The sequence below is a fragment of the Gracilinanus agilis genome, chromosome 5, assembly GCF_016433145.1.
Source record: "Gracilinanus agilis isolate LMUSP501 chromosome 5, AgileGrace, whole genome shotgun sequence".
Taxonomy (NCBI): domain Eukaryota; kingdom Metazoa; phylum Chordata; class Mammalia; order Didelphimorphia; family Didelphidae; genus Gracilinanus; species Gracilinanus agilis.
Genome location: NC_058134.1, coordinates 289708326 through 289780414, shown reverse-complemented (window position 1 = coordinate 289780414; position 72089 = coordinate 289708326). Strand labels below are relative to the sequence as shown.

Genomic DNA, 72089 nt, shown 5'->3' with positions numbered 1-72089 from the left:
TCTTGTGATTCCTTACCCTGGGGCAGAGGATGTCTCCGATTTTCTCCTGACCTCTGAGGTTAGCATTTTCAAAGGATTCTAGCCTTAGGGATTCCAATAGTGAGGGAGCTACTAGCCAAGAATCTGCCCTGCCCAAAGCTGCGAAAATCCCCAGCCAGGCTCTCTCTATACACTAGGGAAAAGCCTGTGGAAGTATGAAACAGTGCTATTGATTAAGCAGAGCCCCAGTCTGCCGCCCTTGAGGATTCCTTTGGAGTTTAATCTCTCTGACTGCACCGGGACATTGCCCAGCAGCCCCCTCCACGGCTCTTTTTGCCACTTTCCTGTCCTAGGTGGGAAAGGAATCCATTCTCTTCTTCCTTTAAACTGGGTGAGAATTAGGGTTAAAGTTCCATTAAGGAAAATGCAGTCTCCCAATTAAGACTACTCTCTCAGACTGTAAATTATGGAGATTCTGAATTGCATTGGTGGAGGGTATACTGGGAAGGAAGGGCAGCTAGGTGGTGCAGTGGTTGGGGTTCTGGGTCTGGAGTTAGGGTTCAGATCCAATTTTAGACACTTACTGGCAGTGTGAACTTGGGCAAGTTTGCCTCAGTTCTTAATCTGTAAAATGAAATGGAGAAAGAAATGGCAATTCTTTCTCCCATATCTTTGCCAAGAAGACCCCAAAGAGGGTCACAAACAGTTGGACATGGCTGAAATCAATGAAGCACATACTGATGTAATCACTGGTCCAGTCCCAATTCTATCAACTAATCAATCAGCACTAAAAAAACAAAACCGAAACAAACCTTTATGTTCCACCTTAGAATCAATACAAAAGGTATTGGTTCTAAGGCAGAAGAATGAAGAGAGCTAGATAATGGGGGTTAGTTGACTTGCCCAGGGTCATACAGCTAGGAAGTGTCTGAGGCCAGATTTGAACCCAAGACTTCTCATCTCTAGGCTTGACTCTATCCACTAAGCCGCCTACTTGCTCCCAAATCAATATTTTAAAACACCCATTATGTGACTGAGCTGCCCTATTGACCAATCAGCATTTCAAACACTTATTATGACATATATACACATCCACACATATACAAATTCTGTTCAAAATAAGTTTATGGGATACAAACACAAGGTAATTTTTGGGTGGCCACCAGGGACTGGGAGGGAGATGAAGAAGGCCTTCTTAGGAGACATGGTTTGAACTGAGCTTTACAGGAAACTTGGGATTTTAAGAAATGGAGATGAGGATGGAGAGCATTCCAAACAGGGGGCTAAGTAGAAGGAGCAACTGTGTGTGCAAAAGCATAGAAATGGGAGATTTAATATTGTGAGGAATAGCAAAAAGACCAATTTGGCTGGATCATAGGGTGATTACCATGAAGAAAGCACTATTTTTTTTTATTTTTATTTTTTAATTTTAAACCCTTAACTTCTGTGTATTGACCTATAGGTGGAAGATTGGCAAGGGTAGGCAATGGGGGTCAAGTGACTTGCCCAGGGTCACACAGCTGGGAAGTGGCTGAGGCCAGATTTGAACCCAGGACCTCCCGTCTCTAGGCCTGGCTCTCAATCCACTGAGCTACCCAGCTGCCCAAGAAAGCACTATTTTAAAGTGATTCAGAAATGGATTGTTACTGTATGAATTAAGAGCAATAACATCCAGTTACCATATAGTTAAGGTATAACTCCTCTAGGAAGGCTTCCCTGATTTCCCAACTCAGTGGCTATCTTTTCCTTCTCATATTCCTTATGGGGGATGCAAAATACTTTACATATGCTATCTCTTATGATTCTTATAGCAACTCTAGGTACTATCTTTATCTCCATTTGACAGCTGGGGAAACCAAGGCAAACAGAGGTTAAGTGTCTTGTCCAGGGTCACAGAGCTAGTGAGTGTCTGAGGCTGGATCTGAACTCAGGGTCTCCCTGACTGCTGATCACACTGGGTCACCTAGCTTCATCTACTATTCAATTGATCATATTATAGTTGTGTCTATGATATTGTATTCCCTCAAACTCAAATATGTATAGGCAGAGATATATCTCATCTAAATACTGTGTGTCTTTCAACAGCCTGCCCAGTAGGCTGTTGAATTGGATTCAACTGATTTTTTTTTTTCAAAAGGAGTGAAGCTTGGATGACTAAAATATAAAGCCAAAGAATTATTTCCTTTTAATCTGGTCTAAATATGCTCTAGGCAACAGCCACGCCCCTCTTTTGGATTTTTCCCATGTCTTGCAAGCATCCTACCCTGGAAGGACAATATTTCTTAAGTACTTCCTATGGGCCAGTCATATAGTGCTATATGCCTTACAAATATCTCCCTAGTAAGGCAGTTATTGCTATTATTGGCCCCGTTCTAAATCCAGGCAGATTGAGGTGAAGCAACTTGCCCAGAGTCACATATCTAGTAAGTGTCAGAGGCTGGATTTGAACTCAGATTTTCCTGGCTCTTGACTCAGCACTCTATCCACTTTGCCACCTGGATGCCTCCAATGAGTAGGGCAAGAGTATGTGATGTCAGCTCAGTTTATAGTAGATTGTGAATTAGAAGGCTGATACCTCTAAGCTGCCTTTCTTACTCTCTTTAGAATGGTCCAGGCTCAGCGCCCATCGCTGCAGCCAGATTCTGTCTTGAGCTGAGAGCTGTCCAGCAGCACCTTTCCTCTGCTGATGGAGGCAAGAGGCTGGGACCTTCTGGGCTTCTCTCCATAGCTCTGGGGCTGCTGGGCAGCTCAGGGCAGTAGCACAGCCCCATGTTGTGACTGTTAATGGGTCTGTCCTGTCTCCTCAAGCCAAAGTTCTGCCCTCAGCACCAACCCTTCATTTCCAGAAGTCTTAATAACAATTATTACCAAAAATTAGTTGTTGTGCAAACCTTGCATGCATGATTTCATTTGATCCTGATAACAGCCATGTCCCTCATTTTGCAGAGGGGAAAACAAGCACAGAGGAGTTAAATGACTTAATCTATAATTATACAGCTCATGCCAGAAGGCGAGATTTGAACCCATGTCCCTTTTAACACTTTCCACCATACCAGGGTGGTTCTTCACCGTTTTTACCAATGATACCACTAATTTACCCAGTGCCCCATGCTCTAAATCTTGGGATCTTTGGTTAAGTTAACTGGCTTCCAACTCTTTATTGGCTAAGACAGTGTCATCTAGAAACTTTATGTAGTCCCCAGCACAATTCCACATAGCTCTCTTTCTGTGTGCCTATCACATACACACACACACACACACACACACACACACACACACACACACACACACACACATTTAAGCCTTACTTTCTGTCTTAGTATCAATTCTAAGACACAAGAGTAGTAAGGGCTGGGCAATGGAGGCTGTGACTTGCCCAGGGTCACACAGATAGACTACTGACTCCAGGCTTGACCCTCCAACCATAAGCTATTTTGCTGCCTGATTATTGGTTGAGTGAAAGAACTGAGCCCCTGTCTGTAAGCTATTGTCCTGCATAAAGAGGTCAAGTCAAGTCAATAAGTACCAGCTTGATTAGGGTATAGGGCAAGTGGTGGAAGACCCAGAGAGGGCACTTTCCTATAAGGCATGAGGGCATGCTAGCTGGCCCTGTGATTAGATGGTGCAGAGAACTCTTCCTTGACTCCTTTCAGGATGCTTAGTTTCCTGAGACTCAGGAGGAATGACCCTTGTCAGAGGAGTCACCCCACTGTTTTCATCCATAAAGGTAGAGAGATCTCAGCATTCTAATTTTTATTTAATTTTAAAATGGCTCCTAGATGCCACCTGGTGGATTCTTCCATAATTTCTCAATAGAATGCCAGTGCCAGAAGAGATCTTTTGTTGCTGGTCAGCTGTACTGGATTCTTTGTGACCCCATTTGGGGTTTTCTTGGCAAAGTGGTTGAGACCATTTAGTAGTATAGAGGAAAAAACTGAGACCTAGAGAGGGAGGTGACTGACCCAAGGGAATTAAGGAGTCAGTGACAAGGTCTGGAGGAGAGCTCAAGTATCCCGATGTCTAACCAGTATTCTCTCTACTATATCAAACTTCATCCTCTCCTCAAGTGAGAAGAAATCAAAGGTGCTGAGCCAAGCCCCACTTTGACCCCATGTATCTTTCCTTGGGGGGTCCTGAGACTGTCAGGGCAAAGATATATCTCCATCTTCTAGGAGTGCCAAGCAATGAGGTTTTCAAATTTTAAACCCTTACCTTCTGTCTTAGTATCAGTTTTATGATAGAAGAACAGTAAAAGTTAAGCAATTGGGATTATGTAATTTGCCCAGGGTCACCCAGCTAAGAGGTATTTGAGGCCAAATTTGAAATCAGGACCTCCCATTTCCAGGGCTGGTTTTATATCTGAGTTGCCAAGCTACCCCCAAGCAATGCAATGTGTGTGTGTGTGTGTGTGTGTGTGTGTGTGTGTGTGTGTGTGTGTTTAAAACAGTTCTTTGTGTACAAGTCAATCTAATATAATAGATTGAGGACAAGGAATATGTCTTACTTCTTTCCCCATTGCCTAACTATAGTATACAATAGCCAGTCAAATCAACAAGCATTTATTACATTAGCTTTATTAAAAGCTATGCACTGTGTTGATCTCTGAGATCATAAAGAAAATGAAAAACATGGTCTCTACCCTCAAGGAACTCAAATTTTGGCGGAGAATATAAGCAAGCAATTATGTACTACAAGATATATACAGTGTAAATGGAAAGTAATTTTAGGGGCTCAGTGAGTAAAGAGTCAGGCCTGGAGTCTAAAGGACTAGAGTTCAAATCTGACATCAAATATGACTTCTTAGCTGTGTGATTCTGGGCAAGTCACTTAACTCCAGTTGCATGCCCTGTAATAAGGGAATAAAGCAAGTGGACGGGGTTTGTGGGTCCCTATCAGTAGGTGGGAAAGGAGGGTGCAATAGTGGAGGTAGTAGATTGAGGTGGTAGGAGAGATGTAAGGGAATGGCTGAGTTTAGGGAAATATAGGAAGATGAAGTATAAAGAGCGGCAAGGGGAGATGATGAGGTAATTGGGCAGGCAGCTGCAACAGGGAGACACAGAGCGGGTACACAGGCTTGAGACAGAGGACACTGAAGGGAAACAGGCTGAACCCTTCCAGGTAGGAAGGGCACTTCTACAGACAAAGGTTGGGGCCAGTCAGAAATGGTTTGAAACTAACTAGGGGGCTTTCTAGTTAGTTTCTCAAGTTCACAAAGGAAGAACCCCAAGGCTCTTTCCTGTCTGTGAAATAAAAGGGCTTCTCAGAGGAAGTCTAGAGATCACCACTTCCTCCAAGATGGATGCTTCCAACTCTCCTCAGGACCCAAAGAAAAACTGTTCCTTTCTCTCCTTATCCCTCTTTTTCATTCAACCAATGATTTAGCAAAAGGTTTGATTAAATAACAACAGGGTTTATTAAGTTTCAGGGTTGATTATAAAGGACAGAGGGATACAAGGTTTCTCTAACAACCGCTTAGGGAGAAGCTTCAGGTGGGGGAGGGACACAGGAATGGGAGACTGAGAAAGGGCCTGCTCCCACTCAGCCCGGGAGGCTTTGTTGCCTTTAAGGTTAAGGAAGTTAGGATAAGAGAGAATCAGGAGATAATTTGTATACAAGGGTAAGCTCTACTTATCTATGGAGAAAACCTAAGTCTTCAAAGTTTGATTGCTACCACCCAAATCCACCCTTCTCCCAAAACCCATAGGAAATCAGGAAGAGAAATGGTGATTGGAATAGGGAAGGTCAGGGAGATCCAGAGGCATTAGCTGAGCTACAAAATCTCAAGAGAAAAGGCACAGATTCAAGGTCAGGTTTCAGCCCCAAGACTGAGCTCAGTTGACCCTTCTGCTCTGACTGAGCCTCCAGGATCAACTCCCTCTAGTTAGGGTTCTAAACCCTCTCAACTACCAGAAATTCTGCAGTTAGCCTTTTGCAGGGTTGATTGCACCTCTGCACTACAGTCCTTACTGCTTTTCTGTCTAGGAACTAATGCTACTAAGTATTGATTCTAAGACAGAAGGTAAGGGTTTAAAAAATATATGGGTAGTGTATCAGAACAAATCCTTTGGAACTGTGATTGGTCATTGCATTGAAAATAATTAAGTTTTTCAAGGTTGTTGGTCTTTATATTACTTATTTTATTATATTATAAAATACATATATTATATATATTATATTATAAACTATTTTCCTGGTTCTGCCCTTCACACTCTGCATCAATTCATACAAGTCTTCCCAGGTCTTTCTGAAACCATGTTTCATCATTTCTTATGACAAAAGACTATTCCATTCCATTCATTCATATGTCATAGTTTGTTCAGTCATTATCCTATTGATGGAAACCCCCTTAGTTTCCCATTCTTTGTCATTACAAAAAGAGCTGCTATGAATATTATTTATATATAGGGACTCTTTCCTCTTTCTCTGGACTCTTCATTTGTGACTTTCTCTATGTGGGAATTCCTTCTTCCCTTGCAGATTCTTGAACACAGGACATTTTGCTAGGATCTAAGGCTGTGATTCCTCTCTGATCTCAAACATTGTGTCTGTAATAGTTTGTCATAATTTTTCTTCAGTCTCAATATGATTTAGGTCTAGGAGCCCTTCCTCTGTCTTTTTACATGGATTAGCTTTCTCTAAGAGGAGACGGATATATCTCTGTGGGCCAATTGTCCTTGCATCTTTTGATTGAACTACTTTCCATGAGAGTTGAGGGAGGTATTATCTACCAATGCTGGTAAATACCACTCTGATCTTATTGTAGATCTTTGCTGTTTTAAGGTAAAGTAAACCTCCTCTTTTGTCAATTGTTCAATGACTTAGGAGTGCCTCATTTTTTCCAAAATCAAGCCTGAATTAAGACAGTACTAATGTTAGTCACATTTCTTATATTTGGAGCAGTTAACAGACTGGATCCAGATAGTTGAGTTTAGGGAAGAGTACTACAAGTCTGGAGGGAAGGGTGGTCAGATGTTGATCGGATACCTCTCAATGGTAGCCAGTTTTGGGAGAGCTGGTTTTGTGTGGGCAGTCTTCTCAGTGGAATAAGAAGCGGAGCAATTGGCCCAGTGGGTGCTGAAGGAGGCTCGCAGGGAGGGCATTGAGAGTGTCATGTCCTATATCCCCGGGTTATTATTGACCATCCTGAATAAATTGGACTGCTAGCATAATAAGACTGGAAGCAAACTAGTCAAGAATATTCAGCAACTTAGAGATTGAGCCTGTGGCTTTTAAGGATCATGCTTTGAAGGCTGAGGGGGCAACCAGTGGAGCTGGTGACTACACAGATGAAAGGAGCTTGAATGGTGGAGGACCAGATAGAAAACTATGGACCCAGGGATTAGAAATAAGATCTCTAACCCAGAGTCAAACCGAATCCCACTGAAACCAAGGCCATAACATAGGAGGATGACAATGGTAGAGAGCAAGAGACTTGAGAATTCCCACTTGTGATAAGATAGCAAAGGGCTTACCCTATTACTATACCCAAGAATGATTTCTTCCATTGGGGGAATAGTTAGGGAACAGCTTTTTTTTTGGTATATCTGATTGGTTTTTTAGAATAACGTAATTGTTGTTTATTTAATTCTAAGGTTGACAACCAATGCTAAATTCAACTGGTATAAACAATTTATTTGGAGGCAGAAGGTCTGAATTCAAGACCTGATTTTTCCTCTTAAGTAGTTGTACTGAATAACCTTGAGCAAATCTTAGTATTATTATCTTTAAAGGAAGAAGGAGTTAATAATACCACCCATACCAAAACTCGTTATGATTGAAATAATGTATTATAATTTTTAATTCATTAAGTTTTTAAAACCTTACCCTCTGTCTTAGTATCAATTCTGAGATAGAAGGGCATCAAGGGCTAGGTTATTTAGGTTAAGTGACTTGCCCAGGGTTACACAGCTAGAAAGTGTCTAAGGACAGATTTGAAACGCAGGACCTTTAGTCTTCAAGCCTAGTGGGAGCAGCTTTTACTATAAAATAATTTTCTAGGTTACAAGAGAAATTCACACAGCAATCTTGATGAAACACTAGACCTGAGAGTATAGCTTGATGGAACTAATACCAAGGCTTTCTCTGCAGTGGAATTTCATAAATGTAGGGAGATCTCTGAGGACTTACATCCATAGTCAATTAAATCAATCAGAGGCTCTAAATGGGGACTGCTCTTTGCTCCTTTTTATATGATTTTGATAGGAGTAATTTGTACCTGGTTCATTCAAAATGAATTCCGGTTACAGTTGGCTCTATGAGGACCTACAGAGGAGGGGATGAAATTCCTGAAGGAAATGGCTTTTATAGTTTGGACTGGGGCATCTCCCTCTTTGCCTACTGTACCCTAGCATCAGCCTGACTCAGAGTAATTAGATCTCATTTTCTAGGTGGTACCCCACCAGAAAAGAAGCAAGCTTCAGCTATGGGTCTATCTAGGCAAATAAATCACATAAGCTTGGGTAGATCAGTTGGTGACATTTGGGACTGACAGTGGCCATCAGGGCAAATATAATCCAAGGTTGATGGAAGGAGGCTTATAAAGATGATAGGCTCTTCCACAAAGGAGCTTTGAGTATGGCCTCTGAATGATGGACTTTATAAGGAATTCCTTTCTCAGGAGCCTGTGAGGATGTCAGTAAAATTATATAGGGAAGTCTGGAACAGAAGCTAGGAGGGCCCAAGGTCCAGTCTACTCCCTACCTCAGGCTTAAGTCATCCCCAAAGTTTCCCACGCAGTATGGCCATTCTGAGTGATTCAGATATAGCTCTGTTCAGTTTGAGGAACTTTGGGGGAGGAATATGCCTGAAACCCAAGCTAAGTCTTCCTGTAAATTATTTCTGTTCTGTTCCTCTCCAGAACCATCTGAACTCACCTTCATAATGTCACAGTCTGTTGGGCAGAGACCTGAAAGAAGTTTCTCTACCTACTGGCATTGGGATATACTATTACATTGATAACATGATGTTGAATAGGCCAAATGAGGTCACAAGAGCTAAAACCTTGGATCAAATAGTGATCTATATGAGGGACAAGAAGTGGGAAATTAGGGGTCTAGCCTACTCAGTAATGTTGTTGTTAATATGGTGAATGGGAAGAACCCCAATAATTCTAAATGCAGTTTGGAATAAGCTCCTGACACTGGCTTTCTTATAAATCAGATAAGAAGCCCAGAGACTTATAAGATTCTTTGGGTTCTGGAGCACTCACATTCTCCACTTGGGTATTCTAGTGTCTTCCATTTTACCTGGTGTTATAATGAAAGTAATCTGAGTAATTCTCCATATCACTTGGGGTGAATGCTTTATATGTTTTTACGTGTACCACCCCTTCCCCAGGCTGTATGATGGTTCTATCTACGATTGGTAAAAGAGCGACTACGGCATTTGTGGATGGTTGTTTGTTATTGGGCTTTTATTTTTCATTGGTGGTATTATTCCCTAGGTATTTGGACTCCACAATCTCTAGCTGGAGAATTGTGTGTTTGTCCAGTTCGTTTCCTTCCCTTATCTGTTATAGTTCTTTAAATAGTAGTTTGATGTTATCTACTAGTTCCCCAGAATCAGTATCTTCCTTTTGTGAAGTAATTGAGTTAAACCATTGCCACAGGTGAGAGAAAACATTTTTCAAGACCATAAGGAATTGCCAGATTATTAGGATTATGGCTATGGCTGTTGGGATGAAGCAAATACATTCAGCCAGGGTCAGAGCACACCATTTGTAATAATCGTAGATGTTCAGTAGTTGTTGCACGAAATTAGGGACCCTTATAAACCAAAAATCCACCATACTCTGCATTAGGGACCAAGAAATCATCAAGATGCTAGATAGGATGAATGTTTTCCTAGCCAGCTTCATTTTGGTTGTTTCAGAAGATTTTAGGTAGTTCATTAACTTTGCTCGCCAATTAATGTTATCATGAAAATAATCTGAGTAGGTCAACGAAGGCAATTTGGGTGTGAGGAAAGATAAAAGGGGATATTAGGTGATTTATAAGGTTATTGGAGGAGGAATGAAGGTAAGGGAAGGTATATAGGAGATAAAGGAAATGGGGTATGTAGGAGAGGCAGCTCAAACAGGTTTATTCTCAGAGGCTTGAGACAGAGAATACAGGGAGGAAACTAGGGCCAGTAAGAAATGTTTAGGTTTTGGCTGGAGGGTTTCTCTTGTTATTTTCTAAAGTCTCTTGAGGGAGAAGTCGAGAGGACCCCTCCCTGCCAGTCAAACTGATGGCTGGAGGAAGTCTTGGGTAGGTACTTCCTGCCAAGATGGATGCCCCCAGTTCTCTCAAGAAATAAAAGGATTCCTTCCCTCTTTAGTCCTTGCCTCAATTTTCGATACAATGATTCACCAGAGGCTTTGAGTAGGTAACAAGGGGATTTATTAATCTCAGGTTAGTCAGAGGGAAGAGGTTCAGGATTTCTAACTGCTGCCAGGGAGAGGGGTGATGGTTGGGGATGGGTTTCAGGAAAGGTTTAGACTGAGAAAGCTTGCTCTCCCAGTTGGGAGATTCTACTGCCTTTTAAGTAAAGTCCTTATTAAATCACTAAAAGTAGGAGTAACTTCTTCGAGAATACTCTACTTGCCTATAGAAACTAAAACCCACAATGTTCTATCACTAAGCCCTCCCTTCCACCCAGGATCCACAGGAAATTCAGGGGAAGGGAAGGGAATGTAGATGGAGAGATCAGGGAGAGGTCCAGAGAAATGAGATAGATTTAAATCTCCCCAAGACAAGAGAAGCACAGGCCAAGGCCGAAGCAAAGCCAAGCCGAAAGGCCAAAGCAAAAGCCTCCAGCCGCAGTGAAAGCCAGAAGGCAAAAGCCCCATCAGTTGGAACTTCACCTCTATTTATAGCTTCAAGTCCTAACTGACTTTCTGAAGATTCTAAGATGTTTAACTGACTTTTTGTGACCGTTAGATATTATAAAAGCAAAAAGTTTCTGTTAGCCACCTTGCATTACACTGGTCACCCTGAAATCTGCCTTTTTTGAATGGGGCTCAGAATAGGCTACAGCTTTGGAAGATCTACAGAAGGGCATCCAACATTATTTCCCTTTGGGCCCTTATGATCTGGGGGGGTCCATGATGTTATGGTCCTGATCCACAGAGATCAGGTGTAGTGTAATCTTTGATAGACATCTGGAGGTGGCCAGACCAAATGACTCATGTTTCCAGAGCCAAAATCTTCCCAAAGGGACTCTTTGCTGTATTACTTTTGAAAAGTAGTTACTCTGGGTAAGTTAGGTGGCTCACTAGATAGAAAGCCAGGCCTAGATATGGAAGATCCTGGGTTCAAATCTGACCTTAGACACTTCCTAGCTATGTGACCTTGGGCAAGTCACTTAACCCCCATTGCCTAGTCCTTACCATTCTTCTGTCTTAAAATCAATACATAGTATTAATTTTTTTTCATATTGTTCACTTTTGTAAGTAATCTTATAAAACCAAATCCTAAAACATAAATACAAATAAAAGACTGAAAAATCCCATTTGTTCATCTGCATTCTGACTCTTAACAGTTGTTTCCCTGGAAGTGGATAGCATTCTTTTTCTCAAGTCCTTAGGAACTGACCTGAATTTTTGTCCAATACATAGTATTGATTCTAAGCTGAAAGGTAAAGGTTTAAATATAAAGTAGTTATGCTCCTTCTACTGGCCCTAGTTACTACTGAGTGGATGAGCCTAGGCTAAACTATCACCCTTTGCTGAGATTTCCCTATCTTGAGTTGGGTGGTATAAGATTGTCTCTCTAACAAGAGAGACAGGGTGCTGGAAACCTCGAATGTCAAATGGAAATGGTACATTCATGACCAAGCCCTCTTGGGCATTTCCAGTATTAGTACCTTTCATAGATAGTTTATTACTCTATCAGACACTTGAGGCCTCCTCTGCTAGCCACTGGACTCCTGTCTACGAGGCCCAACTCCCGAGTAAGTAATTAGTTCCATTTTGTCTGGTTGATTGAGAGCTCTGCTTACTTTGAGAGAAGTATATAAAACTGAACTTCAGCAGCATTAATCTGTAAAACTGGGATACTCTTAGGGATGAAGGTCTTGGAACAACCTCCCAGTGGGTTGGGTGTGAAAAGGCCTTAAGGGACTGAGTGGATACAATCTTTATCTATCCTGATTCCTATTTGTCTGGCAGAATGGACTAGAGCCTGGAAGGAATAGATAATCAAGGACTCTCTTTTTTGGGTTCATGACCAATGGAGGAATTTTGCTGATGCCTTTCACTGTATAAAATTGTTTGTCAGATATGTTAGTGTCCATTAGAGACATCACATACCCTCAGATGAAACGAATAAGCTGGTTGATGTACTTATAAGAATAACAGAGGTTGAGGAGGAGGGCCATCATCATTTGGGAATGGGTACCATGATTCCATGTTGAAATGGGCTTGGTACCATATGACTCCCCCTATCACAAGATGAGGCAGATACTTTTGCCCAACTGTGTTCCTCATCCAAAGAGCCAGTGTACCCCTCTTCTTAAAGACCAGCACGACTTGGTTCCCTTTGGTTCTTGCTATATTGATTATACTGGCCATCTCAGGGCAAATGATTTGTCCATTTGTCCTTACTGAGATTGGTACCTATTTGGATTCTGGTATCTCAGTGCCAGTCATATCTGCCATCTTAGCAGCAATCATCAAAGTTCTCATGGCAAAACATACCTTCCTTCCTTATGGTCCCCTGCACCATCCTTCTGATCACTTTACTTCTGAAATCTTTGGACCCACTGTTGTATTATCCATGTAACTATGATTACAGTTGGGGCAACTGAGGCAGACAGAAGTGACTTGCCCAGGTTCACACAACCAGTTAGGATCTGAGGCTGGATTTAAACTCAGGGCTTCTGGACTCCAGGCTCAGAGCATTCTCTCCATGAGTCTACTGGACCATTTTTGCCAAGCTGTGGACCAGAGTCTGGTCTGTGCAAAATCACAGAATGTTTGATCATCCTCATTTTCTACCTGGGAAAAATGAGGCTGAGAATGTGTGGTTTTCTCAGTCATGTAGTTAGTAGTAGAACTGGGACTCAAATTGAGGGCTTTTACCTTCCAGCCAAATGTTCAAGTCGTACCACATTTCTCTATGCTAGATTGTGGATGGTGATACATAGAGTTTCTGGAAGGTGAGAAAACAGGGACAAGAAGAAGGGAGATGTTAAAGACAAAGAAGAATGAAGAAATAAGGGTGAATAGCTCTGAGGGCGATGTAAGCAAGGAGAAGGGAGGATGTTTGGAAGCGCAATGGGACTGAAGGAGACAAAGAGTTTGGAAAGATTGACATGTGGAAGAAGGACTTGATTTATTGTTTGACCCTAGATAGTAGAGCTAGGATGAATAAGGTAAGAGCACTGAGCTAAATTGTAGCTTGATATAAGGAAAACTCCCAAATAATTAGAATTTTCTCAAAGTTTCATTAGCTCTTTTTTTGTTTTGAACTACAGACTAATGTTAACTGTTCTCAGACTTGGATATATGTTTGTGTGTGTGTGTGTGTGTGTGTGTGTGTAATTAAAAATTTTTTCTTTTGAATTTAATGAAGCATCCCTAGCTGAAACTAGTCAGATATAGAAAGAAAGATGTTGGACTGATGGAGAGGTGTGTGACCTGATTCCAAACAAACTCTGAACCCTTCTAAAGAACAATAAGACATTTTTTAAATACAAAAAAATGAAATGGGTTGTCTCCTGGGAGGGTGAGCCTCAAAGAGAGGCTGCATGGCCATCTATCAGGGATGTCTCAGGGGACGTGAGCTTAGTCTTTTTTGTGCTGTGGACTCCTTGGGCTGTCTGATGAAACATATCCTATTAAAAAAAAAACAACAACCTTATCTTCTATTTTAGAACTGGTTCTAAGGCAGAGCAGAAGAGTGGTAAGGAATAGACAATGGGATTTAAGTGTGCCAGCTCTCCTTGGGAGTGTGTCAGCCTTGGGTCACCCTTTCCCCAGAAACAGTGTCAATAAATAGATAGAGGACTCCACTCTAGAGTATATGGAGGGGGACAGTACAGTGGATGTGCTCAGAAATTTTAAGGTTCTGCTGGTTTGGGGGGCTTCAGAGCTTGGGGAGAATCTCGTTTCATAAAGAGGTTCAGAGAAGAAGCAAGTGGGGTTGTGCCCTGTCCACGTAGCCCCTCCCAAGCCCAGCAAGGGGTTTGGGATGGGTGGACTGTTCATCCTGTCACCAAAATCAGGGGATAACATCTGTAAGATGATTTATCATTTTTCAAGGTATGTGATTTCATTGTTACAGGGAACTCCCCTGTCAGTGAAGGATAGGACCTTTTTTTGCAACTTGAGCACTAGCAAGTGGGACCTGCAAGAACAGCCAAAAAGGGGCCTGGGAAACAGCTTTGGCAGCAGATAATAAGAGTAGAGTCAGCCCCTCCCCACTTCCCTGGGGCTCTGCCTGAGGAAGCTCCAGTCTGACCACATTTCTTTCCATTTCTCTCTCCAGCTTCCAAGGGAAGAAAGGATGGGAGGTGCAAAGCATAGGAGAAGCAGACTGCAACATGCCACTGGAAGTCTCATTCCTTTTAATGCTTATCCATGTGTGTATGCTATATGAAATTATTATTAAAAATTGTTCAGTTGTGCCTGATTCTTTGTGACCCCGTTTGGGATTTTATTGGTAGAGATCATGAAGTGGCTTTCCATTCCCTTCTCCAGTTCATTTTACAGAAGAGGAAACTGAGGCAAACAGGGTTAAAGTGGCTCACCCAGGATCACCCAGCTAGTGAGTGTCTGAGGCTGGATTTGATCTCAGGAAGAAGCGTCTTCCTGACTCCAGACCTGGCACTCTATCCACTATGATGCCACCTTGTTAAATGAAGTTCTTTAGTTGTCCTTTGACTTGAAGAGGACCAAAATGACATCATTATGTTGGAATCAGTATACAAACTACAATGTGTCTGAGTGTCATTGATCAGATCAATACGATCTTGGAAGACTCTACCCCAGGTTTGTCACAAATTGCCTGCATGAACATTTGAGATGGAGATATCTCTAAATTTGTGTGTCTCACATTTCTTAGGAGTTACTGCAATTCTGCTTTGCTCATTGAGCAAGTGTCTTCTTTGATGTGGGTGCACCATGTTGGATTGCCCTCTGCTGACCTTCATCTCTTTTCCATGCACCCCAGACCCTCCCTCCTCCATTCCACAGTTGTCTTATACTTTATTCCCCAATACCAATTCTTCAGTCCATTGACACTGACCTTCTGGTTATTCCATGAAGAAGGCGTTCTATCTCTAGGCTCTGGGGCATTCTCTCTGGCCCATTCCTGCATTGCTCTCCCTTCTTTTATGGGAACATATTAAACACTGAGTTTACTGGGTTTAGAGTAAGGGGAAAAGGAGGACTGCTTGGACAAGGAATAACTGACTAAGAACAAATACCAATGGGGAATCACCTTTACACCCACAAACATAGGACTTGGGAAAATGAGTAACACCTATATGGAGGAATGGCAGTTAAATCAATTAAGCAGTGAGCCAGACTCCAGTCAGCTGGGGAATTACAATAAAACCATATATAACTTAACTCCATCTCAAATGTTCATACAGGCAATTTGTGACAAACCTGGGGTAGAGTCTTCCAAGATCGTATTGATCTGATCAATGACACTCAGACACATTGTACTTTGTATACTGACTCCAACATAATGATGTCATTTTGGTCCTCTTCAAGTCCAAATGACAACCAAAGAACTTCATTTAACAAGGTGGCATCATAGTGGATAGAGTGCCAGGTCTGGGTTAAGGAAAACAGACAAGAAGCAAGAAACAATAATTTATTAAAGTAAAGAAGTTAGGAAGATGGGTAAACAGGGATTTCCTTAACTGGGGTTAACTATGGGCCAGAGACAAGGGAAATGGATCACTACACTAAAACCCTAACACTGACTAGATCCAAGCAGGATGAGTCTCACTCCTTGGGTCCTTGTCCCTCCAGCGGTGGTCTCAGATGTCCCAAGGCCCCAGATGAAAATCAGCCAGTAAATTCAAAGGGGTCTCCAAACAAGAGCTGATCCAGTAATGGAAGTCCACCTTCCAAATTGCAAACCAAGCTCCAGGCCACATAATAGATAGGATGGTCTTTGAGGAGTACAAAAAACATCTGCTTCCTCTCCAATGGTAGCAACTAACAGACTCAGACCCTTGTGTCTCATCTGCAGAGTTCCAAGGCTTCCAGAATGTTCTGCTCATCCATTCTGCTTTGCACAGCTTTTCTCTATCTATACTTAAAAATGCTATTTCCTATTAAACTTCTCACCTCTATATCCTGGCTCTCTGGGCTTTCCAGCTTCTACAGGAAGACTTTCCCAATCCCTCAATTGTAATGCCTTCCCTTTGTTAGTATTTCCTACTTATCCTGTATATTGTTGTTTGTGTACACACACACACACACACACACACACACACACACACACACACACACTCCTCCCCCCCCAATTTAATTTAATAATCTCCATTAGTTTTACTAGCTTCTGGAGGGCAGGGATTATTTCCCCCCTCTTTTCGTATTTCCAATACTTAGCATAATGCCTTTAAATGCTCAGTAAATTCTCATTGACTGACCAACTGCTCCCAGGGATTCACCATATTGGTGCTAGATATAATTTGGATCTCCTGTCAGCTTAGCCTTTCTGCAGCCCAGAGCTCCTGAGTACAAGTGATTCACCATTCTGAGTCTCCACCATAGCAGAGATTACTACCATGATTCTTAGAAGATCCTGGAATGGATTCCCATGGAGATCTGCGTATGAAGATAGCTAGAATAATTCACAAGCTAGATTCTTATGGCTAGAACATGTGTCAGGACAATTCTCTGGTTCTGCTGACCCTCAGTGTGCTGGGGACCCTGAGGAAAGTGTTTTCTCTCCCAGTTTTCTTCTTTTTAAACTGAGCTCTCTTTATCCTTCCTATCACCAAGGGGCCTTAAGAGGGTAAAAGGTTCATGTGTGTATGTGTCAGACTGAAACCTACTATATTTAATTTTCTTTCATTTATTTTTGTTCAGGTTCTCTTCCACAAAATGACTAATATGGAAAAATGATTTACATTATTGCATATGTAAAATCTGCATCAGATTGCTTGCTATCTGGGAAGGGGAAGAGAAAGCAAGGGAGAGAAGTTGGCTCAAAAATTTTAAAAAAGGTTAAAAATTGTTTTTTTTACATGTTATTGAGGAAAAAATAAAATATGAGTGGGGGGAGAAAAACGGGGTAGAGAGAAAGGGAGAGATGGAGAGGGAGACAGAAAGAGAGAGAGTGGGAGAGAGAGAGAGAGAGAGAGAGAGAGAGAGAGAGAGAGAGAGAGAGAGAGAGAGATTTTAGTGAAATTTTCTCTCAACACCTTTGCCTTGTGATATTCACATAGCAGCTACAGTAAATATCTGATGATTGGAGTCTAGTTGCTTAGGTTCTTGATTTCTTTTTTTGAGTTCTAACTCTTGGTTGAGGGTGACACAATTAGAGTGGTTCATTTAGAATCAGGAATACTTTTGATGGTTTTTCTTTGTATCCCAAGAGCTTAGCACAGTGTCTACACATAGTAGCACTTAATGAATTCCTATTTACTGACTGACTGATGGACCTGGGTTCACATACCGTCTCTGACACTCTGACTATAGACAAGTCATTTAAAGTCTTCGAGTCTCAGTTTCTTCATATGTAAAATGAAGATAATAATAGCTATAGTACTTGCTTCATGGGGCCACTGTGAGGTTTACATCAGATAATATCTGTAAGATAATTTATAAGTTTTAAAGGGATAGGGGCTAGACCTGTGATTTCTGTGTTACAGGGAACTCCCCTGTCAACTTCTTTGCAACTGAATATCTTATAGGGTTGCCTTGAGCACCAGAAGATGAAGTAACTCATCTAGTGTTACACAATTAGAAGATGTCAGAAGTAAGATTTAAAGTTGGGTCTTCTAGGCTTCAAGATCATCTCTTTCCAGCAAAACATGCAACCTCCCCATATATTTTATTTTTTCCTCAGTTAAATGTAAAAAAGAATTCTTAACCTTTTTAAAAATTTGCTCCAATTCTGGATGGCAATTTGGAACTATGCCCAAAAAGCTTTAAAAGACTGCCTGCCCTTTGACCAGCCATACCACTGCTGGGTTTGTACCCCAAAGAGATAATAAGGAAAAATATGTATCCAAAAATATTTATAGCCGAGCTCTTTGTGGTGGCAAAAAATTGGAAAACAAAGGAATGCCCTTCAATTGGGGAATGGCTGAACAAACTGTGGTGATGAAATGGTATCTGTTGGTGATGGAGTACTATTATGCTAAAAGGAATAATGAACTGGAGGAATTCCATGTGGACTAGAAAGACCTCCAGGAGTTGATACAGAGTGAAAGGAGCAGAACCAGGAGAACATTGTAGACAGAGATGGATATACTGTGGCACAATCAAATATAATGGACTTCTCTACTAGCAGCAATTCTGAGGGACTTAGGAGAAAGTAAAACTATCCACATCCAAAGAACTGTGTGGGTAGAAACCCAGAAGAAAAACAACTGCTTGATCACATAGTTTTTTTTTTTTGAGCTAAATTCTCTCCCTTACTCCCTTACATCCTCTCTCCCATACCTGAGACAGCAAGAAATCTGATATAGATTTAATATGTGCAATAATAGAAAATATTTTTCCATATCAATCATTTTGTGGAAGAGAATTTGAACAAAAATAAATGAAGAAAGAAAGCGAAATATAGCATATTTTAGTCTGTATTCAGATTTCATCAGTTCTTTCTCTGAAGGTAGATGGCATTTTTGATCATGAGTCCTCGGGGATTGTCTTGGGTCACCGTGTTGCTAAGAATAATCGTCATTCACAATTGTTCATCATATGGTATTACTGTTCCTGTGTACAGTGTTCTCCTGGTTCTGCTCACTTCACTTTGCATTGGTTTATGTAGGTCTTTCCAGGGGTTTTCTAAAATCATCTTGCTCATCATTTCTTCTAGCATAATAATATTTTAGTATAAATAGGCCTTTTCTCATTTTTTTTATCTCTCTGGGATACAAGCCCAGTAGTAGATCAAAGTTTTAAACAATTTTTTACTGAGGATTATAGTAATATTTTAATTTATAAATTGGTTTTAATTACATTACATAGTAATATCACGGTCTATTTTTATAAGTGTATGAAGACATATGAGACAGTGAAAACTAAATATGGGGTTTGGGAAATAAACTCTATCCAAAAGCAGGGGCCAAGAAAGTGGAGCCAGTGGGGTTGAGGGAGGGGAGCAGGAGCAGCATAGTTTAAAGCTCTTTGAGAATGGTTCCAAATTGCTCTGCAGAATGTTTGGATCACCATTGGTTGGATTCACAACTCCACCAACAGTGCATTGGTGTCCTAGTGTCTTCAACATTTGTCATTTTCCTTTCTGTTACATTCCTGCTACCTCTCTTTAAAGACCTCTATAAATGTCTCTTATGATGATTCATACCATCAAAGTTTGTGTGAGAATTGCTGCCCACATATTAGATCATCATTAATTATTTTGAAGTTCTTTAATAAAAATAACACCCAGTGCACCAGTCTCAAACCTACCTCTTGTCTTAGGGTCATCAGGCAATTGAATTAGGAGGGAATTGAAAGATCATCTTGTCCCATCCCCTCATTCTGCAGAGAAGAAAATGCTATCTCAGAGAGATAAATTGCTCAAAGGCACATGGAACTCAAAGCCAAGTCTTTTCCACTTGTGTTTAAGCCACGGTCTTTAGAAGGATGCAAGCCAAAGCAACACGGTTTTCTTTTTTCCTTGGGACTTATTTTTGTTCTTTCAATTTAATGATTAGAAAAAAAGAACATATACAGAGAGTTGGTTAGATAGTTTCACTGATGAAAGTGTTTGTGGAAATGGTGAGCCATGGGAGTAGGGAGGAAATCCTTAGACCTGATGGCCCAAGAGACATAGAGACTTGGAGACTTAGAAGGAGGGAATAAACATTTACATAGCACCTCTATAGGTGTGCCGAGACTTCTACTAATAAATTTACAGTTTATTATCTCATTTGATCTTTGCAACTCTAGAGTTAGGTGTTAATATTATCCCCATCTTGCAGTTGAGGAAACTGAGGTTAGGCAGAAGTTAAGTGACTTGCGTAGGATCACATAGCTAGTGTCTGAAACTGGATTTGACCTCAAGACTGTTTGTCTCTGGGGTCAGCACTCTATCTACTGTACCACCAGCTTCCTCTGGAGAACCGGATGCCTGAAGGTCTATAATACAAGAAACCTGGAGAACTGGATAATCCTTAAGATCTGAATAATAAGAGAACCAGAGACTTGGAGACCTCTAGAACTAGATATGTAGAGACCTGGTAGTAGGGACACACTCGGGGGGGCTACAGGCGCAGCTATAGGGAGAGGAAAAAGGAACTTGTTTAGTACCTTTCATTCTGAGGAATGGATAAAATATGTCATTTTGTCTATAGGAGAGAAGACAAAGCTGGGCTGGGAATGGTTCGTTCCAAGGACATTTTCTCATAAGCCACTGGACATAAGTTCCACTGACCTCATTGAGAGCTACAATGTCTGGGGAAAAGGACAATTTGGTTTCACTGGAGAGAAGGTGCAACATTCCCTTAAAGGGTGATGAAGCTTTAATCAAGGGAATTCTGACCATTTTCTGAAGGACAAGTGCTAAAAGAAGTTTCTGGAAATTGGAACATCAGCATCCTGGCAGCATGGGAATTTTCCTACCCTGATAGAGAGGACTTTCCAATCTTGATCAGTTAATCAGTCAGTCAGTCAATTAGTAAACATTTGTTAAGCACCTACCATCTGCCAGGCACTGTATTAAGCCCTAGGGATAGAAAGGAAGGCAAAAAGTCTAGGTTATTGTGATCTAATGATCAGGGAATTACCTACAGCTGGTTAAATACTGATGCTGAAGCTCAAATAGTTTAGCCACATAATGAGAAGACAAGAAAAGACCCTAAGGTTGGAGAGACTAAAGTCAAAAAGGGAAGGAGACAGAAGGGATGAGCTGGTAGATAGTGTCATGGAAACAATGAACATGAGCTTAGACAGACTTTGAGATATAAGTAGAGGATAGAAGAGTCTGGTGTGTCTATGGGGTCACAAAGAGACAGACACGACCGAACAAAGACAATAACCACCATTTTTCTCTTTCCTCAAGAGTCTAAAGAATGACTATTCTTCAATAGTATAGAGCTAGTCTGTCCCTATGGGAAATATTCTTCTTTTTTGGGAAGTGGGGAAAAGGGAAAGCAACTTTTTTTTTCAGTCTGAGAAAACTGCATGGAGGGGGGCTTCTTTATCCAGGGCCCCTGCTAGACAGCTGATTGGAGTGGATCAAAGTCTCTGCCCTCCAATATCTAAGCACATACTGCCCGAGTTTCGATTCCACCCTGATGGAAACGAAAAAGTGTTGAAATACTAACAATTGAAAAACAACCTCTTGGAGGGTTTTTGGGAACCATCTCACACCCCTCCTATTGCTGGGCCAGCAGATAGTCAACAGATAATTGAGCAAAACCTGCTAACCAAGCGCTTATTATTTGACAAACTGTTCCCTAGATGGATGGCATTAATTCATTTTCTTGTCATTTTTAGTTTATTGCTGTAGGGGAACCAAACCCACAGATTTGTATTCCAATTACCTTGGCCAGTTGCCAAAGCCAGTAGGGAATATAAAGGGGAGCCTTCCCTTCTCCCACCAGACGAGCACTCCTGGTCTCATCTTTGTTCTTCTCTTCATCTCAGCATCACTCACTCTCCTTTAGCCATCATGAGCAGGCTCTCTATCCAGAGATCCCAAAGTGGGAGCTACAGCAGTGGTTCTGCCATTTTGCCTGGCAGGGGCCGGAGAGTGGCTGGAAGCTCCTCTGTTGTGAGATTCGGAAGCTCTTCTAGAGGCAGAGGGGCTGGCTCCAGCAGTCAGAGCCTCATCAACCTCGGGGGGAAAAAGAGCATCCTTTCCAGTGTGGCAGGTGGAGGCCTTGGCCAAGGAAGCCTGGGATATGGAGGCTACACAGTAGGAGGCTTTGGAAGTGGACGTTTTGGTGGTGGTTTTGGAGCAGGTGGCTTTGGTGGTCTGGGTGGTGGGCCCTTTGGCCCCAATGCCTGCCCTGGTGGGATCCACGAAGTGGTCACCAACCAGAGCTTGTTGGAGCCTCTGAATGTGAAGATAGACCCTGAGGTCCAACAGGTCAAGACCCAGGAGCGGGAGCAGCTCAAGGTCCTTAATAACCAGTTTGCTACCTTCATCGATAAGGTAAGTCCCAGCATCTAACATTCAGAGAGGCAAGAAAAAACTATTTCAAAGTCCTATAGAGAGTGAATTTCCTAAACTTTCAGAGGTTATCTATCCAGTCTGTTTCACTGGCTTTCAACAGGAAAGCGTCTAAAGGTTTTTAGATATAAGGATAGAGGGCTTACTCTGTCCATACAATTCTCCAACATGAAGGAGATGTCACAGCTTTCCAAGATAACTTGTCCTGGGGAAAGGGGGGTGGGAGGTCTCAACTTTGACAGGAAATCAAGTCCTTCTCAACATCGAGCCTTGATTTCCTTCTGATTCAGTATGAGGGTAGCAACATCTCCTTTTAGTTCTCTCTGAGTGATGTCACCCAGCGATGAAGAAGATATTTTTCATAGAAGAATCTTTGAGACTCCTCAGGGGGCTTACTTAGAATCAAGCCAGGGAATGTTCTCCGGCTCCCATGGGCTTCATGTGGATTTAAATTATTATGAGTGTGTTGGCAGCATGTTGGTCCTTCCAGATTGGAGTCAAGGAATTGGAATAGGAAGTAGTGTTGACAGCAAATAGAGAAGAAGGGGAATTGGGGAAGGTGGGCCATTGTAGGTGACATGGTCATTTGACTTGAAATTCTTTTAGCCAGACTGGCCATTGTCACTGGGTCTAAAAGTAACTGACTTCAGATGGAAAAATGGAACTTTCTGTCTGGGAAATCTATTCTAAAATGATCTTTAAATCTTTAAAATTAAATAAAAAAATCTCTAATCCTACTTATTCATGATATGATCATAGCACTTTAAGGTTTACAGCATTTGTCTATAGTCACATAACTAAGAATAGGTATGAACCTACATCTCTTGATTCCAAGGCCAAGGGAAGGAAAGAGGAAAGGAGAGAAGAGAAGGAAGGAAGGAAGATCTGAACAAGACTTCCTCCTTGAATTGCAGGTTCAAATATTTTAGCTAAGAGTTCTTCCTGAATTGACATTGCTAAAAAGAATCCATCTGTTGGTGGCCATATGTTTTCTACTGATTAGCAGAACTTAACTAGACTGCTACCCAGGCAACAGACAGACAATCTGGCCTCAGAGATTTTCCAGCTTGCTAGTATGAATGGACCAGAGCTTGTGTTCTTTTGGAGTAGCATTATTGAATCATAGGCTCAGCACTGGAAGGGACCTTTGGGGTCATAAAATCTGAGTCTTATTCTCTTCCACCCCAACTCCCACAAGTCATTATCCAGGCTTCAAGAAACCTAGATCCCCATCACATAAGATAAAATATTAGAGGAGGAATTCAAAAGGGCCTATAGGGGTAGGGTCAATTGGGAAATCCTCCCTGAAGAAGTGGGAAGAGTGAGGAATGCTGAGGACCCTTAGGACAGCCTGTAGCTGTATTGCTACAGGGGCCCCTTGAATGGGGAGGGAGCAGTGAGGTGTGCAAGTTCAAAAAGACTCCCTTTGATTATGAGATGATTAATTCTTTTTTTCTAGCACCAAAGGAATGTCTGAAGAGAAAATTTTGCTTTGGGAGAGTTAATGAGTGGGGAATATCAATGGCGGGATCAGCAACTTTTATTGAATGCCTATTGTGGCCAGATTCTTGGACAGTATAGAGAAACCAAAAAAAAAAAAAAAAGAAAGAAAGAAGAAAAGAAGGAAAGAAGGAAAGAAGAAAAAAAGAAAAGAAAGAAAAAGGGAAGGCAAGGGGAAGAGAAAGAGAGAGATGAGAGAGAGAGAGAACAAGAGAACTATGTCCTCATGCCCAAGAAATTAAAAGCAGGGACACTAAGTATGCATTCAGCTAATGGTTTAAGAACATTTACAAATCAACATGCACATATATGTGAAGGAACATAGTAGTACCTGAGTAGATAAGGGCAGAGGGAATGAAATGTTTTTATCTATAGCTGATGGGGTTAATCATGGAAGGCTTCCTGAATGAGAGGACCTTTGAGCCAAGGTTGAAAGGAGGGTCACAAATGGAGGGGGTTAGGAGATACCTTGTAAAGATCATAGAATGTAGAGATAGAAGGTGCATTAGTGACCATTTAGTCCAACTGTGTGTTTCCTCAGAGGAGAAGATAGGTCTAACGAGATAAAGTAAATTGTCCACTGTAATAGGATGGTGCAGAAGGGGCAAAGTAATTGAGCTCATTTGATTTTTACAACAATCCTGTGGTGCTAGTAATATTCCCATTTTACAATTGAGGAAAATGAGGCAGACAGAGGTTAAGTGACTTGCCCAGGGTCACATGGCCAGTGAATGTCTGAGGCTGGATTTGAATTCAGATTTTCTTGATTCCAGATCTAACACTATATCCACTGGACCACCTTGCTGCCTGGGTAGTAATTAGCAAAGCTGGGACTGAACTCAGGTCCTCTGACCTTCTTTAGAAGGAATGACACATCAGGTGTTAAGAGTGAGAACTTTTACAAGCTTGCCGTGTCCTTTGGAGCAACCTTCACTTCCTCATTTGTAATATAAGGAGAGTTGGACTAGGTGATGTTGAATGCCCTCTGCAGCTTTGGCAACCTGGAGTACTGGGATTCTGAGAAGGACCCTCTGAGGTAGTCCTTGTTGCCTCCAGAATGGATTTGTTTCCCTGATTTCAGGTGAGGTTCCTGGAGCAGCAGAACCAAGTTTTGCAGACCAAGTGGGACCTACTTCAGCAGCTGAATGTCAGCAGCCGCCCGACCAATCTGGACCCAGTCTTTGAAACCTATATTAGCCTCTTGCGGGGACAGGTGGACAATCTCAAGTCCCAGAAGAACCAACAGGACTTGGAACTGAAGACCACCCAGGACTCAGTGGAAGACTTCAAGAAGAAGTAAGTAGGGCTCATGGGGGCAGAATGCTATCTTATTTACCCTACTTTTATGTAGGGTAGAAGGTTTTAATGTCTTTCTCTTCCCCAAATATTCACCTGTGCCAGGGCCCAGTAAAGGAAGCCCATGGTTTGTTTCTATGGACTGCCACCATTAAATAGCTGCACCAGCTGCCTTGATGTAGAGAAGAAAAATCATTTTCTTGTACTATAATAACTATAATAAGGGCTTCACCACACATCACTAGGGCAGGCAAGCCCTGCCGTTGGTGTCAGTTCCTGCTCAAACCTTGTCTATCTGGGCATTTATTACCTTGTGAAGCTGGGAATGCCACTAAACCTTGGGGGGTTGGTTTCTTTATCTATTAAGGGAGGGGAGTTGGACTAGAAAGCCTTGGAGCTGCCTTAAATTTTAGAATAAGAATTTATAATATTTTTGCATTGTGGACCTTGGGAAAAGCCTTTGTCTTGTCTCAGAAAAATATTTTCAAATTCATAGACCTTTAAAGGAAATGAATTATATTGAAATAATTACCTATATCATTTATGTATCTCTTTCCATCCATCCATCCACCTCTCCATCCATCTCTCTCTCTGTTTCTGTCTCTCTGTCTCTGTCTCTCTCACTACCAAGTTCCTCAACCTCAGATTTGTTGTAGAGACCAAGATAATTTAAGCATAGGAGAATTTAGTAATTGGGACATTTCTGAAAATAGCCTTATAGAATTGGTCATCATGGCATGTGGTGGTCACTTATTTATCTCCTCAATTTTACCAGGTATGAAACAGAAATCAATGCCCGTACAAATGCTGAGAATGACTTTGTGGTGCTCAAGAAGGTGAGTAGAGCTGACTCTTCTTCCAGGAGCCAAGGAAACAGGCGCCATTTCCCAGATCTTGGCAAGCTATAGTTCCTCACTCAATGAGCCTTAATTTTTCCATTTGTAAATAATTATAATCCCCAGTTTACCTCTCAGGTCTATGTGATATGGAGCTCAATAAAGCCCATGGTAATCATGTTAATGATAATTAGGTATTAATTAGTTCTTGGATTTCTGCACTGAAAATTATTGGCAGCAAATCCTGCAAATCCAACTTCTTGTTGACATAATGTTGTTGTGAGGAAAGCATCCCATAATGTAGGCTATTAATTACTCTTTCCTCCTTTGCTGACATTCTTGATAACTGTCAATTTTTGCTACATGACAGTACAACCTGTAGGGGCTGGGGCTGGTGGAGGATGTGATACAGAGAGGGGGGCATAACAGTTTTGCAGGCTTTTGCAGAGTTCTTATGTCAGTTAAGGAGGTTTTAGAATCTTGGGAAAAGTTTCAGTTGGTCCTGGGAACTCGTGCAGGGAACCAGGGTCCAGCTGAGCTCCTTTCTTGAGATTGAAACCTGGCCTAGATTTGCAGTTTCTTTTGAGATTTGTTAATTTAGCTAAATCCTTTGAATCTCTCTACCCTACCTTATTATTACCTTCATTTCCCCTACCTGAATGTCTGAGAAGAGGGAATAGAAGAGTGGAATCTGAGAGTTAGTTCAAATCTGTGATAGTTAGCCTTACCCTTGCAACAAATTATTTATTGAGTCTTTGTATCCTACTTCCTAACCCCTTTTGATTTCAAATCACCTGGAGGGCTGCATAAAGGCAGGTCCTTTCTCAGTCTCACATTCCTGCCTCCCTTCCCCCAACTAAGTGGCTGTTAGGGCTTCCTTAATCCTCTACCCCATCAATCTATCCTAGAAGACAATAAAACCCTTTGTGTTTAAATAAGACCTTTGGCTACTTCATTAGTTACTTAGTAAGAGAGGGAGGAAGAGAGAGAGGAACAACATATTCACTGCAGTTTGGGGAAGCTGAGGGTATCCATTTTGAAGGAAGTGTAACTTCAATACTGGTCCCTTCCTGTGAAACTGACTAAAGCCTGAAGTCAGTTTCCTGCTGTCTTGGCTGACTAACTTGGCTCTGTAAAGTGTCATTATTACTTGAAGGGATCATACTATTTCCTTTCATTGTTTGTCTTTAACCTAAGTCCCAGTCAGTATTTCCCTGCTGCTGTTTGCCTGCCTAGATTAATTCATCCTCTCCCTTGCAACCCTTGTTCCTCAGTGTACTACCTAAACTCAGACATTCCCTTATTTCTCCTACCACCTCAACTACCATCCTTCATCATTGAACCTTCCTCATCCACTATATTACCTTAACTTCCCTACTACCTAGTCTATTCCCTTGATTACCTCCAGCCTTGAGTCCCTTGCCTTGTCTTATTCCCTGATCCTACCAGTTATTACCCCTAGCTTCAGCTTCATATTACATCCTGCAGATTTCCCTATTACACTCTCCAGATCCCCTTATTACATCTTTCCAAATTCACCTATTACAGGGAAGACCTTTTAAACCAAAATGTGATTTAATGTTTTTTGCTGAGAAGGCAACTTGGTGGCATAGTGGATAGAATGCCAGAGTTTGAATCAGGCCTCAGATACTTACTGGCTCTGTGACCATGGGCAAGACATTTGACCCTGCTTGCCTCAGTTTCCTCATCTGTAAAATGAAATAGAGAGGGAAATGGCAAACCACTCCAGTATCTTTGCCAAGAACCCATATGGGGTCATGAAGAGTCGAACACAACTGAAATGACTGAAGAACTGAACAATGGTTTAGTGCTTTGAATTATTATTAATTACCTCTTTCTATCAGGAAGGGGACTGAGTATGTTTGAGGCTAATAGTAAGCCAAGACAGAGAACAGCTCAGTAGTAATCTGAGAGGTACTATCACCCACTCTCAGCATGGGTCAGGGAAAAGGAAGAAGTTAAGTCAAAGAGTGGTGGAATCTGGAAGGGATTTCAGAGATCATCTACTGTCTCTCTCTCTCTCTCTCTCTCTCTCTCTCTCTCTCTCTCTCTGTCTGTCTGTCTGTCTGTCTTCTCTCTGTCTCTGTCACTGTCTCTCTCATTTTACACACGAAGAACCCTGGGAGGACTTGTCCAAAGTCACATAAGATGCAGAATTGGGATTTGAACTCAGGCCTTCTGGGATCCTGAGCCAATTCTTCCCACTGAGGCTGTTTCTCTTGGGGTGAATTCCCAGACCAACAGGCATACAGTACTTAAAACACATCCAAAGACATTTGAGATAGTCTTCCCTAGCCTGATCTTTCGGTATTTGCCCTCTGTTTTATTTCAGGATGTGGATTCTGCCTACATAGTTAAAGTTGATCTCAGCGCCAGAACCAACAGCGTGCAGCAAGAAATCGATTTCCTCACAGTCTTGTATGAGACGGTAAGTTTAGGGTCTGCCTCCCTCAATCTAGGAGATCCTGGGGCCTTTGGGAAGCAGAGACAAGGGAGAGAAGTTCTTAGGAGGGAAGCATCTCTGGGTTGGTCTCTAAATTTGTGAGTGGAATTGGGAGGAAGAAGTGGTTCTGGGAACCTCAGGAATAAGAAGAGTCAGAGAAGGAGTCCCCTCAGGAGTCCCCAAAGACCAATCCAAAGTCTCTCTTATAGGAACTGGCCCAAGTGCAGAAAACTGTCAGTGACACCAATGTGATCCTTTCCATGGATAACAATCGCACCCTGAACCTGGATGGCATCCTGGATGAGATCAGGAGTCAGTATGATGACATTATCCAGAAGGGAAAGACGGAAGCTGACGCCTTGTACCAGGCCAAGGTGAGTGAGGGAACCAAGGCACAATCTGGTCTATAGAAGAATCAGCATTTAAAAAAACCCATTTCTGGGAAGGAGTGCAAGAGGGAGAGGGATATTTTATCAGAACTCTTGGGAAATTTGTCCAGTGGAGCCCAGCATCCCAAGGCTTTGTCTGGTCTACTTTGGAGAGGTTATTTCATTTGGAAGGCAGGCCACCAAGAGAACTCTCAGAGGCATATGGATGGTTCTACCAGCCTCAAATGCCACACGATGACGCTCCACTTTCCACTGACTGAATTACCTCTCTGTGGTCAGTGATTCTGACCCAGTCAGCTTCAGGCTCTGCTTTAGGGCAGATGAGTATCTGGGAGGCTTGGCCACTGCTCAAGAAGACCTTGTTGTAGAAGTATGTGAAGAGATGGACTGGCCACCTGGGAAGGGCTGCCATCATCTATTCTAGACAATCTCCCTCTACTTTGCTTTTGCCTCTGATATTTCTCCTTAATTCTAGTACGAAGAGCTTCAGGTTACTGCAGGAAAACATGGTGATGATGTCAAGGTACTCAAGGCCGAGATCAGCGAGCTGAACCGAGTCATTCAGAGACTACGGGCAGAAATCGACCGGGTCAAGAAACAGGTAGGGGCTGTGGTGTGACTCTGCGGGCAAAGTCTCTGTGCCCATCTATGGCTTCCAAGTCAATGAATGAACTTTCTGTCCCCATGTGCAAAACTCTACTAGGTGCTGGCCATGAAGGGAGGGAGAAGGGCTCAGGGTAGAGGGATGGGGTTCTGAGAGAGCTCCAGAACAAGGAAGCCTTGGTCTCTGCCCTTGGGAAATTGGTGACATGGGCCCAGTAAAGGAGATGTGAATAAGTTATGAGAATTAATCACCATGAGAAGGTAGTGAGGTGTTAAAGAGAAAAAGAAATAGAGAAGGAGTAAGAGGCCAATAGAATTTTCAAGCTGAAAGGAGGAAAGAAAGGAAATAAAAAAAGGAGGGAAAAAGGGAAAGAAGGAAAGAAGGAAGGAAGGAAGGGAAGAAAGAGGAAGGAAGGAAACAAATATTGATTAAGTAGCTGCTGTGTATCAGACAGTATGCTAAGGGATTTACAAATTTTTTGTCATTCAGTTCTCCCAACAACTCTAGGAGGTAGGTGCTATAATTATCTTCATTTTGTAGATGAGGGAACTGAGGCTGAGAAAGGTTAAATAGCTTGCTCAAGGTGGCACAGAGAGCACTTGGAGGTAGGAGTTGAACTACAAGTCCAATGTTCTATCTGCTATGTCACCTAGTTACCTCCAAAGGGCTGGGTTCAAATCTCAGCTATGCTGCTGACTGCCATTTTGACATTGGGTCAGTCACTTAATGTGTTGGGGGCTCATTTTCCTCATCTGTCAAAGCAGGAGGCTGGAATAGATAGACAAGACTCTTGACAGCTCTCAATCCCACGATCCTAGTTCACTGAAGAGCTTCTGTAGGCGAGTAGCCAACATGACATGGGCTCCATTGACTCACTTCACTCTACCCTCTGCAGAGTGCTGCTGTGCAGGAGTCCATCCTGGAGGCTGAGCAGAAGGGTGAGAAAACGGTCAAAGATGCCCAGGACAAACTGGCCCATCTGGAGGATGCCCTGCACCAGGCCAGGGAATATCTCACTCGATTGCTTCGGGACTACCAGGAGCTGTTGACTGTCAAGTTGGCCCTGGATGTGGAGATTGCTACCTACAGGAAGCTGCTGGAGGGAGAAGAGAGCAGGTGAGCGCAGGGAGATGGGCACCATCCTGACTGCTCCTACTCTTGAGTGGAACTGAGCCATGAGGCCTGAGAGTTTCAGAGCTGAGAAGGACCTCAGACGTTATCTAGTTCAATTCCAACCTGCTACAACCTCCCTGACAAAAGGCTATCCAGCTTCTGGCTGGAAGCATTCCAGGATGGGGAATTCACTACCAATGTGTCTCCTTGCTATTTTAGTCAGCTCACATTATTCTTGTTGTTTGGCTGAGTAGTCATGCTTGACTCTTCCTGACCCTGTTTGGGGTTTTCTTGGCAAAGATACTAGAGTGCTTTTCCATTCCCTCCTCCAAGTCATTTTGCAGATGAGGGAAATAGGGTTAAGTGACTTGCCCAGGGTCACACAGTTGGGAAGTGTCTGAGGCCAGATTTGAACTCAGGTCCTCCTGACTTTGGGTCCAACACTATCCACTGTTCCATCTAGCCACCCTTTCATATTATTAGGAAGGGTTTTTTCTCTTTCCATTTCTAGTATGGAGCCAACGTTAGCCTCTTGTGAGTATAAGACATACCAACACTTTATGACTCATCGACAATGATTGATCCTAAAATGCTGTGCTGTCAGTTTAGGGCCCATGTCCAATATAATCACACCTTTCTAGAAACTTCTTGGGGATTTCTGAATATAGAGATCTCCTGCTTTTTCTCCCTTAGCAAATAACCCCCTCAAATTTATGTTAGGATTTCCTTTCTGTGGAAGAAGAGAGTGCGAATCATGCATTGTCCATTTGGCCCTGCTCATTTTGGACCTAGTTGGGTTCTCCTTGGAGCTCGGCTTTTGGTAACTTGACATTAAGAAAGGACAAAGAAAAGGGTGATGGTGGTGGGGGGAGATCTCAAGGACTGAAGTGGAGTTGCAATCAGGCTGATGTAGAGCTGCAAAGAGTAGTTTGGACCCTTTGGCAGAAACAGTTTAGAAGGCTATGGGGCAAGGAGCTGACTCATTGCCCTTCTTTTTTAATTCATTATGTGCAGCCTGATCTAAAAAGTAATTAAGGCAAATTCAACTGAGCGGGAGGAGTATCTCTAATGGCTAATTGTGGGTGCCATTAACAATCTGGTAGCTTCCCATTTTACCTAAGTATTCTTGCTAATGAAGTCCTTAGCTCTTAGCCAGGAAAGAAGTGATTCCGTGCTGCTCAATGAGTTCCCGTGTTAAACTTTTATGCCTCCTAATGTTGGTGTCCTGGGGCCAGTCACTCACTGGGGGAGACCCAAGGAAGGACAAAGTGGCCATGAAGATCAGGGCGATGGTGGAAGCTAAGGAGAAACTATCTGGGAAGCAACAACCAGGAGACAAGGCTGAGAGTGACCACCCGTAGAACTCATCACCTTGGCTTAGAGGCATGGTGGAATTCTCAGACACAGCAGGGATTACTGAAACCTGGAATTCTTTTCCAAGCCTCCCTTGGGAGGGCTATTGATAGTCATGCTTCTTCTTTCTCTTTCTCCCAGGATCTCTGGAGAGGTCTCCAGCACTGTGAGCTACTGTAAGTTATTTGGAGATGGGTGGGGGTTTGGGGGAAGAATTCTGTTGAGCTCCTAACTCTCTTTGTCTGGGATGGGGACTTTCTTCTTTTTTGTATACAAAGATATGGTACTGGGCAAAATCTAGGGGTAGAGGACATGTAGTCTCTGCCGTTGGGGCAAGCTGCCCAGGGCACGGGTGAGATGGGAGGTGGTTGGGGGAGAAGAATAAGAGGTGTCTTAAAGCCTCAGATGAGAAGCAGGGATTTGGTCAAGAGCCCGGGTAGCTTTATGTGGGACAGACAGACAGAGACAGAGAGACAAAGGTATTCCTTGGTATTCCTACCAACCCTATCAGATTTCCAAAAGAAGTTGTTTCTCCCCTTTTTCCTTTCCCACCTGCTCCTGGTGCTAAATAAGGGGCACAATTAGGAGTCAATTAGTGTCAGCTAATATAATAATATATAATATATAATAAGATTATCTCTCTCAATGGAAGGGAGGCTACAAGCTGTTATCTATGCCTCTGCTTTAGTGCCTTGGGTGTCCTCCCTCCCTCTTTATCTCATCATATCAACAAACTTCATGGAAAAAGAGTCTTGTTGTGTAAGATGGCTGGGCACCTGCTGTGGGGTTCCTTAGGGTTTTGATCTTCTTTTCTGTTTCCCTATAGCTGTAGTTACCAGCAGCATCTCATCCAGTGGGGCAGCATCAACAAGCCTTGGTTTTGGGGGCAAGAGTTCTGGAGATGGAAGCAGCAGATCCAGCTCTGGAGCTGACTATAACTCTGGCACCAGATCTGGCTCTACTCGTGCTACTTTTGGATCTGTAGGCACAAGCTCTGGATCTGGAGCCCAGGAATCTGGGTCTAGGAAGACCCAGGGCTACAGCTCAGGGCAGGGCAGCCAGGATGGCCGAGTGAAGTTCTAAAGTTCTGGCTCAGATTTCTGGTATCTTCAGGCTTGTTGAGATGTGATTTCCCTGATGTTGGCCTCTGATTCATCCTTTGGCATCCTGAATCTCAAGCAGATCTCCTTTCTCTATCCTCCCTTCTCAGTGGAACTGGGAGGGCAGGAGGAGAATCCCCTTATGGTGTTCTTTGTTCAATGTTTGCCTCCCTTCCTACTTGGTTCCTCTTATTCTTCCTTTCTCATCCCTTGGCATTCTACCATTGCCCATTCTCTATCAGACTGCTGAAAGAAGTCTGTTCTCCCCTTTCTCCTTTCCCTACTTTCCTGGTGCTAAACAAGGGGCACAATTGCAAGCCAATTAGTGTCAGCTCTTGATTATCTGCCACAATGGAAGGAGATAATTCATAGGAATGGTGGCTCCAAATACCATGTTGATTGGATGACATTATTCTGTTGTTTGATGGCAGGGTCTGATTTCCTGCTCAGGGAGATTTTCTATCTCTGAGCACATTTCAGATAAGAGAGAACAGAGTACCCTGGAATATCCCGAATGGCAGAATGATTTTTGTTCAGAATGCAAGCCTTTTCAACAAAAAGTATGACCTACATTTGTATCATTGAGACCATTATGTGAAGATAATACCTTTGTGCCTTGTTTTAAAGCCTTGAATGTTCTCCCTCCCCCTCCTCCATGTCATATCAATAAACTTCATGGGAAAAAAGTCATGTTGTGTCTAAATATTCTTCATGCTCACCAGAAAAATAGACTGCAGGCTTCTCTAACCACATACCCCATTCTAACTTCTCCAACCAAGATGGAACATGTATCTCTTCCTTATGTCATATTCAAGCTCTGGCAGTTGAGAGTCACACCTTGATTGACAGTTGATGACAGTTGGAAAATTTGGAATGTTTGCAGAGGCCATGATTAAAAAAAAAAAAGGCAGTTGGCCAGAGAGGATATAAAATAAATACCCTGAGAGACTTCTGAGAGGGCCCTTTTTTGATTCTGGGACCCTTGGTTTTTGGTTTAAGAGCTTTGACCTGAAATTCTTGACTAAAACATCAACCTGATCTTGGACATTGATTGACCTTTGGGTCTGACCGTGAATCCTCTGATTCTCTCTGAATCCCCCCTAGATATTTAGGCATTTAAACCATCTCTAGATATTTAGGTATCCCGGGCCCTGGTGGGGGGGGGGAACTGGGAAGTGGGTAGGAGAAAAAGAAGAGGGTGGTATGGGTGGTATATTCCTGAAGGCTGTAGAACTGGCACAACAACTAGCAGTAAGAAGCTGAGAGAGATATCATCAATATTTGTGTCATTAAAAGAGATTGCTTACTCTGGTTTGGCGGTGGCCAGGCTGAGCCAGAGGAGGTGAAGAACAAGAGCCCAGCATTGCTGAACAGCCTGCAGTCCTGAGGGATTAATGTCATAGATTTAGTGACAGGGCCTCCTATTCCCAATCCATTCCTGATCATTCCTTTCCCTTGTTAACAACATAGATACATATATTAAGTACCTGCCTGGAGTAGTTATTCCATCACCACTCTAGGGAGGGAGAAATGCAGTCTCTATGCAGAACATTATCCAAGGCTAATAGAACCCAATACTAATAATCAATCAACCCCAGGTTATAGAGATCCTGCTCTATAATCAGAGACTAATCTGAGTCGCCTAGGGTGGTTGTCGGATGCAAAGAATGAAACAGATTGGAAGCACGGCTTGTTAGCTCATAGTACTCCGAGATATACTGGAGTCACCACTTTATTATAAAGGAAATTAAAGATCCCCTTCCCCCAAAAGCCCAAGAAAGTTTCCCACAGTTACAGAGAGCAGTATTTTTACTATAATCAAAACAAAAGCCTTAGAAGCCTCCAGGTATAGATAAAAACCTATGCTAAACTATCAACTATTCGTGTTATCTTTAAGTGGAGCCTGGGACATCTCGTTAGGCCGGAAAGCCCCTGAAGTTCTCAGCCTTGATGGTATTAAACGATTTTTTTTGGAGCCTCATTATTTTACTTTAATTCTGGGCAAAATGCCCTGCCAAGGGTTCGATCTTGGCTGTACCAGCCATCTGTGTTCTCGGTCAAAGGGGAACAGTGTTAGCCCCCCTCCTGCTGGAGTGCTGAGAGCCCACAGCTTTTTCAATAAGACTATAATGCATTTTGAAGGAAGGTGAGAATTATGAAAGGAATCAAAAGAGGAATCTCTGATTTTTATCTTAGATATCCCACTCCTTCTCGACCCTAATAGGGAGAAAAACCAATACATGGCTCTGCTGGTCTGTATTGATCTTTTGAGGGGGTCCAGATAAAAATATCTACTTGAGATTCTAATTTCTCTTAATAGCTCCTGACACCAGGTGGGATCCTGCCTGGGCACTGTTATAAAAAAGGGCAGTTATTATAACATCCAGCTGAGTGGCAGGACATCGGTGTCCCTGCACCAGCGATCAAGGGAACCAAATCACAGCTTCCTCAGATTAATGACAACAATATAATAACTAGCATATTAGAAGTATAAAAGACACCATCAACCTTTTATTTTTTATAACACTTATCAATTAAAGGAAAAGTCACTTACACTTTTGCTTTGCTTTCTGGTATACAAGACACCTTTGTCACAACAATTCTGGGAGACAGTTTGGTGCATAAATCATTATCCCCACCTTATAGATCAGAAAACTAAGTCTTCAATAGGTCAAGTGATTTGCCCAGAGTTACACATCTATCAAGTCTCAGAACTAGACCTTCTGATTCTAGGTCTGTCTCCCATGGATGATGCCACTCATTTCTGGTTCAGTTCAGTTTCAGGCATTTTGCAGTCTTGTCTAACTCTTCATAACACCATTTGGGGTTTTCTTGGCAAAGATGCTGGAGTAGTTTGCCATTTTCTTCTCCAGCTCATTTGACAGATGAGGAAACTGAAGCCAACAAGGTTAAATATCTTGTTCAGGATCACACATCTAGTAAGTGTCTGAAGTGGGATTTGAACTCAGTAAGAGGAGATTTCCTGACTCTAGTTCACTCTATCTTCCATCTACCTAACTATCTCTAACTGTTTCTGGCTAGCTTTGCTAACTGCTTTTGACTGAATATAAGTTTGTCTCATGTCCTGAGAATTTATTACCCTGGAGACTTAGGACTAGGCAATTGTGACTCAGGAAGATTAGAAAGTTGTCTGGTAACTCCAATTTTCAGCAACCTCTTGCGGAGACTAGCCAGTGTCAGAGGATTAAACAACTCTAGAAATGAAAAAGCTCTCAGGAGACCAACTAAGCCTTCAAAGAGAAGGAAAATGAAACCCTGAGAGTTCAAGTGACCTATCTGAGGTCCCACTGAGAAAAACCCTCCAACCTTCTTGAGTCATAGCATTCCAGGTTATCATATCATTCTGGGCTATCTCACAATATGGCACCTTGATCATTACTCTTTATTAACTATTTGAAAAGATTCTATGACTTTATGACCTGTGGATTATCATATCTAGGAGTGATTTGATGTTGATTTCTTGTTTAGGAATATAGTCACCAGATATTATTATTTTTTAAACTCTTACCTTCTATCTTAGAATCAATACTGTGTATTGATTCCAAGGCAGAGGGTGATAAGGGCAAGGCAATTGAAGTTAAGTGACTTGCCCAGGGTCACATAGCGAGGAAGTATCTGAGGCTATATTTTGTTATAAAGAAAGGGTGTACTCCTAGGGGGATAGGGATATAGGTGAGGATGGAGCTGTATCTTTGTATTCTCCCTAGGTGCTGGTGATGGGGAACACCAACCCCAATTACCCTTGCTGGATGTTATAATTTCCCCTTCTAAATAACAGTGCCCAGGAAGGACCCTGAATGGTCAGGTCCCACCTGGGGTTGGATCAATTATTAATGTTGGGCTTTGATTAGCCTTGGATCACATTGTTCATCTGACTGCTATTTGCTCCCTCCCCACGGGTCGTGATATAATGACCACTCAGGAAGGTACTTATTAAACACTTTATCTATGATCTTAATTAGGGAAAGGATAATCAGGATATGGATTGGGGATTGGAGACCCTGTCAATCTAATATCTATGATCTATAATCACTCAGGACTGGAGACTATTGATTCAGTAAAGCTGGAGCTCTTGTTCTTCACAACCCCTCTGGTTCAGCTTGGCCACTGCCAAACCAGAGAGTAGTCTTCTCTGTTGGTGCAGTTATTTGGTGATTTCCTCTCAGCTTTCTTATTATCAGTTTGGTGATGTGTTAGCATTCACAGCCTCAGGAAGTATTCAAACCCTACCACCCTTGTCTTCTCAGACCTCCCTTCCTCCCTTTCACCACCCAGGGACCCAGAGACCTAAAGAGCTATGATTCAGACCTAAAGATCTAGGGAAATTCAGAGAGAGAACCAATGACCAATGGTTAAAGACCCAAAGATTGATGGTCCAAGACCCCTCCCAGATGGCTGTTAGGGGTATTTATACTCTCAGGCCAACCTACTTTTGCCCCAGCTCACAGCATCTGGAAACATTCCGATGTCTCCAACTGTCTCCCTTGTCAATCAAGGTGAGACTAACATTTCCCAAGGTTTGAATATAACAATTTGAACCCAGGGTCTCCCATTTCTAGGTCTGGCTCTCAATCTACTGAGATACCTAGCTGTTCCTAAGTCCCCAATCATTATTCAACTCAATTTAACATTTGCTAAATTCTTGCAGTGATCCTAGAATGTTGCATATGCGTATGCATACTGAGTCTAGACTATGTGACCTTGAGGAAATCATTCAGTCTTTTTAAAAATTTTTTTATTTAAACATTTATTAATATTTCTATTTTAGAAAAGTTAACATGGTTACATGATTTATGCTCTTACTTTCCCCTTTACCCCTCCCCCCCCCACGCCCCACCTCCCCTGGCCAATATGCATTTCCACTGGTTTTAACATGAACCACTCAGTCTTTTGAAGGGGAAAAGTGAGACCAAAATGAGGAGAGACTTGGCATTAAGAATCATTATTCTCTTCTTTCCTGGGGAAATGAGGCTTTTAAAAACTTGGTGCTTCTATTGCGAGGAGCTGATTCTCCTTCTCTTCTTAACTCTACCTTACAAAGCTCTATCTCTCCTCCTTTGCTAGAGTTTGAAATTGTCCTTTTAAAAATCTTGTCCTTTCGGCTATAAAAAAAATCTAGCCATACCATTGTTGGGTTTGTACCCCAAAGAGATCATAAATAAACAGACTTGTACGAAAATATTTATAGCTGCGCTTTTCGTGCTTTTTGTGGTGGCAAAGAACTAGAAAAGGAGGGTATGTCCTTCAATTGGGGAATGGCTAAACAAATTGTAGTATATGCTGGTGATGGAATACTATTGTGCTCAAAGGAATAATAAACTAGAGGGATTCCAGGTGAATTGGAAAGACCTCCAGGAACTGATGCAGAGCAAAAGGAGCAGCGCCAGAAGAACATTGTACACAGAGACTGATCTATGGTAAAATCGAATGTAATGGACTTCTGTACTAGCAGCAATGCAATGACACAGGACAGCTCTGAGGGATTTATGGTAAAGATGCTACCCACATTCAGAGGAAGGACTGCAGGAGAGGAAACATATAAGAAAAGCAATTGCTTGAACACATGGGTTGAGGTGGACATGATTGGGGATGTAGACTCGAAACTACCAAACCAATGCAACTATCAACAATTTGGAAATAGGTCTTGATCAATGACACATGTTAAAACCAGTGGAAATGTGCATTGGCCATGGGTGGGGGGAATACAGGGGGTGAAGGGGAAAGTAGGAGCATGAATCATGTAACCATGTTAAAAATGAATATTAATAAATGTTTTAAAAAATGAGGAAAAAATACTGTCCTTTCTACTTGTACAAAGATATTTGTAACAGTCCTTTGTATGGTGGCAAAGAATTGGAAATCGAGGGGATGTCCATCAGTTGGAGAATGGCTGAACAAATTGTGGTACATGGTGGTGAAGGAATTCTAATGTGCTGTAAGAAATGATAAGCAACATGATTTCAGAAAAAGCTGGAAAGATCTGCAGGAACAGATGCAGAGTGAAATAAGCAGAACTGAGAGAAATTGTACACAGTAACAGCAATATTGGATGATGATTATCTGTGAAAACACAATATGGAAGTGTGTTTTGCATGACAATAAAAATAAAAGTCAAAATAAAAAAAATATTGTCCCCTACTCCATTTATCAGATGCCTTTTCTTCCTTCCAGAATTGTGGAAAGACATTTTTTTTTTGTTGGGGGTGGGGAAGGACTAAAGAAACTCAGAAATTCTGCAGTTTGGGCCCCAAGAAATGAAAGATCTCATGTTACCTATAGCCTAGGCTGTGTATTACTTTCAGAAGCAACTATACCCAAGATATGGTGATAAAAGCATTGATTTTTATGGCAGAAGAACTATGTTCAAATCTTATTGTTGCCAATTATATGAATAATTTCCCCTCTGTGGGCCTCAGTTTCCTCATCTATATGTAGTGGAGACTGTACAGTCTTTCTTGTTACAAGAAATTACTACTTCCATCCCTTCTATTTTCTTAGAAAATTGGAGTAAGAGCTGAAAGAGACCTTAGAATTTCATTTTTTATGGATAAGAAAATTACCATTTAACCCTTAGGAGATTGTGGCCAGAGTAATTAAGCGACCTTTACTCATTTTATTAATCTATTGCTCATAATTTTATTTTGATACTAGAAAAAGATGTTTATGCGGATGAATCGGCAACTTACTATGTGAGAGGAAGGTGTTAGCAGGCTTCATCTGGAGCACTGCTAAGATTTAAACTAGTTCCAGGTGGATACTTTGAATTACTATTACAATCCTTCTGTGATGTGAAATTTCAGTGCACAGATGGACTGTTCCAAGAAATTTCTCTGACCTTTATCCCAAATTCAGTCATATCAAGGAAAATTTGTTTGAATAAACTTTCAAAGGCCATTCTCTAACTTTTAGAACAGGCTTGGAAAATGCTTTTTTTCTTTTTTTTTATAGTTAATTTCTCTAGTGCAGGAAATACCTTAAATGCCTTATGATATGTTCAGTTTCACTAAATCCACAGTGATGGGCTTCTGGCCAGCTCACCACTCCTATTCCAGCCAAAACCAGAATTTCTCACCAAACTGAATGATGAGCAAAGAATCCAATGAGAAAATGACATCTTTCATTCCTAGAATGTCAGCCAGTAACTCATAGATAACAAGGAACTTCCAGTTCAGGTAGATAAGGCCATAGTTTTGTAGCATGACCATAGAAGGACCAGATACATATGTAGCTTATAGGACTTTTCATGGAGGTGGCAGTAATGGATCTCTTTGGCCCATGAGAAATCCCCAGGATAGTTGCAAATTCATGGTGGAGCTCTTGGAAACCCAGGGAAACTGGTACCATTGGTATTAAAGTGACTAATAGGAACTGCTCAGATGAGGTACCCATCTGAATCTGAAGGATTCCTAACATTCTGTCCTAAGCCTGTCTATTGCCTGACAAATCTGGACCAGGTCTCTTCCTCAGCTTAGGACCCCAAATCCAAGAGAAGACAAATTTTACACATTAAAAACAACCAATAATATAAGGCCAATTAATTAAAAGGAAACAATTGACTGGAATACATTAGGTGATCTGATTTTTAATTGGAGGAAAGATTAAGGACTTTGCAGGTTGGGAAGGAGAGAATGAATGGTTACAATCCCCTGAAATCAGAAAAAAGAGATGTCCCATTTCTTCCAAATGTCTATAAACAACTAAAGGAACATAGAAACAATAAATGATTGATATGTATGAGGCCAGTTTTTAGATAAGACATATGAGATGTTTGAGATATGAGAAAACTCCTTGTATCAATCTTAGGATTTGATTAGATTTTTGGTCAACAAAACATAGACCCTTATTTAAGGATCTCTAAACATTGAGAGGTGATCCAGCTTCCTGGCCATCCAAGGCTAGGTTCAAACAATACAATAAGATTTTCTTCTAGTTCTCACAATTGAATAAAAATTTCTCAAAAGACAGAGAAATAGGACTAGATCCACAAGTGAATAGAAAGGGAACTGAGCTAGCTCCTAAACTGGGTCAAAAGACAGAGTCAGTGTGGTTCACTCAATTTCCACAATTGGGAAACTTGCTGTCCTAATCCCCCCAATTCCCTCTGAGATACCATAGAGGTTCCAGAAAACCCTTCCGTCTGAACCACAGGGATTTGGAAGTGTCTCACCCTGTAAGGAAGAAGTCAGGAATAGGATCCAGGAGGATCCTGGAAAGGTGAAACATATCTTCTTATCTCACCTAAAAACTCAGTAGAGAGAAGAGAAGGAAGAAAGATTGAAAAGGTGAGTAAATCAAAGAAGACATTGGTCACTATCAATATGAATTATGAATCTGCAAATCCCCCTAAATAAGGTCAGAGTAACTTAAGGACAGAGTAACAGTAAGGATTCAAAGTAAAAGAAAATTGATTTTTCCATGAGACTACAACTAGAAGAAATGTATTGAGTTGAAAAAAAAAAAGAAATAAAATCATTAAGGAAATAATTGAAAGAATAAACAGTTTAAGAAAAGAAAATAGTAAACTTTACCTAAGTAATAAACTTTCTAAAAACTAGAGTAGGACTAAAAACTAGACTAAACAGAAATCAATGATTTAAAAAGGAAATAGCAAGAAAATGTTAGAACAAAATAAAAAAATAGAAAATGTAAAATATGTCTCAAAAAATAGTTGTCCCAGAAAACAAGATTAAGAAGGATAATTTAAGAATGACTGATTTTGATTTTAAAAAAAGGATCCAGACACTGTATATCAAGAAATCATAAGTGGAAATTGTCCAGATCTATCAGAACCAGAAGGCAAAAAGAATTTGCCAATCAGTCCCTCAAAGAAGAAAAGTCTCAGGAATGTCACAGACAAAGCACAGGACATCAGAGAAAAAACACATTACAATCATCCAGAAAGGAGTTTATGTATGGAAACTGCAGTCACAATCACACAAGACCTGGCATCTTCTCCTTTAAACAAGAGAAGATCTTGGAATACAATATTCTAAAAGGCAAAATGTACAATCTTACGATCAAGAATAATTTAGCCTGCAGTGTTGCTCATAGGGCAAGGAGGAGGTTTAGTAATGAAAATACTCCTCAAAAGGGGACATTGTTACATTTTAAAAATGAATATAAGAGACTGAAGAAAATTCAGAAAGAGGCACAGTTTTGAAAAGTGTCGAAATACTACTGAAAATATATATATGTTTTCTGTGAGCTACCTTACTATACAAATGTGTAGGACACTGAGTAAGCTCATTTCCAGCAAAGAGCCAATCAGGAACCTGTGGTGAGTTAGAAGTCTTGGCCACTCCCAGATGCCTTCTTGATGTTTGCTGGCTGACCTTGCTGAGCTGTCCATCACAAACTCTACTGAAGTAACCTCAGCTGCTTAAACTGGCTTAAACCAGCCTTGTGATCAGCCATTGCCAGCAAACATCCTGAAATATCCTGTTTCTGTATTTCTCAGTCTCTGGAAGAGAGTGCCCAGTTTCCACCCCTAACTCCTCTCCAAACCACCTCTTATGGTGTGCAAGTATAAATTGTCCCTATCTGTCTTGGGCTGTGGGAGTCTCCATTCTGGATGTCCTTTAGCATCCCTTTTAATAAATATATATTTTAAAAACTCAGCTAGGACTTCTCTGTATTTGAGGAATGAGTTTTTCACAGTTGACAAAAGTAATGTGTGGAAGTTATTTTATATTAAAACAAAAACAAATGGTAAGAAAGAGGTTTATGATCTCTATATAATACTCTATGTTCTGCTGCGTATATGCAAAAGTTGTGTGCAAGGTTGTTATTTTTTTTTTTTAAATCCACAATGATAAGGAGACAGAAGTGGGATGATATTTTTCTGAACTTTAAAAAAAAAGTCATTTCTGTCTTTAAAGATGTTGATGTGGGGTAGTTAGTCCAACAAAGGAAGTTGGCTGATTTCGAGAATTCAATAACTTCTATTGATTTTAGGACCCTTTAGCTTCAGAGATATATTTTACTTATATACACCATGAAATGTGAGGAGCAATGAAGAATGATAGATGAGTCACATTTTCTTCTTTGGTTTAGGAGTACTACCTGAGCTATCCTGTTTGACAGGTGCATATCTACCTACCCACCCACCTATCTATCTATCTATCTATCTATCTATCTATCTATCCTAATTATATCCACATGCACATAGATGGGATACCTGAAATGATAAATCATGTAGGTTATCCCATCCTAGGGATCTTTTGTAACTATAGAGATTAATTTTATTCAAATGACAAATTTAAAAATGCTTATAATTGTTATAAAATTGTTGAGTTGACGCTTTTCCTTGTAGGAAAACTAATATTATTATAGTTCCTAAAAGGAACTTATTCCTAGATTTGGTAACCCAATTTCTATCAATAGTAGCTGAAGCAGGTCAGGCTGTGAAGGAAACCTCCGAGGCTCTGAATATACAACAGTACTCTCTCTGGCTGCATCAACCTGACTTGGTAGGACAGTAGAACTATGAAACAAAAACTGAGACAGTAGCTGAGGTTGAATTTAAATGGCCACATTGTCTGCCTTTAGCCTTCCTGACCATGAGATTGACTATCAGCAGGAAGAATGGACTCCATATGAAATTTTAATTGGTGACCCCCATGATCCTTAAGAGTAGATTCTTAAACAACTGCTTGATTACATGGGGCAATGGGGACATGATTGGGGATATAGACTCTAAGCGATCATCTTAATGCAAGTATTAATAATATGGAAATAGGTCTTGATCAATGACATATAAAAAACCCACTGGAATTGCTCGTTGGCTACGGGAGGGGAGTGGGAGGAGGGGAGGGAAAGAACACTAATCATGTAGCCATGGTAAAAAAAAAATTCTAAATTAATTAATTAAAAAAAGTTCTTCAATTCAGTGAAAAAAAAGAGTATATTCTTCTCTGTCTCAGCCGTATTATTTGATCTACAACTGGGTGATGATAGTATTCTGGATTATTATTATTATTTTTAAACCATGACCTTCCATTTTCTTTCTTTTTAAAAATTTTTATTTTGAATATTTTCCCCTAGTTACATGTTTCATGTTCTTTCCCTCTCCCCCAATCTCCCCAACCCCCCTTAGCCAATGCACAATTCCACTGGGTTTTACATGTATCATTGATCAAGACTTAATTCCATATTATTGATAGTTGGACTAGAGTTATCATTTAGTTTCTATTTCCTCAATAATATCCCCATCAGCTCATGTGTTCAAGCAGTTGTTTTTTTCTGTGTTTCTCCTCCCACAGTTCTTCCTCTGAATGTGGCTAGTTTTCTTTCTCATAAATCCCTCAGCCTTGCTCTGGATCCTTGCATTACTTCTAGTAGAGAAGTCCGTTACGTTCGATTGTACCACAGTGATCAGTCTTTGTGTACAATGTTCTCCTTGATCTGCTCCTTTCACTCTGCATCCATTCCTGGAGGTCATTCCAGTTCACATGGAATTCCTCCAGTTCTTTATTCCTTTGAGCACAATAGTATTCCATCACTAACAGATACCACAACTTGTTCAGCCATTCCCCGATTGGACTTCCCCTCATTTTTCAATTTTTTTGCCACTACAAAGAACATGGATATAAATATTTTTGTGCAAGTCTTTTTCCTTATTATCCCTTTGGGGTATAAACCCAGCAGTGGTATGGCTGGATCAAAAGGCAGATAGTCTTTTAAAGCTCTTTGAGCATAGTTCCAAATTGCCATCCAGAATGGTTAGATCAGTTCACAACTCCACCAGCAGTGCATTAATGTCCCAATTTTGCCACATCCCCTCCAACATTCATTACTCTCCCCTTCTTTCATTTTAGCCAATCTATAGGTGTGAGGTGATATTTCAGAGTTGTTTTGATTTGTATTTTTCTAATTATTAGAGATTTAGAATACTTTCTCAAGTGCTTATTGATAGTTTTGATTTCTTTATCTGAGAATTGCCTATTCATGTCCCTTGCCCATTTATCTATTGGGAGATGGCTTGATTTTTTGTACAATTGATTTAGCTTCTTGTATATTTGAGTAATTAGACCTTTATCTGAGTTTTGACCTTCCACTTTAGAATCAATACTGTATATTGGTTCTAAGGTGGAAGAGTGGTAAGGGCTAGGCAATGGGGGATAAGTGACTTGCCCAGGGTCACATAGCTAGGAAGTGTCTCAGGCCAGATTTGAACCCAAGACCTTCCATCTCTGGACCTGGCTCTTAATCTACTGAGCCACCTAGTTGCCCTCTGTTCTGGATTATTTGAAAGCATTCATTCATTCATTTTTTTCATACACAGGTGCAGAGCTACTTTACTCAGACAATGAATTCCATTGAGTCTGGTAATGAGTCCACATGAAGACATATTCACTGAAATCTTCCCAGGAACCTCACTAGAAGAGCCCATCCAAGTCCTCCTCCCTCCTTCTTCTTCATTCCTCTCCTATATCTGTTCCTAATCCATTAGATTTCTTTCCACCCTGCAAGACCTCTCCAGACCTGTCGTCCTTTCCTCTAATTCCTCCCAGCCCTTCATTTTATGGAGAGATGTAGGTCAGCCATGTTCACTCCATTCCTCCCTAGACTCCATTCCTGACTCTCTAGACTTGCTTCTCTACCTCCTTTTCTACCTTCCTTTTATGGGTTATTTTCCCCCATTAGATTGTAAGCTCTTTGAGGGCAGGGACTGCCTTTCTTTTTGCTTGCATTTGTATTTTCAGTTTGGCATAGTTCCTGGCACCTAGTAAGTGCTTAACAAAATGTTTGTTGACTTGGCTACTATCACTGCAATAAAATGCCAAGGCATTTGGAGCCACATTTTCCGTTGCAAGACCTCATGGATTCCTCAGGCCACTGGGCAGGTACCACATATAAACTCCATATGGGAAGAGCTGCTGACTCCTTGTGCACTAACTTTTGTACTTAGACCACCAGAAAGCTATGTCAATAGTTTTTGCCTTAGTCCCCTGGGCCAGTTAAATCTTAATTATGGTTTCAATGCTTTTTTTTTAACATTTATTAATATTCATTTTTAACATGGTTACATGATTCATGCTCCTACTTTCCCCTTCACCCCCCACATACCCCCCACCCATGGCCAATGCACATTTCCACTGGTTTTAACATGTGTCATTGATCAAGACCTATTTCCAAATTGTTGATAGTTGCATTGGTGTGGTAGTTTCGAGTCTACATCCCCAATCATGCCCACCCCGACCCATGTGTTCAAGCAGTTGTTTTTCTTCTATGTTTCCTCTCCTGCAGTCCTTCCTCTGAATGTGGGTAGCGTCTTTACCATAAATCCCTCAGAACTGTCCTGTGTCATTGCATTGCTGCTAGTACAGAAGTCCATTGCATTCGATTTTACCATAGTATATCAGTCTCTGTGTACAATGTTCTTCTGGCTCTGCTCCTTTTGCTCTGCATCAGTTCCCGGAGGTCTTTCCAGTTCACCTGGAATTCCTCCAGTTTATTATTCCTTTGAGCACAATAATAGTATTCCATCACCAGCATATACCACAATTTGTTCAGCCATTCCCCAATTGAAGGACATACCCTCGTTTTCCAGTTCTTTGCCACCATAAAAAGCACAGCTATAAATATTTTTGTACAAGTCTATTTATGATCTCTTTGGGGTACAAACCCAACAATGGTATGGCTGGATCAAAGGGCAGGCATTCTTTTATAGCCCTTTGAGCATAGCTCCAAATTGCCAGCCAGAATGGTTGGATCAGTTCACAACTCCACCAGCAATGCATTAATGTCCCAGTTTTGCCACATCCCCTCCAGCATTCATTACTCTCCCCTTCTTTCATTTTAGCCAATCTGCTAGGTGTGAGGTGATACCTCAGAGTTGTTTTGATTTGCATTTCTCTAATTATTAGAGATTTAGAACACTTTCTCATGTACTTATTGATACTTTTGATTTCTTTACCTGAAAATTGCCTATTCATGTCTCTTGCCCATTTTTCAATTGGGGAATGGTTTGATTTTTTATACAATTGATTTAACTCCTTGTATATTTGAGTAATTAGACCTCTGTCAGAGTTTTTTGTTATAGATTTTCCCCCAATTTATTGTTTCCCTTCTGATTTTGACTACACTGTCTTTGTTTGTACAAAAACTTTTTAGCTTAATATAATCAAAACTATTTAATTTACATTTTGTAATTTTCTCTAACTCTTGCTTGGTTTTAAAATCTTTCCTTTCCCAGAGATCTGACAGGCATACTATTTTGTGTTCACTTAACTTATTTATAGTTTCCCTTTTTATATTCAAGTCATTCACCCATTCTGTTTTCCAAATTTCCCAGCAGTTTTTGTCAAATAGTGGATTCATGTCCCAAAAGTTGGGCTCTTTGGGTTTATCATATACTGTCTTGCTGACGTCATTAACCCCAAGTCTATTCCACTGATCCTCCCTTCTATCTCTTAGCCAGTACCATATTGTTTTGATGACTGCTGCTTTATAGTATAGTTTAATATCTGGTACTGCTAGGCCCCCTTCCTTCACATTTTTTTTCATTATTTCTCTTGATATTCTTGATCTTTTGTTGTTCCAAATGAAATTTGTTATAGTTTTTCCTAATTCAGTAAAGAAGTTTTTTGGTAATTTGATAGGTATGGCGCTAAATAGGTAAATTAATTTGGGTAGAATGGTCATTTTTATTATGTTAGCTCGTCCTACCCATGAGCAATTAATAGCTTTCCAATTGTTGAGATCCAGTTTTATTTGTTTGGAAAGTGTTTTGTAGTTATTTTCATATAATTGCTGTGTTTGTTTTGGTAGATAGATTCCTAAGTATTTTATATTGTCTAGGGTGATTTTAAATGGTGTTTCTCTTTCTACTTCTTGCTGCTCTAATGTGTTGGAAATATATAGCAATGCTGATGATTTATGTGCATTTATTTTGTATCCTGCAACTTTGCTAAAGTTGTTGATTATTTCTACAAGCTTCTTAGTTGATTCTCTAGGATTTTTTAAGTAGACCATCATATCATCTGCAAAGAATTATAGCTTAGTCTCCTCACCCAAAGATTTTGATACCTTCAATTTCTTTTTCTTCTCTAATTGCTACTGTTAGTGTTTCTAGTACTATGTTAAATAATAGAGGTGATAATGGGCATCCTTGTTTCACTCCTGATCTTATTGGGAAGGCTTCTAATTTATCCCCATTGCATATGATGCCTGTTGATGGTTTTAGGTATATACTGTTCATTATTTTTAGGAAAGGTCCTTCTATTCCTATACTTTTCAGAGTTTTCAATAGGAATGGATGCTGTATTTTGTCAAAGGCTTTTTCAGCATCTATTGAGATAATCATGTGATTTTTGTTTGTTAGACTGTTGATATGGTCAATTATGTGGATGGTTTTCCTAATGTTGAACCAACCTTGCATTCCTGGTATAAATCCCACCTGATCATGGTGGATGATCTTCTTAATTACTTGCTGGAATCTCTTTGCTAGTATTCTATTTAAGATTTTTGCATCTATGTTCATTAGGGAGATTGGTCTATAGTTTTCTTTCTCTGTTTTTGATCTCCCTGGCTTTGGAATCAGTACCATATTTGTGTCATAAAAGGAATTTGGTAGGACTCCTTCTTTGCTTATCATATCAAATAATTTGTATAGTATTGGGATTAGTTGCTCTTTGAATGTCTGATAGAATTCACTTGTGAATCCATCAGGCCCTAGTGATTTTTTCTTAGGGAGTTCTTTGATGGCTTGTTCAATTTCTTTTTCTGATATGGGATTACTTAGGTATTCTATTTCTTCTGCTGTTAATCTAGGCAATTTATATTTTTGTAAATATTCATTCATATCTCCTAAATTGTTATATTTGTTGCCATATAATTGGGCGAAATAGTTTTTAATGATTGCCTTAATTTCCCCTTCATTAGAGGTGAGGTCTCCCTTTTCATCTTTGATACTGTCAATTTGGTTTTCTTCTTCCCTTTTTTTTTTATTAGATTGACCAGTACTTTGTCTATTTTATCTGTTTTTTCAAAATACCAGCTTCTAGTTTTATTTATTAATTAAATAGTTCTTTTACTTTCAATTTTATTAATTTCTCCATTAATTTTTAGTATTTCTAATTTAGTTTTCATCTGGGGATTTCTAATTTGCTCACTTTCTAGTTTTTTGAGTTGCATGCCCAATTCATTAATCTCTGCCCTCCTTAATTTGTTAATATATGCACTCAAGGATATAAATTTCCCCCTGAGTACTGCCTTGGCTGCATTCCACAGAGTTTGGTAGGATGTCTCATCATTATCATTCTGTTCAATGAAACTGTTGATTGTTTCTATGATTTCTTCTTTGAGTAATCGTTTTTGGAGAATCATATTGTTTAATTTCCAATTGGTTTTTGATTTGCCTGTCTAGGTGCCCTTACTAATTATTATTTTTATTGAATTATGATCTGAGAAGGTTACATTTATTATTTCTTCTCTTTTGCATTTGTTTGCAATGTTTCTATGCCCTATTATATGGTCAATCTTTGTGAATGTACCATGTGCAGCTGAAAAGAAGGTGTATTCCTTTTTGTCCCTATTTATTTTTCTCCACATATCAATTAAATCTAATTTTTCTAGGACTTCATTCACCTCTCTTACTTCTTTCTTATTTATTTTTTGGTTTGATTTATCTAGATCTGAAAGAGGAATATTTAGATCTCCCACTATTATGGTTTTACTATCTATTTCCTTCTTGAGCTCTTCTAGTTTCTCCTTTATGAATTTGGATGCTATGCCACTTGGTGCATACATATTGAGCAGTGTTATTTCCTCATTTTTTATACTGCCTTTAATCAGGATGTAATGACCTTCCCTATCTTTTTTAATCATATCTATTTTTACTTTGGCTTTGTCAGAAATCACAATAGCCACTCCTGCCTTCTTTTTCTCATTTGATGCCCAAAAGATTTTTCTCAAGCCCTGAACCTTAAACTTGTGTATGTCCACCTGCCTCATATGTGTTTCTTGTAGACAACTTATGGTAGGATTTTGGTTTCTAATCTACTCTGCTATTTGCTTCCATTTTATGAGTGAGTTCATCCCATTCACATTCAGAGTTATAATTATCAGTTGTGCATTCACTGACATTTTTGTATCCTCCTCTAGTCCTACCCCTTCTTCTTACACTATTTTCTTTTAAGCCAGTGGTTTGCTTTGTACTGGTATCCCTTATCCCCTCCCTTGATTAACTTCCCTTTCTACCTCCTCCCTTATTATTCCCCTCTTTTTATTTTTAAAGGCCTAATGAATTCCCTCCCCCTTCTTCTCCCCTCCCTTTTTTGACCTCCCCACTCCCCTCTTCCCTTTGGTTTATCCCTTCTGACTTTCTCTGTAGGGTTAGATAGGGATTTATATCCCAATGGATAATATAGCTACTCTTCCCTCTCCAGGCTGATTACACTGAGAGTAAGGTTTAAATATTGCCTCTTAATGCTCTCTTCCTCTCCTTCTTATAATAGTATTTGTCCCCTCCCCTTCCCATGCTCTCTTTGTGTGTAATAGAATATCCTATTTTTATTATTTACTCAAGTTTCTCTTGGTGTCCCCTACTATTCACCCCCCTCTTTCCCACCCTCCATGTCATCTTAGACCATTTAGTATTCCGTCCTCTCCCTATGAATTATTCTTCTGATTGCTATAATAGTGAATATTATAATAGTGAATAGAGTTCACTACAGAGAATTATACATAGCATTTCTCCACATTGAAATACAGATAATTATATCTTATTGAAGCCCTTAAAGAGTCAAATTTAAAAAAATTATGAGTTTTCTTTCTTTCCCCTCTGTTTCTTATTTACCTTTTCATGTTTCTCTTGATTTTTGTGGTTGGATATCAAATTTTCCATTTAGTCCTAGTCTTTTCTGTGCAAATACTTGGAAATTTTCAATTTTGTTAAATGCCCATACTTTCCCCTGGAAGTATATAGTCAGTTTTGACGGGTAGTTGATCCGTGGTTGAAAGCCCAGCTCTCTTGCCTTTCTGAATATCATATTCCAAGCCTTGAGGTCTTTTAGTGTGGAGGCTGCCAGATCCTGTGTGATCCTGATTGGTGCTCCTTGATATTTGAATTGTCTCTTTCTGGCTTCTTGTAAGATTTTTTTCTTTTACTTGGAAGCTCTTGAATTTGGCTATTATATTCCTGGGTGTTGTCTTTTCTGGGTCTAGTGTAGAGGGTGATCTATGGATCCTTTCAATGTCTATATTGCCCTCTTGTTGTACAACTTCAGGGCAATTTTGCTGAATAATTTCTTTCAGTATGGAGTCCAAGTTTCTATTAATTTCTGCCTTTTCAGGAAGNTATTTGTTCTTGCTGTCTTGAGAGATCATTAGCTTCTAATTGCTCAACTCTAGCCTTTAGGGACTGGTTTTCCTTTTCAATCTGGTCATTTCCGATCTTCAGTTGACTTGCCTCACTTTCCAATTGTGAAATTCTGCCTTTTAAACTGTTATTTTCTTGCCAGATCTCTTCCATCTTTCTCATCATCTCAGATTTGAACTCTTCAATAGCTTGTGACCAGTTTTCATTAGTTTGGGAAGGTTTGGATATGATTACTTGTTTGTTCTCCTCTGTTGTCTGGATTTTCTCTGTATAAAAGTCGTCAAGTGTTACAGAGTTCTTCTTTGGTAGTCTTTCTCTTCTGGGGTTCCCGATTTTGGCTTGCCATTGTTGTTAGACCTGCACCTTCTGCGCTTTATCCTCACACTCAGGGTCTGTCTGTGCTCTCTAGGTTCCCGAGGTCTCAGGTCTTGTTGTTCTCGGGGTCGAGCCTCCTGGTGGTCCCTGGTCTGCCCCTCTGCCCGAGGCTCCTTCAGCAGTCTCAGGGGCTGCTTCCATAGTCGTGCTCCCGTCTGCACAGGGTCCCCACTAGAGGTCCAAGCCTGCGCTTGAGATCCTAGTCCGCGCCTAGGGCAATGCCTTCACCCGCGCCAGTGCTCAGTAAAGTCCGTGTGCATTCTTTAGCTTCTTGGGGTCCTAAGTCTTGCTGCTCTCAGGAACAAGCCCTGGAGCTGCCAGTGACTTAATGGGTGCCCCAAATCTGCTTTAACTCCTGTGTGCTGGCCTTGGCGTTGTACGTGGTGTGGGGGGTGGGGGAGGGGCTTCTTCCTCTTGCATTTTAGTGAGAGCTGTTTCACCCCTTTATAGTGTGGAAACGCCCCAATTCCATGTACCTTCAATGCTGCGCCTTGTTGTGGGGTCCCTTCGTTTGTCTGGATTTGTTTTTATATCCCCTTGAGGAGTCCTGTATGCTTCGGTTAAGAGAGATCAAGCAGCTGGTCCTTACTCTGCAGCCATCTTAACCGGAAGTCCGGTTTCAATGCTTTTTAAAGGAAAACCAACATAGCTCACAGGGAAGCTCTAGGAAAAACTAACTAGCCTTTGTGGCAAGAGCCTAAAAGATATGCTTAGTACTGATATCATCCAAATACAAAAAAAAAAAAAAAAGCTAATTACATACCTTTTTAGTTTTAACTTTTCCTAACTGAATATGCATTTTTTTTATTGTTTATTGTCCAAAGAGGGTCAGTTGCAGTAGGTCAATAGCCTCTTTGGCTTCTTCATCCTCTTAAATCAATACTATTGCTTAGATTTCTATAACATTTTTCTTTTTTGTGTAATTAAAAAAAACTTTAAAAAACAAAAAAGCAGTTATTTTCTAAATTTCCTGCCTTACCTAGCCCTATAAAAAAACAGTACACAAAATATAAAACCCTTGTAACAAATATCAATGATCAAGAATAACAAAATCCTGCATTGGCCATATCCAATGGGTGTGTCTCATTCTACATCTTTAGTCCATATACTTTCTGTCAGGAAAGGTATAATAGCAATGGCTTTCTCTTTGGTCCCCTGGAATTAATTATTGCACTGATCAGAATTCTCAGGTCTCCAAAGTTATTTGTCTTTCCAATTTTATTATTATTATGAAAATTGTTCTCCCAGTTCTGCTCTCTAACTCTACATAACTTTCCATATTTCTCAGAAAATTTCCCTTTCATCATTTCTTATGGCACATTAATATTCCATGTTCACGTACTACAATTTTTCATCCATTTCTCAAGTGATAGGCACCCCTTTAATTTCCATTTCTTTGCCACCACAAAAAGAGCTGCTATATATAATATATTTGAGAATTTGAGGTTTTTTCCTTTTTATTTGGTCTCGTTGGGGTATAAAACTAGTAGTAGGCTATAGTGGGTCAAAGAGTGGGCAAAGCTGAATATTTTGGGGGGCATAATTTCAAATTATTGTCTAGAATGGTTGTACCAATTTGCAACTTCAACAGTTCATTAATGTATGAGTTGCCCTGTAAGCCCTCCAGCACTTGCAGTTTTCCATTTTTGCCAACTTTGCCCATCTGTTGGGTGTGAGGTAGGACCTCAGATTTTTAAAATGTGAATTTCTCTAATTATTAGTGATTTGGAGCATTTTAACATGTTTTCCTTGAAAACTACCTGTTCCTATCCTTTCTATAAAAATATTTGTTTCCAGTTATTAAGCACTTATTTTGCCTTCTACCTCACCTATCCACTGAAAAGGAAGAAATATTGATCCCTTCTCTTATTACATAAACACAGTAAAGCAAAACAGATATTAACCATGACCAAAAATGAATTTCTTATTCTGCATTATTAGTCCATTGCCTCTTAGTCATAAAATGCATAGCATTCTTTTTTTAAATCAGTCCTCTGGAATTATGGATGATCATTTAGTTGATCAGAGCTTTTACATCTTTCAAAATTGTTTGTTATAGTATAAATTGTCCATCTGATTTTGGAGAAACTCTCTGCATGAGTTCAAGCAATTCTTTCTAAGTATAGTTGAGATCATCTTTTCCCTTATTTCTTAGAGTAAAATAATATTCTATTATATTCTTATGCTATTCTGGAATATTCTATTATATTCTTATGTATCCATTCCCTAGCTGATCGGCATCTCCTCTGTTTTCATTTTTTGCCATGACAAAATGAATTGCTGTCAATATTTTTGTATACGAAGGATCATTTTCTCTTTTTGAATATTATACCACTGCTAGATCTATATTTTTTGGAGGGATAGGCCTAGAATTGGTATAGCTCAGTCAAGGGGCATATATTGTTCAGTAAACTTTTGTACATAATTCCAAATTGCTTTCTAGTATGGTTGGACCCATTCAGATCTCCCCCAATAGTGCCTAGTTTCCTACAGTCCTTCCAACATTTGTCATTTTTTTCTTTTTCTTTTTGTCATTTTTACAATCAGAGGAGTACAAGATGGAACTTCAGAGCTGCTTTAATTTAAATTTCCCAAAGGTGGGTGCTCTGATTGGCACAGGGATCATTACTGAAGAGAATCAACTGTCTGATCTTCAGATAAGGAGATACTCCATTTAAGATAGATGGATTCCCTAGTCAGAGCTATCATTGAACCGAAAAAAGTGGGGTCCTGAAGACTAAGATTGTCTTATGCAGAGATGCATCAGGGTAGTGGATGGGGAAAACATTGCAAGTTGGACTCTGGAAGTCTCATTCTTTGGGAAAGTACCATCCTGTTCCCACAAGGTACTAATATGCAAGGGGCATACGCAAGCATAATTTTGAATTTTTATTTCCATTGGAATCTTCTTGTGCCCTCTCTATCTCTTTAGAGGGACCATTTCAATTTGTAGTAGGTAACTTTCGATAAAGGGTAATGGGTGGTCATGTGTTTTCCATTTTTACCTGCCAGAGTCTAGTAATAGATGAGCAACTACTTCTTTGAAAGTCATATAGTGGGGGCAGCTGGGTAGCTCAGTGCCTAGAGAAGGGAGGTCCTAGGTTCAAATCTGGCCTCAGACACTTCCCAGCTGTGTGACCTTGGGCAAGTCACTTGACCCCCATTGCCCACCCTTACTACTCTTCTACCAAGGAGCCAATACACAGAAGTTAAGGGTTTAAAAAAAAAAAGAAAGAAAGAAAGTCATATAGTGAGTGACTGCTTTGGAGAAGTTATGATTCTAAAGTATTAATAATCATATGATTGGGTTGTGTCTTGAGATTTTGCTTAGTCTGGGTCTTTAAAAATTAAAATTAAAATGGAAATCTATTTTCTTTCCCTCCTACTTCACTTGGAAAAATAAGGAAAATATTTTCCTTGTAACCAATATGCATAGTTAAGAAAAACAAATTCTTTCTTTGGCTGTGTCCAAAAAAATTGATGTCTTATTTTGTACCTTAATCCTGGATCTTACAGAGACCTTTAGAAACACAGTCTCCATAGAGACCTATGAGAACACAGGAGGAAAGACTTTTGGTTGGTACTCTTTAGATATTCTGGGGCTATAATCCATTCTGAGCACCACTGAAAAGAGGATTTGCAACTAACTTGATAAAGTAGGGCTATCAAAACACCGAGGTAGGGGATGGAGCTTCTCCTGAGTCTACAAAATCTAATAACCTTCCTTCCCATCTGGTAGGAAGGGAGTATCAGAAGACTGATGGATTATATATCAAGGGTCATCTGGATTCTTTCTATTTACCATATTCCCTAGAACTTTAATGAGCAAGTTGGATCCTGGATTTTCTTAAGGTTGATTTATTATCTTTCACATAAGCCCCCATTTTATCTGTGGCTTTTGACTTCATGGACTGATCTGTGCCAGTTGATAGTTTCATCCATATGGGAGTAGATATCAATGTCCTCAGGAAGTGGAGTTTCTTTTATGTCTCTACCTACAAAATGGTGGCAAAATGAAGAGAAATTTCAGTTAACTTTGAGGAAGACTGGAGAAGGTCTGCTGGATTATTTCCCAGGGAAAAGCAAACTATTCTTGACTAGTGGCAGATATAAGAATAGAGAATATAAAGATTTGTGAGCTCAGGAGCTCCATATCACTCACCTGGGCCACCAGGTCAGAAAAGACTATAGCAATTAGCATAACAATTTTATTTGGTTTTCTATAATCTTCTGTAAGCTTCCAGATATTATCTGTCTTCACTTATAAAAGAAGTTTGTTTAACAAAATAATGTGGTCTTTATTTCTATCACTAGGGAAGAAGTATCTTTCAACTTCTGCCCCCAACACTACCAATATTGCTTGATGTTAACTACATTGGATAGCTCAGCCAGCTTCAAGGGTTCATTTTTGTTCTACTTCAATTTTTTTCTACTAACCAGAATAAAAATTGCCATAAGTGTCTGTGCAGGCAACCATTCCTAAAAGCTTATAACATGGGGCATCCATTCCTACTGTGACTGGACACCACAACTAAGACAGCTGAAGTGGGCAAAGGGTCTTCTATCCATCTTCACCTGAGCTCCTTTTAGTGTTTTTCCCCTCAAATCCTAATAAAACCTGTGTCATCCAGGTGATGGGAATCCCTTGTAATAGTAACATGGATACTGGTATTCAGAAATCCCTTATTTATTTAGAAATCTGTCCCTTTCCACACCACTGTGATTTGGACATATAATTTGTTATTCCCCCAAGGCATGTCTTAGAGTTAGAATGATCCCCATTTTGGATAGGGAATTGCAGCCAACACTGGAAAGACTGGCAGAGAAGCTGTATAATCAGGTCTGAATGAGAGCCAGAAGACAGAAAGAGAGAGAAAGGAAAAGATTTGGAATAAAAGTAAGGTTTTTGTTTGTTTGTTTTTGCTTTTGGAGCAGCTATTCCATAGAGTATGGTGAAAGAGGTGAGTAGCTTTAGAGAAGGACATGGGAGTGGGCTGGTGCAGAGAAGGGTACTGGATCTAGGGGGATGGAGATAAAGGAACAAATGGCGGGGGAGAAGGATTGGAGTTTAAATGATGATGACTGGAGCTTCAGAATCATTGGGATGGAGGGAGTATGATCAGACTGGAATTTGTTGATCATTGAGGAATGGATGCAACATCTGAGTTACCCACTAGGTGGCACTCTACTCTTCTCTCCTTTATTCAACCTCAGATGTTTATATAAACATGTGAAACTTTAAAAGGCAAAACAAAATGGGCAAATATTTGCATTCATCTCATTAACAGAAAGGGAAGATGAACTAATGAAACCTGCTTTTATATGGGAGCCATCATCAGTCGGTGTTGCCTTGACGCCACTTCCCACCGACTTATTCATCTCATCAGGATCTTCTGACACATACTTGAGATAGCCTCCCTCAAAGGATTATAGTCTCCCCCTTGATTATCAGAGGGTGCTCATCCTGCCTACAATGTTGTGCTTGCCCCTATCCCAACTCAAATCAAAGAGATGGTGCTTTATTAAGTCTGGAGTTTAATCTAGGATATTAAATGGAATATTACTCAAAAATATTAAATTATGAAACCTAGAGTGTGTATACAGCTCTAGAGACTTCCTCTTATCTGTCTGAGTTCTCTTTTCTCTGGTCACAACTCTGGCTCCCCCTCTTCCTTTTAAAGATTCAAATATTTAATTTTCTATGATTATTACATGCCTTATTGAACTTTTTTTTAAAGGAAGGAAATAGGTCAAACAACCAAAAGAATCATTTTATTGAGCTAGAAAAATGATAACAAAATTCACATGGAGGAAAAAGGTCAGGAATATCAAGGGAGATATGAAAAGAAATGGAAACATATGGCCTATTAGTATAAGATCTCAAACTATATATTACAAAACAGTAATTATTAAAGCAATTTGGGACTGGTTAAAAATAAAGTGAATGGTCAGGAGAATATATTAGGTACACAATAGAGAAGCAAAGATATTTAATATCCTAATATTTGAGAAACACAAAGATCTCATCTACTGAGATAGGTACTCACTATTTGTCAACTGTGAGCAAGCAACCCTGTTTGTCTTGGTTTCATCATCTGTAAAAGGAGCTGGGGTAGGAAATGGCAAACCACCCTAGTATTTTTGCCAAGAAAACTCCAAATGGAGTCATGAAAGTCTTACAAGACTGAAATTACTGAACAACATTTGTCAAAAATTGCTGGGAAACAAAGGGCTTTAAATGACTGCCTGCCCTTTGACCCAGCCATACCACTACTAAGTCTGTACCCCAAAGAGATAATAAGGAAAAATGTGTCCAAAAATATTTATAGCCTCGTTCTTTGTGGTAATAAAAAATTGGAAAATGAGAGGATGTCCTTTAGGACAAACTGTGGTATATGCTGGTGATGGAATACTATTGTGCTCAAAGGAATAATAAACTGGAGGAACTCCATGTGAACTGTAATGACCTCCAGGAATTGATGCAGAGTGAAAGGAGCAGAGCCAGGAGAACATTGTACACAGAGACTGATACACTATGGTAAAATAGAATGTAATGGACTTCTGTACCAGCAGCAATTCTGAGGAACTTAGAAGAAAGAACACTATCCACATCCAGTGAAAGAACTGTGGGAGTAGAAACACAGAAGAAAAACAACTGCTTGATCACATGGCTGGATGGGAATATGATTGGGGATGGAGACTCTAAACGATCACCCTAGAGCAAATATCAATACTATGGAAATAGGTCTTGATCAATGATACATGTAAAACCCAGTTGAATTGCTCGTTAACTAGGGAAGGGGGTGGGAGGAGGGGAAGGAAAGGACATGAATCATGTAACCATGGAAAAACATTCCAAATTAATTAATTAAGTAAATAAAAATTTAGAAATTGCTGGGAAAATCAGATAGCAGTATAGAAGAAATTAGACTAAGACCAATGTAGTACCTCATAATATACAAAGATAAACTCCAAAAGGGCAAATGATTTAGATATAAAAGGTAATATCAAATAAATTAGAAAAATATGGGAGAAATTTCCTATCAGATTTATCAGTAGAGAGGAGAAATATTCATGACCAAACAAGGAATAGAGGGTTTCAGCAAAGATAAAATGGATAATTTTGTTCATATAAAATTTAAAAATTTTGGCCTAAACAATTCTAATATAGCTGCGATTAACATGAAAGTAATTAACCTGGAAAAAATCTTTGCCACAAGTTTCTCTGATGTTTATTATTATTTATTAATTGATATTTCTGATATGTATCTTATTTCTAATCTATTTAAGGAACTGATTCAAAATTATATTGAAAAGAGCCTTTGCCAATTGATAAATGCTCTAAGGATATGAACAAACAGTTTTCAAGGGAAAAAAACCCAGGCTGTCTATATGCTCTAAATCACCTCAAACCCATCAAAATGGCAAACATGATGAAAAAGAAAAATGACAAATGTTGGAGGGGCTGGGGAAAAACAGGCACATTGATGTACTGTTGGGGAACCTAGGAGTGGGTACCATTATTCTGGAAGACAATTTCACATTATACACAAAAAGTATCTAAACTAACAAAATGTAACTCAACAGTAACTAAACCCTTTGACCCTACTATACCCACCCTTTGCCACAAATGCCAAGAAAACCCAAATGTGGTCATGAAAGTGGCATTGCTAGACAAGCCCAAGAGAAAGAGGAAAAGATCCTTTATTTACAAAAATATTTATATCAGCTCCTTTTGTGGTGGTAAAAAAGGGGAATCTGAAGGAATGCTCAGTGTGTTTATATGAATGTAATGGAGTAAGAAATGAGGAAATAGATAATTAAAAACACATAGGAAATGATCTAGAATACAATAAGAAGAAACAGAGAAGCAATTTATATTATAATTTCAATATTATGAAAATGAACTAATTTGACGGTTTTTATATTTAGGTGATGGACTAGGAAAATAACATAATAATAGCAAGTTCTTAAAAATAAACCCTTTTTAAGAAGGGAGGGAGAGAACACGAATCATGCAATCATGGAAAAATATAAAATAAATAAAATAAAAAAGTTATATTAAAAAATAAAATAAACTCCTTTGAAAGCTGGTAGGAAAGATCACCAAAACAATGTCCATCTATGATTCTGGGGACTGATGATCACGGAAAAGCAACGGATCTAGGGTACAGAGTCAGACATATGCTTTTTTGTGTACAGACTGTGGGGGAATTTGGTTTGCTTCATTATGTATATTTGTTACAAGAAATTTATTTTCCTTTTTTAAAAAGAGTGGAACGTGGATGAAAGCAGAAAGAGAATAGATTTCTATTGATATTTTTAAAATGAGGGGGCATGCTACAGATGTGAAAGCTTACATGCATTTTCAGATGGAGGCACTGTATTGTTCATTTTACTTAACTTACTTTTTTTTAAAATGAGAAATAAGAATGGGAGTAATCTGTAAGTATTTATGATGCAAAAACAATAAAAATGAAAAAGTTCTTAAATAGAGCCTTGTCATCTCCTACACCTCATTATGATGACCTTCTAAGATCTTTAGGAGAGATTGTGGGGAAATGGCTGAACAACCTGCATCCTTAGTTCATGTAGAGGAATAAAATTAGGAAATGGTTCTATATCTCAAGATCCTGGATCAGATCAGAGAAAATAGGAGATATAAGTTTAGAAATAAGTTTTTTCCTTTCCTATCTCACTAACCTAATAGAATTCACAGTATCTGGCAGTCCTAGAACTTGAGATTCTTTCCTTTCCTGGCTCTTATTCTAGGAAAGGAATCTCACTGTGTGATAGGAGGAGCCCTTGTCTGATTTAGCTGGGCTATTTTTCCTTTACTGGGATCATTGTTAGAATCAAAACTGGTTTCACATCCTTGCTGCCTGAGGTATAGAAAGTCCAGACTATGGGAAACTGGTGTTGGTGGCTGTGGCAGAATTTCTTTTACCCTGAAAGGTGAATATGGGGGTAGAGAGAAAAAGCCATTTTATCTGGATTATTTTTTAACTCATAAGAATTATATAATTAAAAAAATAAACTCTTACTTCCATCTTAGAATCAATACTATGCATTGGCTCTAAGATAGAAGTATAGTAAAGGCTGGGGAATGGGGTTTAAGTGACTTGCCCAGGATCACACAGCTAGGAAGTGTCTGAGGTAAGTTTTGAACCTAGGACCTCTCATCTGCAAGCCTGACTCTTAAATCACCGAGCCATCTAGTTGCCGCACCCCCTCCTCCCCGTTTCTCTCCATTATATACTAAATCAAACTGGACTCCAAATAAAAAGAATTAAAATACAGTACTTATGTGATGTATAAGTCATCGACCACATGGACAGTGAATGGGTAGGGAAGGAGAGTCTAAGAAATCTTGTGTTTATTAGACAGTAGTGTTTGGGGCTCCAATCATTCAGTGAGGGACTCAGCTCAGATTGGGGGATGGAGAATGAAATGCCAGAGTCTCATTGACTTAAGAATCTGTGGCCAAGGTCACTTAATAGTCATCCTTTACCTCTTTGTCCTGAGAGGTCCAAGACATAGACTGAACAATGGGGTAAAGGAGAATTTTCTTAGAGTCCTTGTTTTAATTTTTTACAAGCTGGCTAATTTTTCCATAAAGAGGATTGAAATCATCATTAAGACTTGATTGAGGGGCCAGTGGATAGAAAGCCAGGTCTAAAGATGAGTGGTCCTGGGTTCAAATGTGATCTCAGATACTTCCTAGCTGTGTGACCCTGGGCAAGTCACTTAATACTTATTGCCCAGCCCTTTACTGTTTTCCTGCCAATACATAGTATCGATTCTAAGACAAAAGATAAGGATTAAAAAAAAAAGACTTGATTGACTTAGGGTACTAATGCTTGGCCATTGATGTGTTTTACTGGTGGCCCAAGCATAAAAATGCCAGGACATGAGAGGTTAGCTCCTTCTTTCTGAGATTTCAATATAGGTAAAAGAGAGGCAGCAGAAACAATGTCAAACTGAATCAATGCTGTATCCCTCCTGAATATCCTTTCCTTAATCTGAAAATCCTTTTCTTGCTATGGCCAGGTAATTCTCTTTTCGATAACTGTTAGATGAACTATGAGTGTCGCATTTTATTCCTCTCTTGAACCTGAATGACCAGATAGACCTGAGTCTGAGCTGACCTACTAAAACCTCAACTATCAGAATAGCTTAACTTGAGACATGGGTCACTCCCCAAACTAACAGAAGACAATATCTGGGTGGAGGCAGATAGGGTTACCTCTAGGGGCATTTCTTTTACAGTTTCAGCTTCCTCATTTGTCTAATTGGAATAATAGTAGTAGATTTACGTACCTAACAGGATTGTCAGAAGAATAGAATGAGATAGTTAATGTATGCACAATGCTTTGTCACTGTAGAAAGATGGCTACATGGTGAGTTATTATTATTATTGATTGTTAACAATAAAAAACAAGAGTAACAGGGAAACTCATTTGCATTCTTTTTTTCTAGCTTTTGAGAGTTTATTTTCTTCTAGTTCCATCCTTAGTAGCAAAAAAACACTAATCTCCACCCCAGCCCCCCCCCAGAAAACAACCCAACAAGACTTTGGTCACTTGGTACCAATATAAGCCCAGCCTGGACCATTCCACCAGCCAGGAATCCAAATGGAAAAGCTCTCTGGATCACAAACCTTTGGAGCAAAGAGAGAGAAGTGCACTTTCCCAAAAGTAAACCACTCATTAAAAGGCCAGAACAAGATGGTCCTCAGGAATTTATAAAACAAACAATGGATGGGTCTCTTTTTGTCTCTCTTTCTCCATTAAACAAAATGAAAAAAGTTTAGACTTGCACAGTCCAATGTACCACTGCGATCTCCAAGTCTTGAAGGCTTGAAGCCATTAAATCTCTAGAAGTGGATGCAATGCCTTCATTAAACAAAGTCACACAAACTGCCAGACACACAGTGCCTAGCTTCAGTCCTAGTAATCCTCTCATCCCTCTTCCTGAGCTGGATTCTTCTAAGGAGACCAACAGCACTTCTTCTGAAGAATGGCTGAAATCTCCATCAGCACCCAGCCTGGCAGAATAATTCTGTGCTTTCCAGGCACTGACAAGTCCACTGTTGTAGAGCTACGTCAACACACAGGACTTTTTATATCGCCGAGACTCTGGAATTCCCTAATATTCAATGAACCTGGCTGTGAGCTAATGTTGGCACTGCTGAGGGGTCCTGAGGATGTCTCAGCCAAGATTCTCAAAGGATTCAGGTCCTTGTGGAGTTCTCCTGAGCGTGCCATCACCAGGGTCACAAGATCAGGTAGCAGGTCCTTCAGGAGCTCCCTAGGAACTCTTACCTGGCAATACCTTCTGGGTGTCACTTGGAGGCAATGGCACAGAGTGACATCCCAAAGTAGCTGCAGGAGCTGGGCACCAGTCTGGAGGGCAGGAGACAACTGACTTTGGGAGCCAGAGACCCTTCTCCTAACCCCATAGATGTAGCCCTCAGGATGCATAATTTTCCCCCCCAAGTATATGTTGCCTGAAAACAATTTTAAGAGGAAATAGCAGGAGAGGCAAATGATGGGGTAGAAAGAACATTTCCCAGGTAGGAGAATATACAGTCAGTGTTCACCAGGTACTACTATAGATATTGTAATTTATTGGCTAATAATTAGAGCTGTCCAAAAGTGGAACAGTGGGCAAGTAGTGAGTCACTCCTTAATGGTGGTCTTCCTGAAGAGATTGCATGACCACTTGTGGCTGATGATGTAGGGAAGATTCTTATTTGAATTTGGGTTGGACTTTCTCTGATTCCAAAATTCAGAGCATCTGGCACATAGTAGGTGCTTAATAATTGTTTGTTAATTGATCCGTTGCTAATTCCCTTCCAGAAGGAAGATAGCAAAGGACTCTGCTCTGCCCCCAGTGACTGGGATGGTTTCTGTCTCTCTGCTTTGGTGAGAATGCCCAGATGGTGGCACTCCTGCTCCAGGAAACACAAGGTTCCCATCTCTTGGGGAGATTATTTCTGGAGCCTTTGTCTGGGATGCCATGGGGTTTAGAAGCCTTGGGTATGGCGTGAGTGTGGGAGAAGGAGAAGGAAGGGGGAGCTTGGAGAAGGGTGGGGAGAAAAAGGAAGAAATCAAGCATTCATAAGCACCCACCTATTGGGAATAGTCCAACCTGATACACAAGTTTCTTTCCAAATTCATAAAAGACAATATCTAGGTGGAGGCAGATGGAGTTACCTCTAGGAGGATTTCTTTTACAAAGTCTCAGTTTCCTCATCTGTTGAATAGGGTACATTCAAAAACTTTACAGTTATTATCTCCTTTGATCCTCACCTGGGAGGTGGTGGCTCTTACTCTTCTCATTTTACAGTTGAGGAAACTGAGGCAAATGTAGGTTAAATGACTTGTCCAGGCTCATAAAGCTAGTAGATGTCCAACTGAGGCCTCAGTATTATCATCTATAAAATGAAGCAATTGGATTAGATGACCTTTTCTAGATCTATCCTCCTATGCCATCAAGAATATGCATGAGTGTGTTTATGGATGATAATGGATGCAGGATGCTGGAGTGTGTGTCACGTGTGTGTACGTGTGTGTGTGTGTGTGTGTGTGAGAGAGAGAGAGAGAGAGAGACAGAGACAGACAGAAAGACAGAAAGAAGAGATGAAGAGAAGGAGATGGGGTGGAGAGAGAAATACAGAGAAAGAAACAGAATCAGACAGAGATAGAGAGATATCAAGAGAGACAGAGACAGACAGAGATGGAGAGACAGAGAGACAAAGAGAGAAAGAAAAAGACAGAGACAGAGACAGAGTCAAACAGACGAGATGGGGAGAGAGAGAGAGAGAGAGAGAGAGAGATTGAGAGAGAATGAGAAATTGTACTATTTGGGGCAGTTAGAGACAGGAGGTCTTGGGTTCAAATCTCAGACAACTCCCATCTTTGTGACTTTGGGCAAGTCACTTAACTCAAATTGCCTAGTCCATGTTGCTCTTTTGTCTTAGAATTAGAATGTAAAGGTTTAAATTTTTTTTAAAAAAGATGATCTTGGTTCAAGTCCTGACATTAATCCATACTTGCTATAAAACCACCTTTGAATGGCTCCAAGACTGTAAATTCCAGTCCATCCATGGATTGGTATCGGTGGAAGAAGTTTCCAAATGGAAGTCGTTTACAACATTCATAGTGCAGTATGAGTATTTTTGTGGTCAAATCTAAAATAATAATTACATTTATATAACAGTTGGGAAAATTAACCTGCTGCTCAGGTCCTTAATTTCCCTCATCTGTCAAACAGAGAAAGCAGCTCAATTTTCCTACGGGGCAGATCTCTGGCCCCTTCCTCCCCCAGTAAATCCTAGTGGCTCCCTATTATTCCTCTTGTCAAATATGAAATCCTCTGTTTGGCATTTAGAGTTGTGGCTGCCTGCTCTCATTCCCTTCTCTTCTTACAAAGGATTCTTCTCTAGCAACTTTGGATTTCTTGATCTTCCTCACACACAAACTCTGTCAGACAGCTCTGGGCCTCTTTTCTCTTTTTTTTTAACCCTTCCTTTCTGTCTTAAAATCAAAACTGTATACTGGTTCCTAGGCAGAAGAGTGATGAGGGCTAGGCAATGGCAGTTAAGTGACTTGCTAGGAAGTGTCTGAGGCCAGATTTCAACCCAAGTCGTCCCATCTCTAGACCTGGAGCTCTCTCCACTGAGCCAACTGGCTTTCCTAAGAGTTTATGTAGATAGTTCTTTGCATGTTGTCTGCTCCGTTAGAACGTGAGCTCCTCGAGGGCAGAAAGTGTGCCTTTTGCTGCCTTCTTGGCTCGGCACAGTGTCTGGAACCTGTTAAGGACTTCATAATTGCTTGATGACTGACTTGGCTTTGTGCTCTTCTCCTCTCAGTGCCTCTGGCTTCTACCCTGCTTCTTAAACTCTCTTCTCCATAATACATGGAATTAGAGGACCTGTGTCTGAAGCTTACTTACTGTTATCACTTCCCAGTAGTGTGACCTTGGGTAAATCACTGTCCCTCTTGGTTCAGAGCCATAACAGAAATTCTGGCCACTTAGAGGTATGGGGGAGACAGAGAGACCCCAAGATATCCCAAGGATAGGGCCGGAAGCCCCTGTTTTGGATCTCCAGGCCTGGGGGACTGTGTTCCATGGTGAGGTGAAAGAGTGAGGGAGCCCCCAAGTGGGTAGCCGGGGTGGCCGTCTAGAACTGGTCAACGGAGTCAAGGAAGAGATCTCCTCATATAGGGATGTGTCTGCCCCCGTGTTGGCACTCTGAGGTCCTGTGCTAGCTAGGTGCAGCTCAAACTCAGAGTCTCAGTTTCCTTAACTGCAAAATGAGGGGTTAGACGAGGTGATCTCTAAATGTATAATTATAAAGCTTGGGGGAATTTATTGGACATAACCCAAGGTCTGGCTCCAGGCCTGAATTTGGGGGTGGAAAGTGGGGCAAGCGAGCTCTGGTGAGGAGATGAGAATTCTAGAGGATATAAAGTCTCTTCTCTTCTAGCTCTTGGTTCAGTTGGAAGGAAAGGGATCTGGTTTTATAATAGAAAGAGCCCAGGATTTGGAGTTAGAAGACCTGGGTTCAAATCCCACTTACTAGCTCTGTGAACATGGGCAAGTCAATGAACTCTCTTGAGCCTTTTCTGATCTGTAAAGGAAGTCAGTGTGGTAGAAGTGTTAAAGAATTCGACTACAAATCAGAGGACCTGAGTTCAAATATTGCTTGTTACTTGCTCCCTGTGGGATATTGGGTCAAATAGCATAACTTTGCTGGAGAACCATTTCCTCATTTATAAATTGAGGGGCAGCTAGATAGTGCAGTCGATAAAGTGCCTGACCTGGAGTCAGGAAGAACTGAGTTCAAATCTGGCCTCAGACAATTACTGTGTGACCGTGAGCAAATCACTAAAACCTGTTTGCCTCAGTTTCCTCATCTGTCAAATGAACTAGAGAAGGAATTCTGCCAAGAAAACCCCCAAAGGGGTCACAAAGAGTTGAACCTGACTTAGATGACTGAAAACTAATCCTTAGTGAACTGGGATTGGGCTCCAGACCAACAGGGCCATGCAGAGTTAGACAGGACTGAACAACAAGGTTCATTGGGCTGTGACCCCAACATGATGATCTGAATGGACAGTTCCGTATGCCAGAGAACTCTTAGCTCAGCACATTCCCAATCGCCCCAGCCCTTGCATTGTGTATTATCTAGAACATGGCTCTGTGGGGCAGAAGGGAGCTTTCCAGGCACATCCATTCCTGGTGAGGGACAAAAGGCTGGGAAAGTAAGGTGGGGACACATTGTGAACCAGGCAGCAGAGCCTGCAGGAGCCTCAGAGTCAGAAATAAACAATACAAATGTTGCCTACTAGGTAAAATACTTGATCTTTTTAGGACTCTGGGAAGTGGGGAAAAAGTAGTTCCTGGATGGAAACTCAGAGGTCAGAGCCCGGTTTTTGGTTTTGATTTTGTTAATATGAATGAATGAAATTAGGGTTTAATGGACAGGGATTTATTGAATGAGTGAATGAAAGGCAATAAAAAAAAATCTGAGGCTCTTCCTCTTTCTCCTAAGGGCTTTGGGACCAGAGGGTGCTGGGAAGGACAGTCCCTGATGGATAGGATCCCATGGTCTATCAGATTATAATGCCTACGTGGGGCTTTAGGTCGAAACTGAGGCAGGAATGCTTTCTGGCCATCTCTGAGAAAGCTGAGCTGGCAAGACAACCTTCTTTCCTGTTTATTTTCTGTGCAGAGAACTTACAGGTCTTGGCTTGCTGGGAATGTAGTTTGACTGCCGGCACCCTTGCACGAGGAATACAGGCCTCTGCTCTCTTGTATCCCCTTCTCCACTCTATCAAGAACTCAGTTCTCCTTTTCCTGCCTCCCTTTCCCTTTTGTCTCCTTCTCCAGCTCCCCTACACCAAGCCATTGAGGGTACCATGGCCCCTTTAACTTCTTTCAGCTAAGAGAGAATGAGAAACTACTGAGTTGGGATTGGGGGAAGAGTGGTTTGGGAAGGCTTTTTTTTTTAATTTGAAAATTTTTACTTAATTAATTTAGAATATTTTTTCCATGGTTACTCCCCTCCTCCCATCCTCCTCTTGTAACCAAAGAGCAATTCCACTGGGTTTTACATGTGTCATTGATCAAGACCTATTTCCATATTATTGATATTTGCACTAGGGTGATCGTTTAGCATCTCCATCCCCAATCATATCCCCATAAAACCATGTGATCAAGCAGTTGTTTTTCTTCTGTGTTTCTACTTTGGGAAGGCTCTTAAAGGAGAAGAGTTAAGGCCTGGGTAGACATGAGAGAAAGAGGAAGAAGCTGGAGGGGATGCCAGGGTAGAGGGGTGGGACTTGGGGGAGGAGAAGGAGCTGGGGTGGGATATAAAAGTCTCAACAGACTTTGGGGAAGGGGGCAGGGATTAGGTGGAACATTGGAGGGGATGGGGTAGGGACTAGGAGACATGGAAGGGATGGGCAAAGATTGGAGGACTCTGTAGATGGAAGCTGGAAAGCTTCCAGAAAGAGGTCCAGAGGCTCCTCATTTCCGTAATTCAGGAGATAGGACTGGACCCATAATAGGAGGATCTATTTGTCAGGTCTCTAGCTGCTCAGGGCTGAGCTATGAGGTGGGGACCTCTGTTTCATTTACTGAGCAAAGCCAGACACCCACTAAGGTGAGGCCCTGGGCAACAGGGCAGGCTGAGGCAGGCTATGGGGAGGGATCAGGGTGAGGCTCACAGAGGGAGCTTCTAGAAGATCTGGAAGGAGAGGGAGCTTGAAGAAGGGGACCACCACGGTCTGTCAGTGTTGTTTTCAGTAGCCCTGTTCCTGAATTAACTGTGAAGGCTGAGAATCCAAGTAAGAGCCTGTCCTCCCATGGGTTTAAGGAAGGCAGGACACAGCTGATGGGTACTTCCCAGTGTCGTGGGCACCTACTGTGGCACCATCAGGATCACCTGTGCCAGCCCTGCATTCACACTGAGCTACCCCATCCTCATCCCTCCCATGGGGTCCCAGATGTCATTTCTCAGAATAAACATCACAGTCTCTGCAAACAGAAGAGACTCCACACAGAGATGACAAGAGAGAAGTGGTGGAGGAGTTTGGGGAGGAGGCTAGATTGTGGGGATAGGGCCAGAGCAGGATGGGATTTGATGTGGCATTAAAACAGGCACAGAAGCTTTGACCTCCTTTCCTTCAGGGTCCCACTTGGGCCAGTTTGCCCTTCCTTAGGTAGCCCGGTGGCCCCCTTCTACAGATTCACCACATGGATGCCACACGTAGGCCACATGCCCTGTTGGCTTTAGCCTATTGGAGCCCAGAACTCCTGTGTTCCGGGACGGGGGGGAGGCGGGGTCACTGTCCCCAGCCTCCCCCAGGACCAGGGATTCCAGGTGTGTGCCATTGCTCAGGCCAGCGGCAGTGTTGGGAATTGGTTCAGGATTCAGGCCAAGTGAGAGTCTGATTTAGGGGTCAGTTTCTAGCTAATCAGTTGTGACAGTGGTGGAGGGAGAGCACCATCGTGAGTGGGGCTCCCAGGCGATAGCCAGTAGCTGCTTCTGTCCGTCCTTCCTTAACCCTTCAGAGTTGTTACTTGACATTAAACCAGCAAGATCATGGAGTTTAGCATCTGCCCAACAGGGGCTGAGAGTTCAGAGGCCTGAGCTCAATGGCCTTCTCCAAATCTCTTTTGCTCGTGTTTGAAGGATACTCAATGGGCATGCTCCAGTAGCCTACTATAGTGTAGAGTGGGGGCATAACTGCTTTTGCAGAATTTCTACTTTCAGTTAAGGTTTTAGAATCTTGGGGAAAAGTTTCAGTTGGACTTGGGAACTCGTGGAGGGAACCAGGGTCCAGCTGAAGCTCCTTCTTGAGATTGAAACCTAGCTTAGATTTGCAGTTTCTTTGAGATTTGTTAATTTAGATAAATCCTTTGAATTTCCTACCCTACCTTATTTCCTACCTTCATTTCCCTACCTGAGTGTCTGAGAAGAGTAAATAGGAGAGTGAATCGGAGTTAGTTCGAATCTGTGATAGTGTTAGCCTGGCAACAAATTATTTATTGAGTCTTTATATCCAACTTCCTAACCCCTTTTGATTTCAAAATCACCTTTGAGAGCTGAGTAAAGGCAGGTCCTTTCTCAGTTTCACATTCCTGCTTCCCTTCCCCCACCTGAGGTTTCTCTAAGCGGCTATTAGGGCTTCCTTAATCCTCTACCCTATCAATCTATCCTGGAAGACAATAAACCCCTTTTGTGTTTAAACAAGACCTTTTGGTTACTTCATTAGTTGATTAGTAAGAGAGGGAGGAAGAGGAAAAGAGAAACAACCTATTCTCTGGGTTTGAAGGAAGCTGAGAGCATCCATTTTGAAGGAAGTGTAACTTCAAAACAAATCCCTTCCTGTGAAATTGACTAAAGCCTGTAGTCAATTTCAAGCTGTCTTGGCTGACTCTAACTTGGCTGTAAAGTGTCCTTTACTTGAAGGGATCAGTCTATTTCCCTTCAGTGTTTTGTCTTTAACCTAAGTCCCAGTCTGTATTTCCCTGCTGCTGTTTGTCTGCTTAGATTAATTCATCCTCTCCCTTGAAACCCTTGTTACTTCAGTGTTATGCTCCCTAAACTCAGACATTCCCTTATTTCTCCTACCACCTCAACTACCATCCTTCATCATTGAACCTTCCTCATCCACTATATTACCTTAACTTCCCTACTACCTAGTCTATTCCCTTGATACCTCCAGCCTTGGGTCCCTTGCCTTGTCTTATTCCCTGATCCTACCAGTTATTACCCCTAGCTTCAGCCTCATATTACGGCCTACCTAATCCCCATATTACATCTTTCAAAGTCCCTTATTACACCACCCACCAAGCCAACTGCTTCAGAAGGGCTGGGCAAAGAAGGACTCTTGGCTCATTGGGGTCTGAATTTTAGCCGAGGAATTTTAAATAACAATTACGATAAGAATATAATAATCATTAATAATTACTGAACAATAATTACTACTAATAACATGGATTCCAAAATGTCAGAAAACAAGTATTAAAAATTGTATCATGTGGGCAACTAGGTGACTCAGTGGATAGAAAAACCAGCTGCAGAGATGAGAAGTCCTGGGTTCAAATTTGTCTTCAGATACTTCCTAGCTGGGAGACCCTGGGTAAGTCACTTAACTCCCATTACCTAGCCCTTACTGCTCTTCTGCCTTGGAACCATACATAAGTATTTATTCTAAGGTAGAAGGTAAGGGTTTTAAAAAATTGTATTATTTAATCTGGAAAATATGTAAGATGGGAAAAGTAAAAATAAATTAATTAAAATAATAATAATTTATAATAATAAAACTAGAATAAACATGATGTATAAATTTGTAATAAATATTTAGAGTAAATTAATAACAAATAATTTTAATTGTTATTATCACTTAAAAAACAATCTCCATCTGTAGAGCACTCAATGCCCTCATCTGGAAAACGTCCAGGCTCCATGTCTACCATCTGGTTGGTTATTGTCCTTTGAGGACCAAAATGACATCACTGGATGGTGTCTTTTGACTCTTCACATAAATTGGGTTTAAGTGAAGCAGAATCGAACAAAGTCATTGGCCTCATCATCTCCTCCAGAGTCATCAAAGTCCATCTATATTTTGATCAGAGAGGCAGGCAACTTTTGGTGTCTACACACACCTTTGTTCTTAGACCAGCAAAAGGGCACCCTGAGCCTTGCAAATTGGAAAGAGAAAGAGAGGGGAGGGAAAAGGAGGGGAATTGTTGACCAGGAAGAGCCCAGCTCTAGGTCCTGAGTTTGAATAATAACATAATAAGGAGGGGGAGAGAGAGAGGCAGAGAGAGAGAGACAGAGAGACAGAGAGGGGGGAAGAGGGAGAGGGAGAAGAAGAGGAAGAGGGAAAGGGAGGGAAAAACCAATTCTAGAGGCAGGAGTCCGTCTGTCTTTTCCCTATTCCTATTCCAAGGCTTCTTGCCTCAGGGCAAATGTGCAGTCTAGGTTCATCTGCATCAAATCTCTCTATGACTCAGTTTCCCTGGTGGGAACTTTTGGGTCTTTTCTAGTTCCTACAGAGATGAAATAAGTTGAAGGCCCCCCATATTACATAATAACAACAATAATGATGATGCCAACTTACAATAATAAAAATGATAACTGATATTTATATAGGGATAGGAACTGTCCCTGTGATTTCATATATGAAGGGAGACCCCAAGTGAGGACATTCCCTTTCCCAGTGCAGGTCACCACTTTTTCTGAAAGTTATAATCTGAGAGAGGTGCCAAACTAAAGTAGAAATGGGAGCCACTAAACTGCTCAGTCGAAATGAAGATTCCCCTGGACTATAATTTGACTTAGAAAACCACACTTTTTTTTAGTTCTATCTGATTAATACATCAACACATTGAAATCAGATAGAAATGATGTTTTAATCTTGT

General features: G+C 40.8%; 1 protein-coding gene across 1 annotated transcript; it reads left to right on the top strand.

The window, feature by feature from the left end:
- The first annotated feature begins 21767 nt into the window (after positions 1-21767).
- LOC123248540 (keratin, type II cytoskeletal 1-like) lies at positions 21768-32909 on the top strand. The gene is made up of 9 exons (XM_044677350.1): positions 21768-22253; positions 24853-25067; positions 25843-25903; positions 28257-28352; positions 28577-28741; positions 29232-29357; positions 30256-30476; positions 31968-32002; positions 32653-32909. The coding sequence occupies exons 1-9, from the start codon at positions 21768-21770 to the stop codon at positions 32907-32909; spliced, it is 1662 nt and encodes a 553-aa protein (XP_044533285.1).
- The last annotated feature ends 39180 nt before the right edge of the window (positions 32910-72089 follow it).

Coding starts and splice junctions, on each gene's coding strand:
- LOC123248540 (XM_044677350.1), top strand. CDS start 21,768: ATGAGCAGGCTCTCTATCCAGAGATCCCAAAGTGGGAGCTACAGCAGT. Junction 30,477..31,967: donor CTGGAGGGAGAAGAGAGCAG/GTGAGCGCAGGG, acceptor TCTTTCTCCCAG/GATCTCTGGAGAGGTCTCCA. Junction 32,003..32,652: donor CTCCAGCACTGTGAGCTACT/GTAAGTTATTTG, acceptor GTTTCCCTATAG/CTGTAGTTACCAGCAGCATC.